The 68,223-nt window shown below is 57.9% G+C and overlaps 5 protein-coding genes across 6 annotated transcripts in view; 3 read left to right on the top strand and 2 right to left on the bottom strand.

Annotated features, from left to right (window-relative positions):
• Nucleotides 1-16,746: 16,746 nt before the first annotated feature.
• On the top strand, nt 16,747-25,873 carry RNF19B (ring finger protein 19B; the record flags this gene model as incomplete). 2 transcript variants are annotated; one of them, XM_079545953.1, is made up of 9 exons in its annotated part: nt 16,747-17,342; nt 20,602-20,807; nt 22,522-22,663; nt 23,053-23,215; nt 23,543-23,657; nt 23,765-23,905; nt 24,236-24,443; nt 25,058-25,189; nt 25,387-25,873. In XM_079545953.1, the coding sequence occupies 9 exons, from the start codon at nt 16,747-16,749 to the stop codon at nt 25,871-25,873; spliced, it is 2,190 nt and encodes a 729-aa protein (XP_079402079.1). The 2 variants fall into 2 exon arrangements, with proteins under 2 accessions (XP_079402079.1, XP_079402078.1); XM_079545952.1 differs by having other exon boundaries at nt 22,519-22,663.
• Nucleotides 25,874-27,216: 1,343 nt separating this feature from the next.
• HPCA (hippocalcin) lies at nt 27,217-28,365 on the bottom strand (the record flags this gene model as incomplete). Its single annotated transcript, XM_079545940.1, has 3 exons — nt 27,217-27,314; nt 27,553-27,658; nt 27,988-28,365. The coding sequence occupies 3 exons, from the start codon at nt 28,363-28,365 to the stop codon at nt 27,217-27,219; spliced, it is 582 nt and encodes a 193-aa protein (XP_079402066.1).
• A 6,142-nt stretch (nt 28,366-34,507) lies between these two features.
• Nucleotides 34,508-44,874, top strand: FNDC5 (fibronectin type III domain containing 5; the record flags this gene model as incomplete). Its single annotated transcript, XM_079546181.1, has 6 exons — nt 34,508-34,586; nt 40,345-40,460; nt 40,745-40,949; nt 42,199-42,291; nt 44,326-44,459; nt 44,833-44,874. 6 exons carry the CDS (start codon nt 34,508-34,510, stop codon nt 44,872-44,874), a joined length of 669 nt encoding a protein of 222 aa, XP_079402307.1.
• Nucleotides 44,875-54,987: 10,113 nt separating this feature from the next.
• YARS1 (tyrosyl-tRNA synthetase 1) lies at nt 54,988-58,847 on the top strand (the record flags this gene model as incomplete). Its single annotated transcript, XM_079546102.1, has 13 exons — nt 54,988-55,044; nt 55,212-55,358; nt 55,439-55,614; nt 55,825-55,954; nt 56,121-56,201; nt 56,533-56,625; nt 56,811-56,946; nt 57,159-57,244; nt 57,381-57,516; nt 57,820-57,914; nt 58,068-58,261; nt 58,379-58,520; nt 58,737-58,847. 13 exons carry the CDS (start codon nt 54,988-54,990, stop codon nt 58,845-58,847), a joined length of 1,584 nt encoding a protein of 527 aa, XP_079402228.1.
• A 1,705-nt stretch (nt 58,848-60,552) lies between these two features.
• Nucleotides 60,553-68,223, bottom strand: part of NHSL3 (NHS like 3) — a gene marked incomplete at its 3' end in the record, with an annotated part of 18,422 nt that continues 10,751 nt past the window's right edge. Inside the window, exons 2-7 of the mRNA XM_079546165.1 lie at nt 65,791-65,946; nt 65,517-65,572; nt 64,333-64,450; nt 63,865-63,981; nt 60,853-63,747; nt 60,553-60,575 (exon numbers count right to left, since the gene is read on the bottom strand). Of these exons, the coding sequence (XP_079402291.1) occupies nt 60,553-60,575; nt 60,853-63,747; nt 63,865-63,981; nt 64,333-64,450; nt 65,517-65,572; nt 65,791-65,946 (3,365 nt within the window). The remainder of the gene's footprint in view (nt 60,576-60,852; nt 63,748-63,864; nt 63,982-64,332; nt 64,451-65,516; nt 65,573-65,790; nt 65,947-68,223) is intronic.

The following is a 68,223-nucleotide window of genomic DNA, read 5'->3' as shown; positions in this document are numbered from 1 at the left end:
GGCTTCGTTGTGGAGCTGCAGCTCCCCAGGAGAAGCAGCTGTACTTCCAGCTATTCCTGGCTGCTCCCCAGAGGATGAGCAGCTGTGGGAGGCAGAGCTTGGCTGTGCGTGCGGCCTGCTGCTGCTCAGGGCTGGGTGAGGACTTGTTTCCATTGAATGCACGTTACCCTGTGGGACGGCAGGTTCCCCAAGAGCGTGGTTTTCTCTCTGTTCTGATGCTGTTTGTGGCATAAAAATAGGGTGAAAGACAGTGGGGGTTTTCAGTTTCTCATCTGTGGACTCAAAACTTCTCCCAGTTCAGGTGTGGTGAGGCATGGACTCCAACATGAGCAAGTATTAGTGAGAGGCTTTTTAAAAACAAACAAACAACGTGAAGTCTCTGGTCAGGCTGCAGTCACTGCAGTGATTTGATTTCTGGAGGACAAGAAAAGGACTGGGATATCGGTTCTATTCTTGCATCCCTCCCTTGGCTTTGGCCAAGGAGATGAAGGTGCGTTGAGTTTCCCCTGATCCCAACGTCTAAATAAAGCCTTACTGCAAAACATGATTTTTTCAAAGCCCGGGGGACAGAGTTGTTGCCCGCTGGCCTCTCGCGCCCTTCAGCCAGTGACCATTTTTATGAGCTCATGTTTCTCGAGCAAAGTCAAACAGCTCGTCCTGGCTGTCCAGCTCTGCTTACTGCTTGGACATTTCGGTGCCATTACGCCACCACAAACAACCTTGCAAGGCTGGGGACAACCTTTGTCCATGCGTGCACCCAGCCCTGCCTAGAAGCTCTCACTGCAATGCAGACTGGCCCAGATAAAACTTTGTCCTTTGGCCTGACGTGTTCACTGATTTCATGTTCCTGAGTCCTCCCTTTCACGGAAGATGGCGCGTCTCCCTCGCCTCCCCTGTGCTGGGCTGTGTCCAGAACAGGTGCTCAGTCCTCTGAAATCCCTTGGTTTTTCCTGATAATTACTCTTTTGTCTGGAAATGACTCTGTCCTCCTATGTTCTTTCCAGGAAAACGGCCCTCTTCCTTTTCAGCAAACTGGAAATAATGCTAGAAACTGAAAGCAGTTGATTTCTTGCTCCTGAAAGCGTGAGTGTGCAGAGAGGGGATTTGAAAGTAACCAAGGGTGCTGGTTTCATCAGCTGCCTGAGTTTCCCCGGATGGCTGTTACCGCAGCACTGGTGTTCTCCCAAGAAAAGGCCTCAGTGTGCAGGAAGGTGGGCTGAGCACTCGGCACAGGACTGCTGTGCTCTGGGGCAGAAAAGATGTGTTCGAGCTGCCTCTGCCTCTCAGTGATGTAAAGAAACTGACTGGAAGCAGCTTTTATCTTGGCTTCTTGAGAGAACCAGAGCCACAGTCCCCTAATGCTGTCATAATGCAGGGTTCCTGGCCAGCTGGCATTCCTGAATCTGGTTGAGGTTTCCAGAACAGCGTGCTCTTCCACTCTCCATTTCTTTTTCTCCCTTGTGTTTGCTTTGCATCCAGCTCGACAGCCTTTTATGCCATAAACCATTTTGTTTTTTCCCTAAATGTATTTTTTTCTTTGTTCCCATTTGTTCCAGCTGAGTGACTCCGTGAACCAGATGAGACCTCACCAAACGCTGCACACTGCTACGTCAGCCATTGCAGCCTTCCCCTGGTGCAGGGGAGGCAGGGAGGGCAGCTGGGAGGGGGGATGGATGGGAAGAAAAAAGGAGGTGGTAAACAAGGGGATTATTGGTTGGCTTGGTTGTTTTTTGTTTGTATTTCTTATTCAGCGGAATCATTCTGAAGAGGAGGTGGCCTTCTGCTTAGAAACCAGTGTTTAGGAAAGCAAAACTATTCGAAGCAGCATCTCTAGCAGTGACCAGACCCAGGTCACTGATGCTGGCAGGCAGGGCTAGGTACCATTCCAGGCTTCTCCAGGGTATTCAGGACTCATCTCACTGGTTCTTAGAAGCTGGAGGCTATCGAAGGTTTGCTGTGATTTCTAAAGCTGCTTCCTGTCAGCGAGGACCAAAATGAACAAAAGACTTTTCTGAAGTAGAAAAGGAGGGGAAAAAAAAAAAAGAAAAAAGAAAAAAAAAAAAAAGGCTGCTGTGGTGTTTTCCTGAAAGTTTTGATGTTCTTGTTCTGCTGCATTCCTCCACCCCAGCACAGACTTCCCCAGGTTCTGCTGCTGCTGAGCTGAGGGGCTGTGGTGCTCTGCGAGCTGCCGGCCTTGGCAATCAGGTGGCTTTTCTGTGATCTCGACCAAGCTGGAATTCACAAAATGCTGAAGAAATGCAAAAGAACCTTTCTTAATCGACTGCACAAATAACATTTAATTGGGTTCTTTGCATTTCTTTTAGATCAAATGGTGCCTTGTCTAACCTCTGAGTCAACAATAAAATAACCCCTTTGCATTTTGTATCTCTTGCTGTGTCCTTTTTGACCTGCAGACGTGGAAGAAGGGAAGCAGGCGACATACTAACAGGTGAGGGGGGTGAACCTCTGCCCTGGTGCCATCTCAAGGACGTTTCTGTGCAGCTAAAAACACGGCCGAAATCCCTTCTGCTCTCTAATGAGCGTTTCAATGCTTTGTATCACCATAGCAATGCCTCTTGCTGACTTTGTGCCTCTTGTTTCTTCGTGCATGGCGCTGGAAGCACAGCCCTGTGCATGCTGACCATCTGTGGTCAGAGCTCCTCTCAGGTATTTTTACAACTGAAGTCATACCCAGCCTTTCCTCCCTCTTCCTTTCTAATTGCTGTGGGGGGAGGAGTTGCCGTGATTTCCTCTCTTGCAGTAACTGCGAGCCAGATGCTGCCTTCTGTTTCCTCTTGTGCCTTTCATACCTTGCTGCTCACCTCCCTCCTGACCAGCGTCTGTCAAATACACAGGACAAAATCTGCTGGGATGAAGGGTCTGCAGGCATTTCTCCCGTTATCCTGCCTCCATAGCATCCCAGGCCCTGCCATGGGTTCTCAGGAATCCCAGAGGAAGGTGGTGCTGATGAGAAGTCGTTTTTTCTCCAGTGCCTTTGGTCCCAGGCAGCAGCTGCTTGCAGCTGAGGCTTTGATTCAGGCCGTGTGACATCACAGCCATCACGGGGTCAGGCTGCCTGTGCCTGCTTCCTCCAGAAAGGACTGGTTCCTTCGGCACCATTGGGTGCCCTCGCTCCTCAGCCATGCAGTCTCTCTGTGCTTTGATGGTTTTATTACCTTTCTGTACTTCTGATCAGCACTTTCCATCTTTTGAAGGCAAGCTTGTTTCTTCGGCATCTGTGGTGTTCTTCCCTTATTTCTTTTGATGATGGATGTTAAATTATGCTCTTCCTCATCGTTTGGGAGTCTGTCCTTTTGCTGCTTGCCTACTGCTGTTCTCAGAACCTGTTCTGCCTGCTCCTCCTGTGTGTGGGATGGCAGCTCCTGGCTCTCTGAGCTGGACTTCTTCCAGCTGATCACCAGTTTGCCCAAATGCAGAGCACAGAATGAATTGTTGTGAGGAGGTCGCGCAGCTCACGCGAGGTTCTGTCCCCTGCAGTTGGATCTGTTCTGTGACCCGCCTCCATCACTGTGACCTTGAATGTTTTCCATAGCATGTGATGCTCTGCAGGTGCTGTAAATTCCTTCTGTTCAATGATTTCTCTCCAGCAAGCTGCTTATCAGGCACTCCTTTGAAAACTGTGTTCATATTTCATTTAGAAAATTATTCAGCAACTATAAAAGGGGAAAATTCCTATTTATAGCTCAAGAACTAGCATCAAATAGGACACTGAATTCTCGCTGATAGAGGAAGTGACCTGTTCTCTAATGCAGCAATACTTCTGAAAAGAAACAGCATCTCGGATGGGGGGAAGGGATCAAAAAGCCTTGGGCCATTTCTTTCCATTGAAGACGTGCCGCAGACCTAAAAATGTAGGATCTGGCCTTCTCCCTTCCTGCTGAAACCATCTGTGAATGATACTGCAGAAACCCTTTCCCTGCGGATCTGTGGTTAGCAGTAATGAGTCTGATGGCTCCTGACAGTCTGTTCTGGAGTCCACCTTAAGTTTCTGATCGATATCTGCTCTCCGACCTTCACCTGGAGCAAAGGAAGTCCCCGCAAAGCGTGCGTGCTGTGCACAAGAAGCACAAATCCCTGGCTTGGGTAGAGCTTGTGTGAGGGTGAGCGTGGCATCGCATTTGTAGAGCCCCAATGTAAAAAGCACGTGGGACTGAGGAACAGAGAACTGGCAATGCAAGGCAAGGTGGGAAGAGCACAGCGCTGGTGCCCTGCAGGCCACACGGAGGCTGTGGAGGTGCTGTGGAGGTGACCGTGCTTCATCTCAGCCCGCCGCCCTGACTGCAACTCCGCTCTGCTCTCCCTTCCCCCGGGTGCGGCGATTCCCCCCAGGTCACGCTGCTGCTGCCGGCCTCTGCCTGCTGCCGTTCCCTGCCGTCTCCTTCATCCTTCCTACGGTCTTCAGGCTCCTTAGCAAGAGCTGCAGTGGGCGATACCAAGCGAGGCCCCGAGAGGTGGAGGAGCAGAGGATGGGATTCCCCTCGTGTTGCTGTGGAAACCGTTGGAAGGGAAGCAGCAAAACCGGGGCTGGCAGGGAGCGCTGGGCGGCGTGCGGAGGCAGGGCTGTGCTGACATCACGAGGCGAGGCGGCGTGGGGAAGGGAGAGCGAGGGAGGCTGCGGAGGGGAGAGAGCTGCACCGAGTGGGCTCCGGGCAAGGTAAGAAGCCGGGGGAACTGGGCAGGGCGGTTCTACGAGCGGCTGCAGGCTCAGGACCTGCCTCGGCAGCCTTCGGGCTGATGCGGGGGTGTTCCTGGCAGCGGCGGCTTTGCACAATGCTCTGAGCACCTGGCACAGCAGGGCTGGGCTCTTGGGACCCGGTCAGAGCCTGGATGCCCGATGCAAAGCTGCAAACGCGTCCCCCCAGGATGTCAGTGCGTGTCGCTCACTGCTGGGAAGAGCCAGGCACACCTAAACCTCCAGGAGTGTGCAGCAGCCCCAGTCCCTCTGGAGAAGGGGACCGGAGTTCCCTCTTTGGATAAGAGTACAAACCTTTAAACCTTCAGCACAAGTTTGGAGACCCAGCCTCCCTGGGCTACACCGAGCTGATAGGAAGCTGTAAGCAGAGTTTGTGCTTTGGAGCCGAGCCCAGCAGTGTGCATTTGGGATGGGTATCCTAAGCTACACGTCTCAAGCAGTCACAAGACTTACCCAGCCTGTGCAGGAAGCAGTCATCCTGGGGAAGGCAGCCTGGTACAAATTTATTGCTGGGAGTTCTCCAGATGTGGATCCTGCGAATCTGCAGACCTTGGAGGCAGAAAGCAAAGCCCTTGAAACGTTTTGCATGTCATGTTGTCCTTTAGCGTAACGGTTGCAAAAAGGGGATCCAATTTGTTAGCAGAGAGAACAAGGAGCGATGGTCACCTCTGTGTCCTGCAGCATCCTAGTGGAACCCATGTATTCAGCTGGCCCAGGGGGAATTTCATCTCCTTCTACTCCAAAAGCTGGGCTTGTTCATTAATGCTGGAACAGCTGGTGCTGTAACAGCTCCCATTCTGTGGCAGAGGGGTGAATGGACTTCACAGCAACAAAGAGGACGGGCTGGGCACTCCTCTGCCCATTGAGACCCACAGTATGTATCCGACTAAGCACAAAACTTCTAGGGTTAAAGCCCATTGCTGGCAAGCCCTGCAGGTATCACAAACCATTACTGGGGAGGAGAGAGAAGAGGCACAGAACAGAACTTCAGGTGGAGCTGAAGAAACTTTTTTTTTTTTTAACATCAAAAACACGAAGAGCCAATGCCTCTGTCACAACCATTCTGTTGAAAAAAGTTTCATGTTTGCTACGTTTGTGGAATCACAAAACGTCACTTAAGGAGCTGGGGAGAGCAGTGGGGCCATGGAGCAGTCAGGAACGCCCAAGCATACCTAAGAAAGCAGAATTGTAGCAAGGAGCAGAAATATACCTTAATTAGGGAAGGCTATTGCTGCAAGACGCGTGATCTTCCCGCACACAGCTGCTGGGTCTATACGGAGCACTTGGGAGCGGCCCAAGTTGGCCATACTGCTGCTTATTTTACGGTAACTCTGCAAAAAGCAACAGCTTGTGCTGCTGCGTGGGACTTCTGCAGCAGTGCTGTGCTGGAGGCCCCCCCACAGCGGCTTTTAGCAGAGGGGAGGCTGAGGAGAGGTGGCAGCGCTGTCACCCAGGTGGCTGCGCAGTCAGCTGTGCTGCGTGCCTCTGACGTGGGCATGGAGAGGGGAGAGGCTCTGGCAGCAGCTCCTGCCAGCTTGCAGAGCTGCACGGAGCAGCTGGGGTGGAAGGGAGGCCCCAAGAGCTCCCAAATGGGAATCTGCCTGTGCTGGCTGCAGCTCGGGAAGGGTTAACTCTGCTTTTCTGCAGTTCCAGTCCCTGAGGCAGCTGCTGGCCATGCGGAACTGCACACACAGCTCGGGCTGCTTCTAGATTGTGTTTCATCTTGATTTTATTCAAAATGTAGCAGGGGAGCAGCGCCAGAACTGCCTACAAGCAGAAAGCCCCAGTCGCCCCTCCAAGTCCTTGACCTTCCCCACTGTTCCTTTTGTTCACCCTATAACTTGCCTACGCTGCAGAGGGGATGATCATGTGAACATTACACAGCCCGGCATCTGCGCATCAGCTGAAGCAGCTGAGTGTCCCCAGCGAGCCCTGAGTGCCTTCACGCGATCTCTCTTCCACAGCTGTGCTGTATTTCGTGGGTGTTTGTCCCTGCCGTGGGCCGTCACTGCTCGGCACGAGAGCTGTTTGTGGCACTTCTTGTGGTCTTTGTGAGCGAGGTAGAAGGGCAGATATTTCCACCTCTCCAGAATGCAATAGGTGATGCGCTGGGAGCTTGTGCTCTGCTGGCTGTTGGCACCCAGCCCGCAACAAACGCCCTGTGAGAAATAGGGCTGTGGACCTGCAAGGCTCTGCAGAGGGCTGGGGCACCATGGGGAGCTGCCCTTGTGCCAGGGTCCAACAAGGGCCCTGGGAGCTGAGCCAGGTCCTGCTGGACATTCTAACCCTTCCTGTTCCAGTCTCTCTTGGCCACGGCTCCGCTGCAGAGAATGTTTCCCAGTTCCTTTGGCAGAGGCACACACAGGCGCCCGCCCTGTTTGCCTTCACCCTTCCCCGGTGCCTGAGTGCAGCAGGGCAGTTGTGCACCCAGGAGTGCAGGTCACTGCGTTCCCAGTGCTGCCCTGGGGTCCCCTCTGTCATCTCCCCAAACCTAGGCTGGAATTTCCCTCTGCTGAGGCTCCCATTTGTTTAATAGCTGAGGTTACTTGAGTAATCAATAGTTCCCTGTTCCTTAATGAAAATATTATCCCTTTAGCTAAACCAGCATTTCTAACTAAACCTGGCCTTCACTGTCATCTCTGGGGGAAAATTTAGGCGCACTCTTACCCAACTTACTTACATAGGACTTCGCTCCTTTTTTAGCTACTGCCAGCATCTTTTCTTTTTCTTTCTGAAACTATCTGGGAAAGGCTGGAAGCACACGGAGGAGCTGCCGAAGTCATCTGACTCCTGTCAGCCTCAGCCCCTCTTGGTTCTGCTCCAAGAGCTCATTCTCTCTGCTTGCTTCTTCAAAGAAGGTGATGAGGATGGAGTCGATGGGATTCATGTGGCCAAGCACACTGCTGACATAAATCCCAGCCCACAGGCTCCAGAACTTGGCTGGGCTGCTACCAAGAGAAGAAAAGCTTCCTGTCATACAGCAGGCCCAGTGCAGGGCAAGACCAGGGCTGCAAGACAAGGTGCCCATAGCAAGGCACCACGACTGTGAGCAGCACTTCCTCGCAAACACTCAAAAGGCATCGGCTCCCTGGAGCTGGATTTCCACTGGCTCCGTCCCAGGTGGTGAATGGCTGGACAGCAGTTCTGGGCTCCTCTGACTGAAGGAGATCTCCGTTAGTTCTGCCCCTGGGACAACAGAAACACCCTCACTGCGTACTGCCAGCATCTCTTCTCGCTTCCAGTATTTCCAAACCAAACAAGATCACAAAGAGACTCAAGAGAAACCCGCTTCCCCTCTTCACAGGAATCCTCTTTCTGCCTCACGTATGCCTTTGTTGCCATCTCTCGCACGCCAAATGCAGGAGCAAACACTGGGCTTTGGCAGGGCTCAAAGCCTTGGCTGCTCAGGTGGGAAAGAGGCGTTCCTGGTCCACAGCCCAGAGACAGGGTTCTGCTCCCCGTCCACTGCCAGGTTCACCAGCTGCAGTTTTGGTGCTCATCCTATGCTGAGAGCACTGATCCTGCATGTTGGGACTGGGCAGCACCCCTGGGTGCTGGTTGTGAAGCCAGGGGAAGCAGGTCAGAACAGCTGGGGCAGAAAGCAGAGCTACGTGAACCCTGTACGCTGCTGCGGCCGAGCTGCGCGTCCCAGCAGGAAGCCCAGGAGTCAGCACTGCCCTGAGAGGCTTTTCCCCAAATATGCCTGACTGCAGGGGGCAGGGAAATGCAAAGGGAGGCTGTGTAAAGCCAGAATGCCTCTGGTTCATGAAAATAGGGCTGTTATCGCCAACAGTTCCCTGGGTTGGCCCTGCCTTCCCACCAGGTGCTCCATCACTGCCTCAGGCCGTGATTCAGCATTTACTCTACACTGCTGCAGCTTCCCTCTTCTCTGCTCATCTTGTTCTGCTCCAGGGCCACAGCAGAGGATGCTACACAGGACTGTTGGAAGAGCAGCTCCAGTCTGAGCCAGGCCAAGGGCAGGGGCTTGGCAGCCAAGTATCAGGCTGAGAGACGATCACATCTGAGACAAGAGAACTTTGACTGAGCCAGTTTTCAGCCAGAAGCTCATACATTTCCCACCTGGTCAGTGTTGGCTCAGCCCTCTGGAAAATGACACACATTTTCCTTGCTGCTGCGCCAGAAATCTGGCAGCACCACGCTGCTCTCCCCATCCTGGCTGCTGGAGGGACCAGAATCACTCCTTTCCCCTTTTCACAGCTGTTGCTGGTTATGAAAATGGGAACATTCCCCAGCCAGTTCTCAGCAGGAACTGCCCCTTCCAGGGCTGACCGCACGGGCTGCTTCTTCCTCTTCCCTCCTGCTGTCACAGATCTGGGTACATTCTAGTCCTGGTGAAGCACTGCCCTTCCTAGCTCCCTTTCCTCACACAGCACATGAGAGGCCCATGGCTCTGGCCTGTGAAGGGGGGGGGGGGATGTTTATTTTTTTGCCCCAGATCTAGAAAATTCTTGAGCCAATTATCCTCCCAAAATGCTGGGAAAGAAATAAGAAGCCCTGGGATCTGTCTTGCTGGAGGGATTTACTCTGCAAGCTGTCAGACTGCAAGGAAAGTGTTCCTGACAGCAGCTACCATCCCAACAGCACACGAGGAAGATCACACCTAGCGGCAGAGCAGAGGGACGCCGTCATGGCATCTCACAAGGCAGTCGTTATTTCTTGTCACATCAGACCCAGAGCCCACGCAATTGCCTGTGGTACAGAGCTCAGGGAAGACAGGAAGGAGACAGCAGGAGTCACTGCTGCTGGGAGCTGTGGGGATCCAAAGCTTGGCCAGATTCACAAAGGGCCGCCCTGCCCAGCAAGCTGAGCGTTTCTGGGAAATCCCAAATGGTGCAGCTGAGCTAATTCAGAAAGCAATTGTCTGCTAGTGCCAAGGTCAGGCTGAGTAACTCCTTCCCTCCGTCTTCCACTTCTGCTGGGTGAGGCAGGAAGCTGAAAACTCCCAGCCTGCTTCTGGGACCCCGCTATGCGACAGCAAGCGGCTGGGTAGCAAATACATGTCAGCACCAAACCCCACTGTGCTCAGTTCCCTTCTTGACTCCCAGCAGCACAGAGACAAAATTTCCTCACTCTTCATTTCACATCTCGGGGAAAATTTCTGCCACTGGTGTTGACTTAAATGAAAAGTTGGTAAATTCAGAAGGAAATGCGGCTTCATTAAGTCAGATGCTAACCTTTGGAACTGCTTTGAGAATTCTTGAGTTAAGTACAATAACTGGCTTGGAAATATCCTGGTGGTTTTGTAACCTTTAATAGCATCTGTACTTCTGCACCCAGACAAGGGTCATCAGACTGCTCCAAGATGTGATAAGATCTCCACAGAGAAACCAGGGAAGAATTCTCTTCCTGTCTTTCCTCATCCTGTTGTGATTGCCACTGCTCAGCTTCCATAAAGCAAAGGAATTACCCAAGCCCAGCGTGGCACGGCCTGGTGTATGGAGTACAGCAAGGGGCCTGTTCCCCCGAATCTGACTTCAGTTTGAAAGCTCTACGGTGACACTTCTGGAGGTGGTGAATGCTTTGGGAGCGTTGCCTCTGAGACAGAGCAGTGAGACACAGCGTTGCTGAAGGGGCTCCACATAAGGACTGCTTTTGCTGACAGGAGTTGTGTTCTTGTCATCAGAAGTCACCCACAAACTTTTCTCTTCCCAGATGTCATCTGGTGCTTTGTGGCATCAGGGCTAAAACTCCTTTGAAGCCAAGCAGCCCCAGAGACAAACCCCAGTCACCACCTGCCCATGACAGCAGGTCCCTGGCACTCAATTCGCTGGGCCTTCTCCCATTAGCAGGTCACTGAAAGCTCTGGATTATACCCAGGCAGCATGGACGCTGTAATATGCAAGCCCTGAAACTGCAGCGCCTGCTCCACTACACAGCAAAATAGGTCGTGCATCAGCAAATGAAAAAGGACAGATGGTGTCTGCTAATACAGCTTAGTTTATGGCCTGCAGGATTAACTCACTAGCTGTCATGCCTGCAGAAGATAGGAAGTGGGTGGGTTGGGTGGAGGAAACACAGTGTGCCCAACCCTACCTGTCTGCAAGGTGCACAAGCTGGAAAGGATGTCAGAGATGCTGTGAGGTTTTAAGATGCTGCCGAAGGACGGCCAGCATAGCATCTCTTCTGGGGCACCAACGCTACTGCCTCACACCAAGCTCTTCTATCCAGCTCCAGCTCCCACACTACTACTGCGAAGGTCAGCTCTGTAAAAAGATGCTGAGCCATGCAGGCATCCCCAGCAGAGACAGGGACACCACCTCTGTGCACCAACAACCGCTCTGCAGGAGAGAAGCCACAGCTTCCTGCCCTGTGCCACGTAGGGGACAGTCTCCAGTTCAGCCTTTTGAACTCCCGAGCAGCCATGTGTCTGCAGGAGTGAGACAGAAAGCTGAGGCAGAAGCTTCAGGTCTTTTCAATGCTTTCTATGTGACACACTGTTCTCCTTTCCTGGAAATCAGGCCAGTGCCTCACTCTGCACTCATTGCAGAAGACAAGCTCTGTGCCAGCATGTCACTTCTCTGCATCTGCTGTCTGAGGGCAAAACGAACCCTTCCCCACTTCCCCACAAATGTTCCTCCTGAAGGTTTCACCTCGATCTTTGCTATCCCTGCTGTGGCCAGGTTTGTTCAAACCCTGCAGGATGCTGAGCTCTCCAAAACATCGCTGTCATCACAAGGAGAGGCTCCTGAGGCAGCGCTGGGCTCCAGCCTCGCTGTGTCTCTTGCTCTCCCCGAGTGTCACAGACAGGTGGCTGCCAGAGGTGTTTGTCACCCCCACTGTCTCTTAACCACAGCTAGCTGTCACAGGCACTGGGGGTTTTCTCCAGTGACTAATTTGCCTGTGTTTATGCCAACACCAAACACGTAATTGTCTGCTTAACAGCTCGGGTGAGGAGGCAGTCTGGCTGCCTCTTTGTATTGTAGGGATCAAACCAGCACTCCTGATGGTAGCACCCTGCTGGCTAAACCTTCTCAGATATAAATCCTGTGTCATTAGGGACGGCTGGTCACCAGGAAGAGTGAATTGAGAGCAGCGATCGTTGTCACTTTTATCACCAAAGCTGTACAGAGAGTGTGCAGGACAGCCGATACATAAGCAAATCAGAACAGCCTGTGCTTTTATAACAAAAGGAAATGCTTCTGTGGAGGTGAAAAGCGTATCAGATTACTATTATAAGCACTTGCTTAATGCTCCCTACCTTTACGTCATCACTGAAGCAGACAGCATTTATCTCTACGTCCTTGCTCGGGGTCTCCTTTTGGCACGCGTGTATCCGCAGCAGGGCCAGGCCCATGGCCCATCTGGCTGAGACCTGGGGAGACAGGATGCTGAGCCACATGGGCACTGAACCCCCAAGTTGTTCCCCCTCAGATCTCCCCACCTCCCACCTCTTTTGTCAGCTGCTGACAAGCCTTGCCATGTGCGTAGGTGGCTCCCAAGCTTACAAGATGATTCCCCGCAACCCCCACCCCTCCTCATAAGTGTTCAGGATTTCGAGGAGGGGGAGCACAGCATTCCTCCATCTGCAAGCCTGCTCTGCAGGAGATGTGCGATGCTTTCACAGTGCTCCATGTGGCAACTCCCTCCCGGGATTTCACATGACAGCATCTTCCATGGAAAGTCACAGCAGGGAGTGGAAGATTGTCTGCAGTACGTGTGGGTGTTACGGGAGAGCAGAGTGGGATGAGGAGATGGAGGGGAGAGGGGATGCAACCACAGAGCAAACCAGAATCCGATGGAAAGAGCCTTGAATTCCTGAGCCCAAGGCTCCCTTCTCCTGTCTTTTGCTCTTCATTTAAAAGAATGCCAGTCCCTGTCAGTCCTGCAGAGAAAAAGGGAATCAAGCAGAATCATCTCTTTGTTCCCTGAACACGTCTCATGGGACCGCAGGAGGCAAACAGGACACGAACTAACGAGATCAGTCCAGAGAGTTGGCACACTGGGGAGAGCCCTCCCCAGCCACTGTTGTCTTCCCTGGAGAGAAATAAACGTCTGCTAATGGCATCTCCATCTGAGAAATGATCAGAGTGCACTGTCATTACAAACCAGCGGCTCCCCAGGGCTGCATAGAAAATGACCCCAGTGAACTTCAGCTCTTGGATACGCAGCTGCTGCCTCACGTATACAAAGGATCCCTCGCTGCTCATCTCAGAGCTCTCAGGGTGAGAACCTCTCGCAGCCCACAGCTGCCAATCCTGCTCTGCTGGGACGCTTGGAGGAACGCCAGAGGCCCACACGCTCCTGAGCAATGGGGCAAGGAGCCAAGATAGGGTCAACACTGAGCTTAAAACTCCGCTTGTGCTGCATGGTCCGACTCCCTCACACCTCTTTCTTGACGCTGAGCCTCTCAGGGTTGTTTGCATGGTGCACCTCATTGCACCTAGAACCCTTCAGGAGCCCTGGCTGTGACACCAAAGCAGGGCCAAAGGTCTCAGCCTGCCCAGAAACCAGAGCTGAGTCATTCCAGAGTGTTCCTGCTCAGCAACAAGGAAGAACTCCGCAGTTTGAGCTCCTGGTGTAAAGCCACTCCCCTCCTGTCCCATTTCACCCCAGATGTGGCCATTTCGGAAGGCAGCAACATGAGCTGGATTTCCTCTGAACTCCATCTGCTCTGAAGCACAGCCGGTGACCCATGAATAACTGCATGTTCATTTGGGGAAAGAGGGAGAAACCCTGAGAAGAACCTGTGTACTTCCAGGGACGTTTGAGGGAGGGACTCGCAATCAGTGCCAAAACAACCAGGAAGCTTCGGGCAGATTGAACTCTGTCTGTCCTGCAGACCAGTGACAGGAGGAGGATATTCCCCAGATATCTGAGTAACCAGGAAAGGGGGGAGGGGGCAGGCGAAGGGGACGCGGTAGAAGTGGGAGTTTCTGTTTCCTCAGCAGCAAACCAAAGCTGGTGCTCGTCTGCCAGGGCCCCACTGCAGCAACATTCCCAGCCACAGCACAGCCCTGCCCTCCATGCAAATACTCCCAGTCTGAGAGCAGTTTCACAAGCCCTTCTCGGCAGCCAGCCTCTGCTTTCACTCTCTGAATTACAGAGGGGAGTTTTCATTACATCACCACGGTTCTTCCTCCCCGAAGCCTGTGTCAGAGCAGCCACTTTCCTTCGTAGGGACTTTCAGGGTGCGGGCAGCCGAGGCAGTTCCTGGAAGGCAGCCCTGTGCCCCTGAGCTGGGCTCCACGCACATCAGCTCCCGTCGCCCCAGCCGGGCAGAGCAGCGCCCATTGGCAGCAACCGGTGCTGAGAGGCAGCATTCCCTGTGCTGCTGCTGGGAGCCTCCCTGGGAGATCCAGCATTTCAGGCAGCTGTAAAAGCTGCCCGTGACAAATCCTCTGCTCTGCTGAGGCTCCTCTGCTCTGACTGAAGCAGCAGCATTCCAGCTTTCTGCCAGCGTAAGCAAGAGCAAATTTGCCTATCGGGGCTGAGTTTCGTTCTCTGAAGCGTTTGAATTCTCTTTTTTTTTGTTTTGTTTTGTTTGTTTGTTCATATTTGAAAATGTCCCTGAGTTAAACAGTCAGGCTTGTGCCAGCTTCCCCACAGCCCCAGGTCACAGCTAACCTCACCTCCCTCCCAGCCGATGCCGTTCCCATCAGTGCCGTCCCCATCATTTCCTCTCCCAGCAGCCTCCTTCCGTGTGCTCTCTGTCCCAGCCCCGCACGCCGTGTTTTGATTTAAATCTCAATTTGAATCAAAACAAACCACCGGCTTCAAACTGCTCCCTCCTGAGGAACGCGCTCCTGGCCAGGGCTATGGAAACTCCACGCTGGAGCATCTCAGCCACACAGAACTTGTTTTCAGGCAGCTGGTCCATCCAGACCGTGGCAGTTAGAAGCCCACATCCACCAGAATGCTAAAAGCACTGAATCCTCTCAGCGGTGTGAGGACTGGCAAAAGATCTGCACAGCACAGGAGCAGGGGAGGCAGAGGACGATGCTAAAGTCAGCACGAGCCCCTCTGATCTCCCCCTCCACCTCCCAGCCCCACTTGTATCACAATACTTCATATGAGGGAGTGAGGAATAATTTCTGCCCTGTCAGCACATCACGAGCTGATGCCTTTCCCAGGGACTCCAGATGGTTTTGCTCTCTGTGGCTGCATTAGTGGTAATTCAGGCCTGCCTCACATGAGCTTTAGAGATGAAACCTTCCCATAATTAGTTACAGTCTGCTCTTGTGCTGCAGCGGACGCAGGGCTGAGCTGTCGGTGCTGTCTGGGAGCCCCGTCCCACACTCAGGCCCTGCCCAGGTTTCTCTATTTTGGTCAGCAATGTGATTTTTCAAGTGAAATCATCAGACCAAGACAATCTCAGCTGCAGACGGGTAGCGACAGCCATTTGGAAGCGTCTCATACCCAACCCATCTCAGCTAGGAACAGCTGATTTCAACATCATCTGGATTTACACTGATGTAACACCTCTTCTCTCCTTTTCCAGCCTTCCTTTCCCACCAGTGAAAGGGGAGAGGATCCTTTCACACATCAGGGCTCTGCATCAGAAGCATCCCAGCATCGCCATTCCTCCACACAAGGTGGTAACAGGAGTTGGCAGCACAGCAGGGATGGAGCTCAGTAACTCACATTGCTTCGGGGCAAAGCGCTTCCAGGCCTCCCTATGATGTCACTGGCCTCTTTTGGAGAGCTGCTTTGCTCTCTTGCTGAATTAGCTTGCTAGTAACAGGGTTCTCAATCCCCATTTAGCAGAGTTTAACACTGAGGCCAATCCCAAGCACGGTCCAAAGCTTGCAGCTGGGCCAAAGGCACATGCATTGCGGCTGGAACAGCAGAGCGTAGCAGAGGTGAGGGAGAGCTGACAGACAGGCTCTGGGGAATGACTTGGATGCAGCAGGCAGAACTACAAGGGAGGGGGTATGGCAGGCACAGAATTAACAAAAACATCACAGAAAGAAAGAGGAGAGCTGACGGAGTAGTAGGAGGGAAGGAAGCTTCACGTGTGCGCTCATGCAGGTGATTTACTCCCTCTGTGCCTACATTCATCCTTCTTTCAAGCATAGAAGCGCCACTGTTATCTCTGCTGCACAGAAAGGCTCAGGCTCTGAGCCTGCAGCACAGCACAGCACCCAGGTGCCTCCAGCAGCGCGGGCTGGGCTCGCTCAGCCTCGTTCTGCCGCCAGGAGCAATGAAAGGCAGGGAGGGAGCGCAAACCGTGATAACTGCGCGCAAACGGACTTTGCTGAGAGAAGCGGCGGACATCCCAGAGAGCGCTGAAGCCGCGCTCGCCTCGTCACAGAACGACTGCAGAGCGCCCGGTGCGAAGCAGGCAGCCTGCAGGGAAAGCGGCCGTTCTGCGCCGGTTCAACACACGCTGCAGACCTCCGTGCTTCACCTCCCACCGCAACCACAGGCAGCGCCCAGCGGGGCTGTTCGTTGGTCTCTGCGGGCTCACAGGAGCCCCGCGAGGGGACGGGAAGCTGAGCCGCGCGGGCAGAGTGGGTTGCAGCCCCGCGGGGGGGAACGCAGAGCCCGGGCGGCGGGAGGCGCGGAGCGGCTCTGCGGGCTGCGATCCTTCGTCCGGACCCTCGGCACCGCAGCTCGGCCTCACCGCCCGCCCAGGCAGCCCGAGGTCACGGAAGCTCCAGCCGGGCCCCAGAGCTCCACCGATGTCGCAGGAAGAGCACCGGACCGGTGCCGGTAACGGCGGGGCTCCAGAACCGCCGGCGGCAGCAGCACACACGCAGCCGCCGCCGCGCCGCCGCCCCGCACCTCCAGCCCGCGCTCCTTGCGCCCCTCAGGGCGCTGCCCGCAACTAAAATGGCGGCGGCGGCTTCGCCTCGTGATTGGCAGGGCGGGTGGGGGGCGGGGCGAACCACGGGGGTGGGGGTGCGGCTCGGTGGGCGGGGCGGGGCCTGGCGGGGCGGGGCGCGGCGCGCTCACGGCTCCGGTGCCGCTGTCGTTGCAGCGCCCATCGGGACGCGGTGTCCGGCGCCCGGCGCTCCCGGATCGCCCGCGGCTCGTCGATACCGTCGCCTGGCAACCGCCGCCCCGTCGCCATGGGCTCCGAGCGGGACTCCGAATCGCCGCGCTCCTCCTCCATCCACTCGGCCGCCGCCAAGTGCCCGAAGCCCGGCCGCCGCCGCCGCCTCTCCTTCCAGAGCGTCTTCTCCGCCGCCGCCGCCTCCGCCGCTGGCGGCCGCCGCCGTGCTAAAGCCGATCCGCCGCCCGCCGCCCCGCCGCCGCCTCCCGCCGCTCCCCCGGCCCCACCGCCCCCTCCGCCGCCCCCTCCGCCGCCGCCCCCCGAGGAGGCTCCGGCGGCGGCGGCGGCGGCGGCGGCGGCGGAGGGGAGCGGCGAAGAGGAGCTGGAGTGCCCGCTGTGCCTGGTGCGGCAGCCGGCCGAGAACGCGCCGCGCCTGCTGTCGTGTCCGCACCGCTCGTGCGGGGCCTGCCTGCGGCAGTACCTGCGGATCGAGATCACCGAGTCCCGCGTCAACATCTGCTGCCCCGAGTGCAGCGAGCGCCTCAACCCCGCCGACATCCGCCGGCTGCTCCGCGACTCCCCGCACCTCGTGGCCAAATACGAGGAGTTCATGCTGCGCCGCTGCCTCGCTGCGGACCCCGACTGCCGCTGGTGCCCGGCGCCCGACTGCGGGTGAGTGCGGGGAGGGGACGCGGCCCCGTGGGGGACCGCTTCTGGGACGGCTCGGGACGGGTCCCCTGTTCCTATAGGGGCTGCTGCTGCGACAGCTCGGGGAGGGGTCCCCCGTCCCTTCCCAACCCGAGGCCCGGCACAGCCTGCAGCAATGGGACCTGCTGCCCCGGTTGGGTGCCGGCTCCCCAGGCAGCTCTGGCCCCGTGCTGTGCTGTCACTAATGCACGTTTCTGTTCATGTAGATTGCTGTGGAAAGCCCACATTGCAGGCTCTCTTTGCATGGCAGGCAGCGGCCCGTGCAGGGGAGCTGATAGGCCTGGGGTACCAATATATCACACCAGGATCTGGCCTTGAGAACTGTGGAAATGCAGACTAGGGGGGACCTCGTAGTGGAACTTGGAAGGGGCTTTAGTTGAGCTATCATTTCCTTCATCTAAAAGAAAGCTTGCTTTTTCTGCACAAATGGGAAGCACAGAATTTCCCCTCCGCGTGTATTGCAGCAGCGTGTGCACAGGGGCATGCTGCACCTTCCTGGGGAGGGAGGAGCTGTAAACGGTCCCTATTTCCCAGCAAGGATGCCTGCATGGCACAGAGCAGTGATGTTGACTCATTATCCGTTGCCCAAGTGAGAAAATATCTGTCTGTCCAGAAGTCAGCCCGCCCAGCCTGGGTGACTGCACTTATCAGTGCACTGCTTTCATTTTCTCTTCTCTTTTCCTTTGAACGAACTCTGCTGAGTTTCTATTTACGCTTAAGGCAAAGCTGCCCGGAAAAGGCCTTTGTTCAGGGAACTCAGAGAAGTGCTGCAAAGTTCAGCCAGGCCGCCGTGAGAGGTGCAGCTCCAGGCAGTGTGAACATGAAAGGAAAGTCTGACCTGGCAGCGGGGGATGGAAAGCGTGGTGGGAGGGCTGTGAAGATGTAATCACAGCGTTGTCTTCTTCGCTGTCCCATGCAAACCGGTTAACCTGTCCCAGGTCCCCCGTTGCAGGTCCTCTGAGCAGCACTACACAAGGGCTGTTTCTTCAGAGAGCAGCCAGCAGCTGTGCTGGCATCTGCAGGAAACCCAGGCTCCGGGTGTTTGGTGATGTCGGGGCAGGGCAGGCCGTGCAGGCTGAGCACCAGGGGCTGCCCCCCCTCTCAGTGCTGGAGCAAACCTGGTGCTGTCAGCTCTGTGAAGGGGCCCAGCTGCAGCCTGGCTGTGGGTTGGGGCAGATGGGTGTCACGCAGCTCGACCCGCGAGCCCCTTAGTGAGGGGAGCAGTGCTGGGCATCCTCCTCCAAACCGCTTTGGACGTGGGCTCTCTGCACTCAAACAAAGGCTGCTGGAATCAGCCCTCCGGCAGCAGGAGGAGTTAATCACTCGATCCATTCTCCCCACCCAGCGCCTTCCCTTGTGCTTATGTAGAGTGGGCTATGAATTATTTACTGTGGGCTTTCCCTCCATAGTGGTGGCACTGCACCATGCCCAGCAGGAACGTGGCACACAGCGCTGCTGGGCAGGACGCTGCTGCTGGGAGCTGCACTGTGGGACGGTGGAAGCTGCCAGCCTGGTGCGCGGCGCAGCATCCTGTGCTGCACACCTACTGCAGTCTTTCGTAAACGGAAGAGCTGTGCTGTGCAGGAGGAGGAGTGCCGACACAACACAGCGCGTGTTGCCATGGGAACGCTGGGCAGTGGATGCACCGTCACTCACAATACACATAATTTTCTGTGTTTGCAGCGTTTTCACCCCTCCCTGCTACAATCAGCCGGCTGTGGAGAACAACAGAACCTTTAAGCCCGCTGCGCTGTGTGGGCTGAGCAATGTGAATGGGGCTGAGCGTGCGGCGGGGCTCAGGCTTCCCAGGAGCAGAGCGTGGCCGTGGCTGTCTGGGCAGCCCTGGCTGCTGGGGTCTCAGAAAGGCACTCGGTGTCAGTTTCCCCTTTCACCTCCATTGGGCTGAGCCAAAAAGTGTCCATTTAACGGAGGGAGGTCAGGTGGGGATGGATGTGTCGGCTGCCGCATCCTGCGTGAGAGCTCCTTTCTCGCTGACCTTGACTTTGGAGCCATTCTTCCTTTCTCTCATAGAGAAAGCTGTGTAGGTTTCAGGCTTGTGGGCTCGTTCTTGCTGTTTGTTGTTTCAGTTCCAGGAATGAAATGTAAACGAGGAGGATTTCATTTCTCATGGGAGTATGTAGAAAAACCCTAAATCTCTTACGAGGGGTCAACCCAGAGCATGAAGCTGCTGCACGCATTGTGGGCTGCTCACAGGCAGTGCTGTGTGGTGGTGGCACAGTGAGGATGCTCAGCGAGATTCTCCCCAAGTCACACAGGAGGGCCCAGGGCTGTCGCCCCGCACCGCCCTCATCCCACCTCCCCCAGGATGGGCTGATGCAAACCCACCGCCGTGCCTCCAGCCCCACGCTCTGCCCAGCAGTGTTTCTTTGGCAATTATTTCGTACCCCAGCATGAAGAAGTTGCTCCAACTCCCACGGGATGTGAATCATTGTGGTATGACACATTCGGCGGTTCTCACGCTGCAGCCTCCGAGAAGAGGCAACACAACTTGAGCTGTACGAGCTCTAAATATAAAACCCTAAATGGGAGTTGTTCTCTCTCTGACCACTGACCAAAACGCTGAGGATGGTTGGCACCCTGTGCTGGAAGCCCTCAGCCCATGGGGTGGAGGTCAGCGCCGTGCAGTGTTCTGTGTGCACCCTTCCTTGAGGAACGCTGCGGTGCTGTCAGGAGGGGCTGATGCTCCAGCTCCCTGCCCTCATTCTGTTGGTTTTACACCAGTTTGGGCTTAATCCAGAAGCAGGATCATTAGTGTCTGTGCAGTCCTGTGCAGGATCGTTGTGCCTGGCACAACTTCAGCCCTCCTAACCCCTCCGGCCATGCACCCACCCTCACACCTGGCTGTCCTACAGCTGCTGAGCTGCAGAAGGGAGCATCAGAGCCTGGATCAGCAGAGAGGGCAGGCAGGGTGAGCATCGATCAGGGGAAATCGACAGTGAGAGCTGCCAGTGCTTATCAAGGAGAGAACTCAATATTGCAAACTGTCTGTATAAAGGAAGCTGCCCCAAGTAACCCAATTAGCAGCTCTTAATTTCAGGCCCTGCGGTGCGAGGCACAGGACTGGACAGCGGGAACGTGTCAGAGCACAGGGTGGTGCAGCACCCTGCAGTGAGAGCCCTGCGGCACCCGGGCAGCACCGACGGCCGCAGGGCCGTGCTGGGCACTGCTGCTGTTCTCTGACTCTCCACATCTTTCTCCCCAGCTATGCTGTTATTGCCTACGGCTGCGCCAGCTGCCCCAAGCTGACCTGTGAGCGGGACGGCTGCCAGACGGAGTTCTGCTACCACTGCAAGCAGATATGGCACCCCAACCAGACGTGCGACATGGCCCGGCAGCAGCGCGCCCAGACGCTCCGCGTGCGTACCAAGCACACGTCAGGGCTCAGCTACGGGCAGGAGTCCGGGCCAGGTAGGGCTTCATGGAGCTGGGGTCGGTGTGTGCTGCGAGGTGTGGGTAGGGCTGGGGCTGGGATGTGGTGGAAAGCACAGCAAAGAGAGCAGAGCAGCAAGGTCCTGGGCTGCAGCAAGCGAGGACTTCATTCAAATGCAGCAGCCACAGAAACAAAGGAAAGAAGCTGCTTGCCTTCAGCAGGCCTCAGGGAGGCAGAGATCTCCAAAGAGATCCTCATCACCTCCACTGCCAACCCTTAAAGGAGGGCTGGGAAGGGCTGCATCCTGGGCCCTTCATCGCTCAGCAGCACTGCATGTACCTGAGCTGCCCTGGGTTGGCCCTGCCTTCCCACCAGGTGCTCCATCACTGCCTCAGGCCGTGACTCAGCATTTCCACTTCAGGGGCACAGCTGAGGGTCTCCAGCTGTGCAGCTGGGAGGCGTTGCCCAGAACAAATCTGGTGGGCTGCTATAGAAATCAGGATGCAAAATGGGACAGGAGAGGTGACGTGCTCGGGTCCTTCCTCCTCAGCTCTCCTCATCCGCCCCAGCAATGCTTGTGGCTGCTTTGATCTTGAATGCTTCTTACTGAGCTAGATGTTGAACAAATAGGTGCTTCTTACAGCTGCGAGTTCCAGTTTGCAGAAAATGTAGTATTAATGCCTGTCCATGTTTGGGGAGGCTCCCATGAGGTGTTCATAATGTCAAGCACAGAAAACGTGCCAACCCACAGCCTCCAGCACTGCCTGGTGGGGGCTGCTGTGTCCACAGAGCTTGTTAAAAATAGCTGTGGTGACTCTGGGAGTGGGCACTGAGGCCATTTCTCCCCATTCCTCCCTATCCCCAGACACAGCACACTGCAGTGCACATCGTGTCGGTTCCTGTGCTCAGAGTGGGGCTGCCCAGAGGTGGCTCAGCCCTGTGCTGTGGTTGTAGAGCCCTGATGAGGGACAGTGTGGTTGCTGAGGTACAAAGCAGTGAATGCAAAGCAGTTCCTGAGCTTTTTCACCCTCCTAAAGGAGATCCCAGCCAGGAGGAATTGAGCCACTGAACAGGAGATTCTTTGGTTTTTCCCACCCCATTCCTTCTGATTTCGGTGCAGTGATTAATGAGGTGTGAGCCAGGCTCTCAGCAGCTGGATCTCGTGTTGCTGAGGGTTGGAGGCTGCCAATCTGCACTGTAGCACAGACAGCCATTGCGTAACCTGACCAGATGGTGCCCGAATGAAGGGGGAGGTGGAGGACCCCCACCCTGTCAGGGCACCACAGCACCCGGCTCTGCAGCCCCAGCCCCAACGGCTGCTTCCAAACGCAGGGCAGAGGCCTCCATGCCTTGCTGCCCCAGTTGCTCTGCTGCTCCTGGCCCATGAATCACCTTTGTGAAGCAATTTAATAATGATTCTGACCTACCCTGTTGTCCTGGCTAGCACAGAGCAGGAATGACTTGTTCCCAGCACTGAAGCATGCCCTGAAACACATCCCATCAAGGCCAGAGAGAGCTTTTACAAGGGCTGTTGCTTCCAGACCTTTCTATCCAAGCAAATCGCTTTGGTGGGTGCTGTCTCATCGCTGTTACCTTCTCAGAGTAAAGAAAAACCAAGGGCACAACCAACTGGTTGTACCATCCCCACCCTCTGTGCTAGCAAAGGTGATCCAAAGCAAAGGCTCCGGGCGTAACAAGGAAACCCCCCGTGCTCACACACCTCCAACCCCATGCCCTCTTCCCCCGCAGCAGACGACATCAAGCCGTGCCCGCGCTGCAGTGCCTACATCATCAAGATGAACGACGGGAGCTGCAACCACATGACGTGTGCGGTGTGCGGCTGTGAGTTCTGCTGGCTGTGCATGAAGGAGATCTCCGACCTGCACTACCTCAGGTGCTTTGCTTCCCGTCCTCGCGCCTCTCCAAGAATCCGTTGGCAAAACTCTCTTCTTTCTGACCCAAAGTTTTGGGCTTCCTTCCCACCTTGCGGTAGAGTGGAGGCTCTTCTGCCCCTCCTGATACGATGGCATTTGAGAGCTTTGTGGCGTGCTGGGTTATAAATTCAGCATGGCTGAGGTTGGAAGGGACTTCAAAGGCCGTGTCACTGAACACAGTCCTGGTGGTGTGATAATCACCTCGAGGGCCAGATTAATCATAATGGGGGAGAAACCTTTTTTGTGTTGTTCACCTACTCCTTAAGCTCTGGGTTTGTTCCTGTGGAACTTGGCTTAGGGCTTCTCAGGGATTGCTCAAGTTTTAATGTCGTTTCTTCCTTCCATTAAGCCCATCTGGCTGTACATTTTGGGGCAAAAAGCCATGGAGTCGTAAGAAGAAGATTCTCTGGCAGCTGGGCACGCTGATCGGCGCTCCTGTAGGCATTTCCCTCATTGCTGGCATTGCCATTCCTGCTATGGTCATTGGCATCCCTGTCTATGTCGGGAGAAAGGTAAAGGTGGCAAAGCACGCGGTGGGAGCAGAGAGATCCAAGCTCGGGGCATTCTGTGTGCTCCAGGCATCTGAGCAGCAATTGGGCTCATGGGGAGGGTGGGTCTCTTCGTAGAACCCGAATTCGGTTGCATTTTCTAAGCCCTGTCTTATCTCCTGGGCTTTGTATGGGGAGAGGAGGCGGTGGCCGGTGGTTGAATCCCCTTGGATGTCACATTGTGCCCAAACCTTGAGCTGGGAGGAGGAGCCCTCTTGGCACACCCCTTGGTGGGGGCTCATAGTGTCTCCCGGTGTCTGCGTTCTCACCCAGTGCCTGTCCTTCCCTCAGATCCACAGCAGGTATGAGGGGAAGAAAACCTCCAAGCACAAGAGGAATTTGGCCATTACTGGAGGGGTCACCTTGTCTGTCATCGCCTCTCCGGTCATCGCTGCTGTCAGTGTTGGTAAGCAGGCACTGCGTGGTTCCCTTCCAGCGTGAGCAGGGCTGGAAGTCCCAACCCAGAGAGTCTGCCCAGCAGAGCTCGGCCTTCAGCTCCTCTTCACTCTGCAGGTATCGGGGTGCCCATCATGCTGGCTTACGTCTACGGCGTTGTGCCCATCTCGCTGTGCCGCGGCGGGGGCTGCGGGGTCAGCACTGCCAATGGGAAGGGTGTGAAGATCGAGTTTGATGAAGACGACGGGCCGATCACAGGTAGTGTGATGGGGAGGGCGAAGCAGGACCCTCTCACTGCCTGTTGTGTTGAGCTGAGGGGGGCCTGCATAGCTCCCAGATCTGAACATAAGCTTACTTCAGTTTAACTAGGAGGAGATAGAATTATAGAATCATAGCGTGGCTTGGAAGGAACCTTAAATATCATCCAGTCCCAACCCCTGCTGTGGGCTGGCTGCCCGTAGCTCAGGCTGCCCAGGGCCCATCCGTGGCCTTGGGCACCTCCAGGGATGGGGCACCCACCCTGGGCCAGTGCCTCATTGCCCTCTGAGTGAAGAATTTCCCTGACTCCCCGCTGTCCCTTCCCCACAGTGGCCGACGCCTGGCGAGCCCTGAAGAACCCCAGCATTGGTGAAAGCAGCATCGAGGGGCTGACCAGTGTGCTGAGCACCAGTGGGAGCCCCACGGATGGGCTCAGCGTCATGCAGAGCAACTACAGTGAGACAGCCAGCTTTGCAGCGCTGTCGGGCGGCACGCTGAGCGGCGGCGTGCTCTCAGGAGGCAAGGGGAAATACAGCAGGTGAATGGGGCAGGAGAAGGGGTTGGGGTTCCCAGTGCTGTGCTGGCCAAGCAGCTTCATGGAGGGCTCTGCTTTCCAAGTCGGGAGGTTGCACTACAGTTTTACACCATGGTTTCCTTCTCAGCTTGGCTGCTGGGTAATTGGAGACGTGTTGAAACGGCAGCCAAGACAGAGCCACGGCTCCATGCTGCTTCTGTGGAAAGCTGTTCTTCTCAGGAATTGCATGAGTCATGGATACAAACACTGTTTCAACTTTGACATGGAAAACAAAATGAGTTTACCTAAATGGAGCCAAAAATTAAAAGAAACAAGGGGAGCCATTGGTGTCGAACACTGCTATGCCAAGCTGGGCCATCACTGAGGCTTTTGCTGTCCATAGAACCATAGAATGGTTTGGGTTGGAGGGGACCTTAACGACCATCCTGCTCCAGCCCCTGCGTGGTCTGGGTGGCCCACAGCAGCTCCGGCTGTGCAGGTCTCCATCCAGCCTGGCCTTGAACACCTCCAGGATGGGGCAACCACATCCTTCATCCACCCCGTGGCACACAGGGACCGTTTGGTGCCCCCTGAGGACCACCTGAGGCATTTCTGAGCAGCCCTCTCCCTTCCCGCAGGCTGGAGGTGCAGGCAGACGTCCAGAAGGAGATTTTCCCCAAGGACTCCGTCAGCCTGGGGGCCATCAGCGACAACGCCAGCACGCGGGCCATGGCCGGTTCCATCATCAGCTCCTACAACCCGCAGGACAGGTGTGTGGTGTGGGCATCCTGGAAATGTCTGCGCTGCGGTGGGTGGTGGGGTGCAGCAGGCTGCTCCCTGGTGGCTGCTGGCTGCGTTGGTGCTGCGCCGGCACAGGAGTGGAAGCACGAACCTCCTGCGCTGCGCTGCGGCGCCCATGGGTGCCCCAGGCTGCAGCCAAGTCACACAGGGGTGCTTCTTTGTGCAGGGAGTGCAATAACATGGAGATCCAGGTGGACATCGAGGCCAAACCGAGCCACTACCAGCTGGCCAGCGGCAGCAGCACGGAGGATTCGCTGCACGTCCACACCCAAATGGCAGAGAATGAGGAAGAGGAGGAGGAGGAGGGAGAGGAGGAGGAGGAAGAGGAGGACGGTGAGCAGGAGCCGACGTGCAAACACCAAAGCTGTGAGCAAAAGGACTGCGTTGCCAGTAAAACCTGGGACATCACCCTGGCACAGCCTGAGAGCATACGGAGCGACCTGGAGAGCTCGGACAGCCAGTCTGACGACGTGCCCGACCTCACCTCGGACGACTGCGGCTCCCCCCGCTCCCGCAGCGCGGCCCCCTGCCCGCAGACCCCCAGCGCCAGAGGTGCTGAGAGCCCAAGTGCCCACCTGAGCCACTGTGCCCATGCCGAGGGCCGCAGGCTGGACGAGATGCTCACGCTGGAGTGCATCGAAGCCCGGGTGTGAGGTGCCCTCCTGCCCAAAATGCGCTGCTGTCATCGCATCTGCCGGGGCAGGGCTGTGGCTGTGGCTTCTCCTTGCAGCCCCCACCTCGCCTTGGGGAGCTGCTGTTTCTTACGTGACAAAAAACGATAAAGGAAAACATGCCCCCCACCCTCTTTTTGTTTTAATTTATTGGTTCAAGCTCTGTGAGGTGCGTACGAGTGTAAATATGTATGTGTGTCTGTACGTCTGCAACCGTCCTAAGGACTGTTTGAATAAAGACTCTGGTTGTCCTTCACGTCGCATCCAGCCCATCCTTCATGCAGACGCACGGCGCAATCCTCCCCATGGTGCCTTTGGGGGTCTGTAAGCACCGCCACAGACCAGAGGGAAGGGGCACATCTCAGCCTGCAGCATCTCCTCGAGGAAGAGGGGCAGTGGTTTGCGTGCTGGGCTGCCCTGCACTGCCTTGTCCCCTCCAGCATGGTGCATCCCCAGGGTGTCCCTGCATTATGCAGCCGCAGTGCCCAGCCCCTCTCCTTCCCGGACCACAATGATCCCAGCAGCAACCAAAGGATCTTCATCTTCCCCATCACCGGTCTCCTCATCTTCATCACCAGAGCTCCCACCACGGCCCCATGCTCTGCTCTGCAGTGTTCTGCCCTCACCCCACACTACTCCTCTGCTCCCACCTGCATTTCTATGAGTCGCCATCCCACTCCGTGCCCCCCTGCTGGGTGGGGGGCAGGGTTTGTCCACCCAAAGCTCTCCATTTCCAGGTCTCCTTGCAGCCCTCTCCCACTGGCGCTGGGCTGTGTGAGCTCGCTGATCCCGGACAGCACAGAAACATCTCCAGCCCTGAGCGGGGCACAGGACCCGTCCCCATCCCAGTCCCACCCCACAACACAGCGCAGCCATGGAGCAGCACTGAGCGCCAGATGCTGCTCGCTGCTGGCCAGGACGTGAGTCTGTCATTACTGCCCTGGTACTGCTGCAAAGATGGTTGGATTCAGAGCTTACAGGAGAGCCTTTTCCCTCTGCTGACTGCACTGACACGCACTTTATTTTGCAGGTATTAAAAGACCGAAAGCACAGCCCCTGCCCATGGCCCCACGTACACTCTGGCTGTGGGGAGGGGGCTGGTGTGGCAGTGTCTGCATGCTGGGGGGTGCTGGGGTGGCCGCGAGCAACCGTGGTTCATCCCTTTGGCCGCGTCCCTGTGCCCATCAGAGGAGCAGCAGTGGCTCTGTCATGCTGCCCCGCACTCCTGGTGCTCTCCCCATGGGGACATGGAGGTGGGGATGGCAGGGACGAGTGGTGGTGGTGGCAGGAGGGGGCGGTGGGGGCTGTGGGGACCGTGGGGGGGCTCAGAGCTGCCCGGCACCGCTGGGGTCACACTGCAGCAGGCGCACGATGGACGGATCGCTCTTGGCACCTTTGATGAACTCCTCCAGGGACAGTTTGCCTGCAGGGAGACACGGCTCAGTGCAGCAGCCACCAGCCCACCCAGGCACACGGGGGCACCTGGGGACACCCCCCACCCACCGGCTGCCCCCCATGTGCGATCAGCACCCCGAGCCCCTCACTGCCAGAGCTCCCCCCGACCGTGCAGCATTTAATCAGTGAGCACACAGCTCCCTCTAAGACCCCCGGATTTAACCATGAGACCTTTCCCTTAATCCTCTCCTTCCCCTCTCATTTACCATCGTTATTAGTATCCATCTGTCGGAAGATTTTTTCCGTTCTTTTCTCCGGAGTCGATTCATCTTCGGGCATATTCATGACAGAGGAGACCATTTTGTAGATGGCCTGAGAAAGGGATGCGGGGATGGGGACAACGCCGATGGGGACAGTGCCCACTGCCACCGACCCGAGGATGGGGACAGAGGGCTCCCCACACCAGGGCCGGATCCCAGACCGTGCAGGGATTCAGCTCCCAGCAGAGCCGGGGCAGATGGTGGGCAGCCGCCGTCTCGCAGGAGATGGATGGGAGCTGCTCCCACAGCGCCCAGTGAGGTGCCACCAAATCAGCCTCAGCGCTTCCCCTCTGACACTGCAGCCACCGGGCTGCGGTCCGGGCAAGAGGCGTGCGTGGGGATGGCCACCCGGCCCCCAGGACCACCGCGGGCACCGCGTACCTGCACGATCTCCAGCATCTCCTCCCGGCTGATGTAGCCGTTGCCATCCAGGTCGTACATGCTGAAGGCCCACATGAGCTTCTGCTCCAGCTTCCCGCGGGAGGTGACGCTCAGCGCAATGATGAACTCTCGGAAGTCGATGGTGCCGTCGCCGTTGGTGTCGAAGGTGCGGAAGACGTGCTCAGCGAACTTGGAGGCGTCGCCGTAGGGGAAGAAGTTGGCGTAGATCTTCTTGAACTCCTCCACGTTGAGGATGCCCGAGGGACAGTCCTTCAGGAAGCCCTTGTACCAGCCCTGCAGCTCCAGGTCGGAGAACTCGGTGTTTTCCCGCAGGTCCTGGAGCATCTCGGGGCGCAGTTTGCTGTTCTGCTTCCCCATGCTGCTGGGCACGCCGACCCCAAGGGAGGAGCGCCTGGCCCTGCGCGGGTCCCTGAGAGCTACAGGAGGGGAGAGGGATGGGGCAGCGCTCCTCGGCAGCCCCCGGGCACCCGCACAGAGATGTGCACCGATGCTGATCCCTCCATGCCGCCGTCCCCCTCTGAGCCGCTGGTGGCAGCCCCAGGGACAACGCAGCGCGGCGCCAGCCCCCCCCCTTTGGGTAATATGCCCTGATGGGTCATTTGCATAATATACTGGGTGATATATAGGTGGCATCAGGAGGGCACAGCAATGGGGAGGAGGGGATTCGGCCCCGGCGGAGGGCTCTGGGTGCAGATCTGAATGGATCTGGGTCAGCTCCCTCAGGGGGGGTTATTTTTGGTGCCTCCGACCTCTCCGTTTGTGTTTGGTGCCTCTGGACGGCTCTGGAGCTCCGGGGAGAGCCGGGAGACGCAGTGTCCCCTTTCAGCCACGGCCCCCTCCCTGCACCTGGGTGCCCAGTGGGGACCCCAGTGAGGGGTGGGAGGGGTGGGGGTGTCTGCGGTGCCCAGAGTACCACTGCCCCAACCCCCCAGACCCCAACCCCCCTTCCTTTGAGATAAAGGTGCACAGGATTCCCCATGACAAAGAACCCCGTAGGGACTCCCTCCAGAGACTGTGGGACCCACAACCGCTCTCCATCTCCCTCACTGTGGAGCGTTGCAGCTCAGCGTCAGGGCTTTGTGCAGTCTCTGATAATGGGCACAGCTGGGGGGGGGGAGGAAGGACGGAGGGGACCCCCAGGGAAGATGCATCTGGGGCAGGAGGGATCCACAGGGAAACCCCCCCAGGGAGGGGGCTGCAGGGACCCCCCCTCCAAGGGATGGTGCCCCCGCGGTGGGAGGCATCGGGGGACCTCCGCAGGAAGGTGCTGCGGGGTACGGGCGGACCGGGAACCCCCCCGGGGCGGGGGCTCTGCAGCCACCGGCAAAGAGGGACGCACCCGCAAGGCTGAGCCTGATGCTGTCCCCGTTCCCCCCATCTCCCCCCGGTTCCCCCCGGTCCCGCCGCCCCCTACCTGCCCGGGAAGAGCCTCCAACGCCGCCGCTGTGCGCCAACGGGGAGCGCCCTCCGGCTGTGCCCGCCGCAGCGCGGGGCTACGGGGCGGCACCGGCACCGGGGGGAGCACGGGGGGGCACGGCGGGCACCGGCTGCAGTCAGCCCCCGCCCGCCCCGGGCTGCCCCACCCGCCGCGAAGCCCCGCACCCCCCCCTCGGGCACTGCCGAACCCACAGCTTCGGGCTGCTCTTGCGAGGGCTGGCACAGCGCTGGACCGGTACTGGGAGCGCTGGGACTCCTGCGAGCCCATCGGTGGCTCAGGTGCCTGCAGCCCCAGGCGGGCGCTTTCATGTGGCCCTGGAGAGGTTTTCAAAGGCACTTTTGTAAAAATCACTCGGCTGTCACACAGGGTGCGATTCTGCTCCATGGTGGATGGGATGGGGCTGCAGCAAGAGCACAAACAGCCTCTGTGCACGGCCCTCTCCTTGGGGCACCGCTCTCTCCACCACCCCTCCCAGCTCATCCGCCAACCCCCCCATCCCCTCAGAAGGAGCCACAGCCCCAGAACCCCACAGCGATGGAGGAATTGGAGGCCATGGGCAGCTCCTATTGCGCATCGCCAGCTCCTGGGCACGGGCTTCTCCATCACCGCCCTGCTGGCCCAAGTGGTGCCCAGCCAGGTGCTTTGGAGTAAAAAGGGGACATTTGGGGTGGGATCTGGGAGGTGGGCACATCTCAGGGGTCACCGCTCAGGCGATGGAGCAAAGCAGCTGCCCCTGCACCAGGAAAAGGCGCCCGCAGAGCCAACTGCTGCCCAGACGGAGCGACAGCCCCACAGGTTTTCCTGCCTTTCTGCACCTCTCCGTCAACTGGCAAAGCCTGGGATTGTTCCGAAACACCAGGGGGAGCAGATGGTAAGGGCAGATGGGAGGAAGAGGCACTCTTCTCCGAATTCCACAAATAAATATGCATAAAGTGATTAAATCCACAGCCCTGGCTCCGTTTTGGGAGTTTGAGAAGGGACCAGGCAGGGAGCTGGGGCTCCATTTCCCTGGATCTGTGAGGGACAGCCCAACCCGTGGCTGGGGACACCTCTACCACCACATGGGGACCTTGCAGGAAGAAGCAATTGCTGATATTAAAAGCAAGATTGGTTTCTTAGTGCTCTTCTCTCCTTTTAAACAGCCGTGAGCACTGAGCTCAAGGGTGCTGTGGGATGGGTCTGGGCTGGTAACACAGAAATGGTGATGAAAGCAGGAGGACATTCAGGAAAGGTGAAAGGAAAGGGCTAAAGGATTGCAAATGGGGCTTTGGTGTGAGCAGCAAGGTGAGGAAGAGGAGGAAATAGTGCTGTGGGGCATAAAGGCTCCCTGTGTGCTGGGTGCTGCTGGCAGCTCCCTGCAGGTGGGGGTGCCTTGTCCCCTCCAATAATCTTCATATCTATTTTAATCCCCCTCTGTATGAGTGACAGAGGGCACAACTGACGCAGGATGATTTGAAAGCATCCCATTTAACTCAAACCCGGCCCTAAAACCACCTAATCCCCCACACTGAAATGGATCACAGGAGGGAGAGGATAATGCAGGGCGCGGGCAAGACCACGCTGTACCATCAAACCCCCTGCAGTGTACCAGGTCCCTGGCTGGGGGTCAGTGGCCCATCCCCTCCCCTCTGTACCCCATTCCTCCATCCCCAGCACTCCCTGCTTTTGCCCTGCAGCTCTCGGGCACTGTGGGACGCCGCAGGGAAGAGGAGCAGAGACGACCACGGGCTGTGCTGCGATGCCAGCCCCTCGCTGGGCAGAGACGTTATGGGATCCCCTTCATCTGCTCCTCCTTCCCTGCCTTGTCCCATTCCCCTTCCCCTTGGCTCTGCTGACCCCACAGCTCGTCTGTATCCCCTCGCCCCGCTCAGCCCCGGAGGACGCGGTGAAGGTGAGCAGAGAGCAGGGCCGGGGCTGCAGGGATAGCTGAGGATTAAATGCAAATGCCCAGATAATGAGGATCTTTGGTAAAAAGCCCATTTGTATAATTTAAATCTCTAATAGGCTTCCTGGAATACAAAGCCCTTTGTGATGCCCGATCTCATCTGGATCAGGAGCTGCTCGCTCACTAAATCTTGACTTAGAGCCATGGGGATGCAGGGATGTTTCATAACCGAGTGGCTTCATCCCATGTCCCCACGTCCCCATCCCCATGTCCTGGTACTGTCCCAGGGCACTCACCTTGCTGAGGTTGGGGCTCCCAGGGCCGTGTGCCAGTTCCCAAGGGGCACACGTGTGATGGCAGTGGGACACGTGCTCAGGTGTACTGGGACACAGGGCAGGGCCGTGTTTTGGGGCAGCGGGGCACAAGCAGTCCCCCAGATCCCAGTGACAGCAGGGCAGGAATGCATGAGCTCTGGGTTCTTGGCGCTTGGTTTTCCAAGCAGGGGCTGCAGGAGCAGTGGGGGCTCCCGGCTCCACTCTGCCCCCGTTTCTCCACGCCTCGGGGCTCAGTGTTGCAGGCGGTTGGGCTGCACTCAGCGCCAGCTCTGGGGCTGCAGCACACGCCATGGCAGGGCCGGAGGGCTGGGAGGTGCCACTGCCATCCCAGCAGTGTGCAGGGACAGGGGAGGAGGGCGGCGGGGTGAGGGAGAGCACCGAGAGGACGGTGGGCTTGGATTCGTCCTTCAATCCCACAGCCCCTAAAGGCCAGAGGTGTTCAACATCGCCACCAGTGCCACCAGTACCACCCAGTATCACCAGTGCCACCAGTGCCACCAGTACCACCAGTATCACCAGTGCCACCAGGGCCACCAGCGCCACCGGCGCCACCTCCACGCGTCCCTCGGGCTCCCTCTGGCGGCGCCTCGCCCCGCTCTGGGGCGCCTCGGGAGCTCCGGGTCCTGCGTGGCACCGCCGCAGGGGTTCGGGTGGGGATTTCACGCCCCGCAGCTCGCAGCCGGCGCCCCCCCTCGCTCCCCCGCTCCCCCCCGTGAGTAGCAACCGGCGGTCACGTGTGGGCGCGGGGCGGGCCCGGTACGGGTGCCGGCAGGTGGCAGCAGCGGCCCGTGGCGGTGCGCGGCGTGGCCCCGGGGCGCCGCTCCGTCCCTCCGCGATGCGCAGAGCTCTTTACCGGGCAGCATCTCCAGGAGCCGAAGGCTGTCCCGTGCTCGGTATCCCCCGGGACGCGGCACTCCCAGGTGCGCTCACGCCAGACCTGCGGCACCCTGACTGCAGCTCCCCTGCAGCTCCTGCGGTCCCGAGCTGGAGCAGAACAGGGATGGCCGTGGCCTCCCTGGTGTCCGTCTGGGGATGGAGATGGAAGACGAGTGCGTCGTGTGCTTAAATGCTTAATTAGAGCTGCGACTTAATTGCTGCACTGAAGACATGATGAGCGTTGCGTGATTTGAATATTGCAGTGCTGGGACTGGGGGGGCTGAGGAGGCTCCGTGGAAACAGAGCTACAGGCAGCAGAGCCGGAGCACCCCAAAAGCCTCCCCAGGGGTGGGGGAGGAAAGGGGACAAAGGGATGGAAGCAGTGCTGTGCGGTGGCAGTGGAACCCACCAGTGGTGGCAGATGTTGGAAAGAACAAACGTTGTTCTTGTATTTGGAAAGGGAGGGAAGGAAAAAGCAGGGAAAGACAGGGAAAAAACAGGCAACCGTGCAGTCTTCATCTTCTGGAAAAATACCAGAACACATCACAGCCTTCCTGCAGGAGCCTCCTGGTGCTGGGTGAGGGGGAACAGCTGGGGCTCATTGCTGGTATGGGACGGCTCCAGCCCCGGTGGCTCCTTCCTTTGGGGATTGCAGGGACTCCCTTGGCTGTATTACAGGCAGAGAGTTTGAGTTCAATTGAATGGGTGAAGCAGGGCTGGGAGCAGTGTGTGCCCCTGTGTGCCCCCGGTTGGACTCAGGAGAAGCGCTCCCACCTCCCCCAGCTGTGCCTCACTGCTCCCTGCTGCAGCGGCTCTGTCTGGATCAGCCTCTGCTGGGAGATGTGGGCAACAATCCCTGCACCACGCAGCTGTTGGGGATTTGGGAGTCCCTGCAGAGAAATGAAGGCAGAGAAATGCCGGTGCTGGGAGCTGCGATCACCACTTCGTGTCTCAGCAGGCAGCCGGAGTTGACTGCAGCTGCACGTGGTGCTGCTTCTGTTCAGCCTCGTGCCTGGCAATGGAGCAATGGAGGCGTTGCTGTGGGGAGCAGGCAGTTGTGGTGGGGAAGATGGGCCCAGTCCCACGCCGGGAGATGAGGAGGGGAAAGCAGAGCAAACCATGTGCAGAGCAGGGACACAGTGCTGCTCGATTTCAGTCCGTCAGGACTGTGCTTGGTGTAACCACGAGCACCATGCAGATGCTCCTGGGAGCCCACCGGCCACGCTGCGCTCACAGCAGTGCAGGACAGATATCTGTGGCAGGCAGATCCTGGGGGATGCTGCCCGACACACAGTGGGGTCAGACACATTTATGGCTGCATCTGAGAGCACACAGGGCTCAGTGAGGCCCAGTCGCTGCCGTGCGGCACGGTGGCTGAACCGATTCCTCCAGCAGATCACCATAAGCCAGAGCGCTGACAGTTTAATTAACCTAAAGGCACAGCTAATTCGAACAGCTCATCTAGCGCTCATTACCTCCGAATTTAGAGCCCGGTGACACGCAGGGGCTGCGCGAAGCCCTGATGGTGAGATGTCACCGCTGCCGTGCACCCGCCGGGGGGTCTCACGGGGACGGGCCCCGTCTGCTCCTTCCAGCGGTGGGGAGCGGTCCGGGGGCGGTTCGGGCCGAGGGCTCCCGGATCCGCCGGGGGGAAACTGAGGCAGACGGCGCGGCCGGGCGGGGCGGGGGCCGAGCCGCCCCCGGGCCGGGGGAGGGACCGGAGCGGGGCTGCCCAGCGCTGCAGCGGGCGGAGCCGGGGCTCGGCGGGGCCGCCTCCCGGCCGAGCCGAGCCGAACCGAGCCGCGCTGCCGAGGGCCGCCGAGCCCCGCCGCCGCCCCCGGCCGAACCGGGCGGCCCCGCCGGCACCGGGCCCCGGAGCTCTCCGCGGTGCTGAACGGCGCCGCCGCGCCCGCGGGACGCCGGCCCGGAGCGGCTCGGCCCGGCGCGGCGCGGCGGCCGCGGGGGATGGAGCCCTTCCTGGGCTGCACCGGCGCCGCGCTCCTGCTTTGCTTCAGCTACGCCGGTCTGCGGCCGGTGGAGGCAGGTAACGGCCGCCGGGACGCGGGGAGCGGCGGGGGAAGCGCTGTCGTGGGGGGAGTCGGGCGCCGGGACGCCGCCGGTTACCGGGTGCGGAGCGGCCCTGCGGCTGCGGCTCACGGAGCGGAGCGGAGCGGCGGGCGGAGCGGCGGCGCGGTGCCCACGCGTGTCGGCAGCGGAGAGCTCCTGTGAGCTGTCCTGTGGGGCACGGAGCGTCCCGGCCTCGTGACGCTTCCAGGCGATCGGCTCCTCCAAGGGGACCTCCGGGGAGGATGGAGCTCCCCGGGGGTTTGTCCTGTTTTTGACACAAGCGGGAGACACTCGGGTCCTGCTCCAGCCAAGCTGTACCTTCGCCTCAGTGCCCAGTAGGTGCCACGTCTCAGCAGCGCTACTGGGAGCTGACCGTGAGCCCTCGGCCCCGGCCCCGGCCCTGCCGGCTCTGTCTGCTCGGCACGGAGGCTGCGAGGTCTGACGGAGCAGCTGCTTTGATTTGCAGAACGCCCGGATTGCTCGCATTCCCGGAGGCTGTGGGTAACTGTCAGCACGCACGGCTCCAGGGAGTGGAAATTCCTGTGCTCTGTGGCTCTGTTAGCTGTGGGGTTACAGCCACCCACAGCCCACCCACACTGGAGCTGCAGGATCCCCTCGGGACGCTGTTGGGTTTGACACACACATCCTTGGCCAGACGTCAGCGTGCTGAAGGGAAAGACATGGAGATGAACAAAACATTCCTAAAAGGAGAGAATGATGGAGAAAAGAGCGCATCTGCAATTGGCCTTCCCGATTTCCTGCAAACTGGGACACTTCCCCTGCTCTTCCTTATCCTTGAATCACCTCAGCAGCGATGGAGAGTAAACACAGCGCTGTGTCTCTGCCCATCGCAGCCTCTGCCTGCGTCTCCCCAGCAGTGGCTGTGGCCATTGGGTCCCTGTGAGGTTTTGGGCAGCGCAGCCCTGCTGGCGACTGTGCTGTGCAGCGGGGATGTGACCCCAAAGGTTCCGGGTGTGTGAAGCTGCGTGACCTTGGGGCTGCTCCTCCCAGCTCTGTATGGGCCAGGAGCTGAGGGTACAGGAAGGGACAAAAGGGACGTGGGCATGGCGTGGTCATCCCAAGGTCACACGGAGGTGGAGGCAGTGTCCCCATCGGCTCCGTGGCCGCAGCACCACCTGAGCACGTGGCCATGAGGCCACTGAGCAGAGAAGCATCAGGGAGACTCACAGAGGGGCACCCAGCCCCAGCGGGGCTCAGCTCTCCCCCCCTTGCACCCGGAGCTCCCAAAGGCAGCTGTCAAAGAATGCACCATTAAGGCCAAAAGCTGCCATCCCTGCAATGACCCATAGGAAATGGTGTAAACTCCCCTTCTGGCACCGCGGGGCTGGCAAAAGGCAGAGCTGTGGAGTGGAGGGAAAGGTGCGACCAACCAGACCAGGAGAGGCTTCAGCCCCAGCGCAGCTCCAGCCCAGAGCCCACGGCGCGGCCAGGCCACGTGCAGGACCCACACAGCAGCTCTGCACAGCAGCAGTTCCAGCACTTCTTTGCAGCCCCTTCCCAGCTCCTGAGGGCCACAGAGATTCCTGGCCAGCTGACGAGTGGCGTAAGCACCGTATTGATTTCTGCTTTCAGTGTAGGAGAGATTTAATTGCGGTGTGGAGGTTTCTGACCCCAGTGTCAGATTCCCAGCAGAGATGGTGCTGTGCTGTCTTGTTCTGAGTGCTGTCTCCTGCTGGGAACGTGCAGAGGGAGGACAGAGAGGGCTCCTGCAGAGCACTTTGCTCGCACACACGCCGTGCACAGCACCACGGCAGGACTCAGACCTTCATGGGGCTGTGCCCATGTGCTGGTGCTGTGTGTGGCCTCATTTGGCATCGATTGTTTAATAAACCCCTCCTGTCTTATAAAGCACCCAGAGGCCAAATTAAGATCTGACTCAAGCATAATTCAGTTAAAAGCATAAACGCATGGAGCAGCGAAACACGCAGATCTTTATGCATGCAGCAAAAACCCAGGTGTTCGGAGTGGGAGCAGCCAGAGCTCTGGGTACAAAGCCTGGGGTGCTCAGCCACCCCCCGGCCAGCACTGCTCTGATGTCACCAACGCTGCCGGGATGTTTGGTTCCCAGATAAAACACCACAACGACCCAGCACTGAGTTGGGATACAGACAGAGGTTGGGCAGCACCAACATTCACCGGGGCAGCGATGGCTGTGAGGCTGACGGGCCCCATTCCTCCTACCCAGAACAACACCCGAGGCCGAGCACAGCGAGCGTCACCACCAGGCACAGAGCTGGGGCTGCCTGCTAACGTGCTGCCTGCAGGAGTGGGCGAGCAGCAGGAAATAATTCCCTTTGTCCCAAAGGGAGGCACCAGGGGCTGCTCTTTGTGTTCTCCAAGGCTGCAGTGCTCCCACACAGCCCCGCTCACTGGGCACAGAGCTGCGCCGTGCCCCACTCCCTCCCACTGCCCCCCAGGCTCTCCTCATTAAAGCACTCAGGGAAGCTGAACGGCGCGCCAGCCTGCCTACATACCCCATAAAGCTGACAAGCCATTACATCCAGTGAAGGGAGCCATGCTGGGAGAGCAGAGAGCGGCTCCGAATGCAGTAAGAGCAGGGCTTTGTGCTCACACTCGATGGGCAGGCAGCGGTGCTTTGCAGAGCATCACACCAGACCGTAGCGATGCTTCTTCCCCTCGCAGGTTGCCCCCCTCCATCCCTCTGTCTGCAGGAGAGGCCGCAGTGCAGGAGCACAGAGCTGCTGGGGTCGGATGCTCCGATGGCCGATGCGACCCCCTGTGCACAACAGGAGCTGCGTGGGGAAGGGGGGCTCAGTGAACCAACATACATCGTGTCATCGCCTTAGCCCTGCCCACCTTGGAAACTTTTGACTCCAGGCACTTCCAAGCTCACAAGCAGCAGATGTGGCAGTGGCGGGATGGGGACAGACGTGTCCCACGCAGCTCTGCAGCAGTCACCATGAGGGCAGGTGCTCCTGCACAGCTGGCTGGTTTGCTGTTCCTCGTGTTGCACCAACAGCAAAAAGCGAGGGAGGAATCAACCCAAAGCTCTGAAGTAGTTGCGTTAGATTTTTTTCCCCTCTCTCCCAAATGAAAGTCCATTAACAATCAGCAGAGCGTTTAATGAGAGGCCAGAAGGAATTCCCAGCACTAAGAAAGGATTAAGGGTAATCTTTGCCTCTCACAGCTCCTCACTGCACAGAGATGGTCCCAACCCACACCTGCTGAAAGGGCCTCACAGAGGTTCCTTGTGGACGGGAAACAAGGCAGAGGCAAAGCACGACTGGTTGTGGAGCAGCCATTCCTCACCAAAACCCACCTCGTTTTCATTCAGTCACGGCCCCATCACAACAGGGGGATGCTGACATGAAACTGAGAGCATCGCCTCAGCCAAGCACGCAGCTCCAGCTCCAAATGGGCCAAGCTCTGACTTTTGGCAATACATGATCTGCTCCAGAAGGCGCTGCAGGCCCCGAGCCGTGGTGGAGCTGCACTGCTAACCAGAAATCTTACACCATGAGTTCTGTATGGAGCAGGCAGGGAAGGGGCACTCAGTAAACACACAGGAGGAAGGTTTGATGCACAGCGTGCTCCATGCTGCCAGGAATCGCCCATAGGGCTGCCCAGCCCACTGCCCCCACACAGCAGCAGCTCCCAGGAGTCACAGCCAGGCACAAAGGAACCTTGGGATCCAGCAGCCCACGGCCCTGCGGGAGGCGCTGAGCCCCTGATCCAGCGGGGAAACAGAAACCACTGCGCTCAGCTCCATGGGCGCAGCTGGAGCCTCACCGGCAGAGCATCTCAGAGCACTGACCAGATTTGGGGAAGCCGTGATCTCATCACAGACCTCCTGGGAACGGGAGAAGAGCATCCTCACGGATTGGGATTTTGGTCACCAATGCTTCATTCAGCTCTGGGAGCGGGGAACTCATCTTCCTGGCTTTGTACTTCTGACAAACGCTGTGCTGCATTCTCTTCTCATATCACTGCCGTACTGATTTGGCACCTCTGATTTACGTGTAGCCGCTGCTGCTCTGTAGTAGTGAAGGAGAGACGCTCAGATCTGGATATTGCTGTTATCTCCCAGCTGTAGCTGCTGCCTGCGCTCCGTTCTGCTCCGCAGGCTCCAGGCATCGGCTGCAGCTCTGCCAACTGCTTCCCACCTCCCCAAGGCTCCTCTTTCACCTTGCTTCGCACTCCCACCTCCCCCACGCTCTATGTCAGCAGGACAGAAACTTTGGCATTTTTTGTGCTGTGCCCCCCTCTCCCCCAAGGTCACACATCTCAGTGGGGACGCAGCGCTGCACCGCGTTCCCTTTTCCCCATGAGAAGCTTTTTCTGCTCCCTACAAGGTTAATTCCTCTCTCTCCAAAGCTTTCCTCAACCCACACTGGGCGACTCCTCCTAAAAATACCTCGGCAAGGCGACCCTGCTGGGATTTAGCAGCACAGCTGCGCTGGGAGCGGGGCGAGGTGCCCGGCTGCAGCCCCACTGCTTTGTCTGTCACCTTCCAGCCCCACCGCGCCCCCCGTGTGTTCCAGCACATTCATCAGCCATGACTCACAGCCCTTCCCTGTGCATTCTGCCTGCTGACTGCTAAAATTAGATGGTCCTCTGGTCAGCACGTGGGGATGGCGAGGAGCCGCCTTGGGAGGGGAGCGGCGTCGGGGTGACCCTTGTGGTCCCATTGCACAGCGGGTGCACCAGGTGCAGTTTGTGGATAGAAGGCAGCAGGATATCACCACTGCTCTGCTGAGAGAGCAGTGCTGACCTTCACTGAGGTGTCCTGCGCTCCCTTATTCTCTCCCTTCCCAAGGGAACGCTCACCAGGAGGGAGGCCAGCTGTCAGTTGGCACTGAGGCTCCGGCCGGAACATTTTCAGCCACATTCAGGCATCCAGGGCTGACTATAAACCCAACAAGTGTCACTGGAGATGTGCACACGTCTCCTTCTGATGGGTTGACCTCAACCTCAGAAGGGCAGCACCCTGCAATGGTTAGAAAGAGAAGTGTTACTCTTTGATGCAAGGAAACGTGGCCCATTCTCACCATACGACCTCCTGGCGCTGTGAGCAATCCGGGCAGCATTTACCACCTTTGGTTCATGGCCTGGCCCTTCCACATCACAGCAGTCCATCAGGGGCTGCTGCAGTGTGTGCTGTTCTGGCAGCAGTGAGTGGATAGAGGGGAAGGTGGGGAAAATCCTCCGACCATCTGAGAGCCCATCAGCTGTGTGCAAAATACAAAAACGTGTACAAAAAAATTCTGACAAGCTCACGAGGACAAGCAAAAAGAACGCCCCTATTTACTACCTCTGAATTTCCACCCTCCAGAGCTCTCATTCTGCTTTCATGCCTCCCAGACAGATTCTGCATTTCCTCCCAGCTGTCGCTGTCAGACTGTAATGGGACGCAGCAGAGAAAACACGGCACGTGGCTGAGAGACAGGAGATGTGTGAGCTCATCAATGCTCAGACATCCTCAGATTGTTTTGGGGGCTGTGTGTGCAGATATTCCATGTGTCCAATGCCACTCACCCTCAGCAGAGAGCTCCAGAGCCTTGCTGGTAATTAAGACGTAGATCTGCCATTTCCAGGTCCCACGCTCAGAGCTGCTGGCAGGAAGGCCATTTGCAGCTCAGTTTCTCATGCCTCAGACCACGGCCAGACCTCACGTTTCCTTCTGCTCCCCCGGTCCCTCCCCGCTCCTTGCCCTCACTCCATCTCCTGCCGCAGCTCTGTGTCCCTCCTTGCAGACAGCCCGTCGGCTCCGGTCAATGTCACGGTCAAACACCTGAAAGCCAACTCAGCCGTAGTGACTTGGGACGTTCTGGAGGACGAAGTTGTCATCGGATTTGCCATTTCCCAGCAGGTACGATGCCTATTGTTCCCCAGTTTCGGTCACATTCATTTTCCCCCAGGTCCCCTCAGTTTCCAAACTCTCTCATCGCAGTGTGAGCCATTCCTTCTCGTCCTGTCCCATGGTCTCGGGGGGGAACTCGCTTCCCATCCTCCTTGCAGCAGCGCTCGCTGTGCCGCTCGCTGCAGAGGTCTCCGTGCCCATGGTGGACAGGGCAGGAAGCAGTGGTTTCAGACACCAGCAGTGCACACACGAGGTCCCTCCGCCACTCTGTGCTCTCCTCTCTCGGCTTCCAGAAGAAGGACGTGCGGATGCTGCGCTTCATCCAGGAGGTGAACACCACCACCCGCTCCTGTGCCCTCTGGGACCTAGAGGAGGACACTGAGTACATTGTGCATGTCCAGGCCATCAGCATCCAAGGCCAGAGCCCTGCCAGTGAGCCAGTCCTCTTCAAGACCCCCAGGGAAGCTGAGAAACTGGCTTCTAAAAATAAAGGCAAGTGTGGGTGAGTTCCATGTGGCCCCCCAGTCAGCGCAGGGCTCTGAGGGAGGAAGGACGGACGCTGTGCACTGAGGACAGCTGGGTTGGTTGCACACAGGGTTGAGGCCCTCTGACAGCCCTGCACAGACACGTGGGAAGCTCTGAGCATTCCCAGCAGTCAATGAGACGCTGAGGTTGCGCTGCTGTCAGGGCTGAGCCCAGCATAAACAAACTCCTGCGTGAGCATCCTGATGCACTTTACACCCCAGCACTGAAAGCGACCGCACGCATCTAAGATGAAGATGAGGTTCCTTCGCATCAGCAAAATAGCACCAAGAGGTCAGCAGCCACTACTGCCAAAGGCTGGCTGTCCACTCCTCTATTTCAGATTTAATGGGCAAAGCAAGGAGGTTTCCAGCCTGGGAACAGAGTGCCCTGCATTCTTACAAGTCGGGAATGCCGATTTTCTTATATTTCAAAAGTTGATGCCAAATCGCAGAACTGCTGAGGTTGGATGGGACCATCTGAGATCACCTGGTCCAACCTCTGCTGAAAGAGGCTGAACCAGAGCTGGAGGTCCAGGACCACATCCAGTTGGGTTTTGAGTACCTCCATGGATGAGATCGGGCACTTTCTGCCCAGCAGCTCCTTCCCTCATTTCCTTTAAGCCAAACCAGATGGGGAAAGTTTGCTCACAGGAAGAATCTCTGCTGCAGACAGGGTGGGGAGCACAGGGATTGGGACTGCAGGGGTTACTGCTGACCCAGGGCTCAGCCTGCTGCAGGGCTGCTGGCCACGGTTCCTGGGATGCCGCGAGTTCTTGACTCTTTCTGCCAAAATGGTTTGGTGTCTGTAAACACAGAATTACCGTTCATCTGAAAGCATTAAGAGGAGCACTGCTCCCCTCCCTGGAGACCTAAGCTGTAATCCTCTTAGTGCTTTGAAGGCGAGGAGGTGCATTACGCCCTGCAAAAAGTCTCAGTGCATCCCCAAGCCCCACAGCTCCGCTGAGAAATACCGTGCCTGGCTCCTTGTGTGGAGCTGGGACAGAACTGCTGAAGCATGCAAGGCGTTGTGGCAGGCACAGACGGCTCCAGCAGAGAGCAGAACGAGCCGCCACAGAGCCAGGCAGCGCGGTCAGCCCGTCCCCATTCACTTCTCCTCCCTTTCCCCATCTCCTGCCAGCAGGGCTGAGCTCCTGGGGCGCTGAGCCAGGGCCACGGCTGAGCCAAAGTCTGGCGCTTCATCATCTCTTTTTCCCTCCGTGCAGATGAGGTGACAATGAAGGAGATGGCGAAGAAAAACCAACAGCTGCGCGCAGGGGAAATACTCATCATTGTGGTGGTGTTGTTTATGTGGGCAGGTCAGTTCCTTCTCTCTGTCCAAGCTCGTCGTTCCCTGCCCTGTGTGCCCCCCCTGCACACCAGGAGCTGAAATCAGGTGAATCGGTGCTCTGGGTTGGCACGGCACCACGCAGATGACAGACTTGATGAACCAGTCGTCTAATTCAGCACGGCTAATCCTGCAAGCTCCATTTTTCCAGGAAGCACTGATGCTAACGCCATCAGCCCTCACCAGGACGCCTGGAGCCCTTCAGACAGCACAGGCCACAATTATCTGCCTTATTATGACCTCAACTCTCGTGCAAAACAGAAATTCCCTGACGAGTTCTGCCAAAGTTCAGACACACCAGACGCCAGGAGTCCCCCCTCAATGCCAACTATTATACTTACACTAAAACTGACTGCAAAAGCAATTGAAACAAAGGAAGTGTGTAAAGAACAAATGGCTCCCAACATCCAAACACTGATAAGCCCAGACCCTCTCCAAATTCTGTACTAAACATACAGAGCAGCATTTAACAGGAAATAGGAGAACGTTAGCAGAAGAACATAAACCAAAAGGAAGGAAAAGTCTGTGCAAGGTTGGGATGGAGGGGAAGGAGGGTGAGCTGAAAAGTAGCACTGAAAGCAGTGCCCAGAAGGTGCTTTGGAGCAGAGCACCAAACAGATGCACTCCTCCAATACGAGGACCTCTCACTATGGCTTTTTGTAGCAAGTACAGAGATATGGCATTTCCACAGAAAATGGTTCTCCAACGAGGGTTTGGGATCAATAGATACCAATACATACCAAACTGTGCTCAGGTGACAGTGTGCTCAGGTGACAAACATGCTGAGGACAGACCTCACTCCTATGCTTTAAGGCAGCAGGGAGAGGAAAATGCCCCAACGCCATTGGTGCTGTGCATCACCAGCCCTTCGGCTCGTTCCATTTGGAAATCACATGCATGAGTTGATGGGGAAAAAACAGTTTGCATGTTTGTTTTCTATTTCGAGACGCAGCCTCCCCAGGCCGCCACTCAGCTGCTGCTGCCTCCCAGTGCCAAACATTCTGGAGGCAGAGCAGCTCCACGCTCACAGAGCGCCTGGGGGCGCAGGGGGCGGCCCAGGCAACCCAAGGGAATCACCAGGCTGGGAAATGAGCACAGGGGCAAATCTGTGACCCATAAGAGACAACTGGAAAAGTCCTGAGTTGATCATGCATGGCTGTTCACATTTGCAGGGACCGGAAGGCAATTATTGCTAGAGATGATCACCGAATTAGGCCTAAATTGAGGTTACAAAAATCCTCCAGCCCAGAGTCTTTTTGGCACTTAAGTCACCTTTTATCTCTGCACATCCCAATTTAAGTGCCCTGCCAGTAAAAACGATCACGACTAATTACACAAAGTGACAGAAGAACCGATTCATCTCCATTGTAGCACAGCCTGACACTCAGACCAGCACCTCAGTGAAGGACCCACTACCACCGCCATTCCCTTCAGACAGGAATTACACTTTTGAAGCAAAGTCAGGGGGAAAACTGGGATTTTGCAGCCTTTCCCACCTCGTCACGGCTGCCCCTGCTTTCCTCTTCCTGTGCTCATTGTGCGTGTGGGAGGAAATTTCCACTGGCAGTTTCTGCTGCCATCTCTGTTACATAGCCGCAGATGCTGCCCTGCTGCGCTGCAGCCCCAGGCTGACACTGCTCACAGGCAGGCTGGGTGCCTGCCCTGCATCTGCCAGCTCCACATCCTCCCAGAGGAAAGGGCCATGAGGAACATTCCCACCAACCAGAAATTCCAGGAGCTCCTGTGCTTGCAAAGCAAAGATCCCACCCAACCACACAGGCAGCGCTATCGCCACGCTAACATAGGTTTAAAGCGCTCGTCCCACTTGCCTTAAGCTTCTCTCCTTGTAACCACCTTAGCAAGGAACTTGTGTAGGAAGCAGCCGGAGGGCTGAGGAGCTCTGTTAGAAAGGAGCAAGCATGGATGATGCTGTGATCTCCACCAGGAGGCACAGAGCTCTGCAGACTCAGCTCCTGGGTGCTCATTAATGCTTTCTCCCCACCAGGGGTGATCGCCCTGTTCTGCAGGCAGTACGACATCATCAAAGACAACGAGCCCAACAACAGCAAGGAGAAAGCCAAGAGCGCCTCGGAGAACAGCACCCCTGAGCACCAGGGCGGGGGGCTGCTCCGCAGCAAGGTGAGTGCCAGGGGGCAGCAGGCAGGAGCTCCCAGCAGCTCCCCACCACCAGCCAGGATGCAGGAAGGCAAGGCTCCTTCGCTTCCATGCATGCCAACGCTGCGGCACCATTAGCAGCCTGAGCATCCCCCACACTGCAGGCACCAGCACCCACTGCACTGCATTTCCTTATTACTGGAGATGGCCCATTAATGCACACACGTCTACAAGCAGATCACCACAAATCAAGCCAACACCTTCACAACCAACAGGGGATGGGAGCGAGCGCTTTTACACAGTAAGAACTCACACACACTGCATGGACCCAACGTGGGTATTTTTCCCCCCCAGCTATTTCCATACACCTTCTCTTCCTTTGTCTCCTCTCTCCCAGTTCCCAAAAAACAAACCCTCAGTGAACATCATTGAGGCGTAACAGCTGCTGCTGATGGACTCCACTTCTCACGCTCACATTCTGCCTCTGAGCCTCAAGGACCGGGAGGTGAAATAGCATCGGAGCGATTGGGAAGGGGACCCGGCAACTGTCACCTGATGGCATACAGCTCCTTCCTTATCTCTGCAAACATCTGACCAGAAGGAAGAACCCTGCAAAAACAAAACAACCCAAACCCAACCAACCAAGATGGAAAAGCAGCAGTGAGAGCCGCTGCCTGCAGTCCTGCGTGGGACTCATGGATCACTGCACGGCAGCGGCCTCCCATGCTCTCCACCCTCACGCTCCGTCTCCTGGAACAATTTTCTCATCTTTGGAAACGTGCAATGTTTTGTTGTAGCGCTGTCTCACCGTCACCCCATCTCGGCTGTATGGCTGTGAGCTCCAGCACTGCTCACCAGCACTGCCCCCGAGCCGGCAGGAAGGAGGGACGGCAGCTCACTGCAGACAGGCGTGCGCTGCTTTGTGCTCTCAGCTTGCTTTGTTCCGTTGCGCGCCCCGTGCAATGTCTCACAGGCGGGGTTTGTAAGAAACAAAGGAAAGAGATGCACCCCAGGCTGCAGTCCCACTGCGGGGCTCCCTTGGCGGCCCCCCAGCCGGGTTCCAGCACCACCGCCTCCCATCACACGGTGCTGCTCATCATCTCAGACATTTGGGGCACAGACCAAGATGACGGGGCACCAGGAGTTCTTGTTCAGCTTCCAGGATAAATCCAACCATCTTCTTCGTGGTATTGTCAGCACCTGCAGTGTGCGAGCACTCCATCAAGATGTAGCCAGTCAGCAAAAAAAAAAAAAAAAAAAAAAAAAAAAAAGAAAAAAAGAAAGAAAAAAACTGATGATACCGGTCGCTATGCAAGGTCTCGGCGGCAACGGCCATTTGTTGCAGAAGGCTTTTGCCTAAGGGACCTTTTTCTGAGGGCTTCAGTTCTTAACGGCTTCTCGCGGGGCGCACAGGAGCGCCGGGCTGCGCTGCGCTGCCCTCCGTGCGCGGGGCCGCGGAAGGGGCCGGTCTGCTCCCCGCTGGGACGCCTGGGCGCGCATCGCGTGGAACGGATGAACTCCGGTAGTGTGCCATGGGGTATCCGCATTTACTGCTCCACAAAACCACTCCACATGCACAGGGGGATGAGGCAAGATCCTATTTGCTCCATCAGACAGGTTGGCCTGAGGAGGACGTGAATCTCTTTACACCGCGCCTGAGTTCGAGTCCCCGCACGGAACCCGGCCGGCGCCGCTCCGCCTCCGCAGCACCGACCGCAGGGGGGACGGCAGGAATCCGCCCGGCTCTGTGGACCAGAAGGGCTTCCCTGAGCCAGCTGCAGGCCAACCCGTGGTCTCTTCCACGGATCCTTTGCCAGAACGCACTCCTCCATCACCCAGAGGGAGAGGTCAACACCTCTGACACAGACAGAGCAATAAACATTTTATAACGTACAATAAAAGATGAAAGGTGTGTCTTGTTCGAAGTCGTAACCCCCTGCATTTGTCCACTTCAAGCAGAACTCAGGGCAGAACACGGGGACTTCACACGCCGCAGTAACCGCGGGTTTCCTGGGTGTGGGACGCCAGAATGGCTCTGAGCTCTGTGGGATGAGGGCGGAAAAAAATATGAGGGCTGGAGGCATAAATAGCACTGCAGCCATAGCTGGTGAGATCCTTCAGACGTGCCTGTTAGCCCCCAGGAAAGAAACACCGCTTGGAATCCATAACCCTATGAAGGGAGATTTAGGACAGATGGTGCAGCATGTGCAAAACGATAAGGGAGATGCTCCTCGTAATCCTGGAGCAGACAGCCAAGCAGGCAGCCCACAAAGGGCTGCAAGTGAGGAAACCAGCCTGCTAATTTGGCGGCTTTGGGGGAGGCAGATCATGTGCTGTTTACAAAGGCGGCTGTCCCTGGTAATTCAGCCCGAATCCCTTTCTCTGCTGCTGCTCCCACTTCCAGGTTTAAGCCCCGTCTTTCCTAACAGAGATGCGCTCACTCCTCTTTTGGTGGAAATGGGGAATTAAAATTTAAAGCATAACCGCTCGCTCAGAATTCAGAATTGGCTGCATGGCGAGGCAGGAGGCAAAAGGGTTATGGCTATGTTTCATAACTGCAGGCTTTAAAGGTAAAGTAATAATGCCATTAATGAGAGGAGACAGAAGGGGCTGGCAGCAGCTCAGCTCATCAGAGAGGGACTGCACCATTACCTCCTAATGATTCTCTTAAAGATTTTCAACAGCTCTGAATGAAAGCGATGTAGGAAGTCCACATTTTAGGAACCACCTTAGGAAAAGGGGTTTCCCACATTAAGGAAAAGGAAATCCTGTTTTCTGAGATTCACAAACATCAAAGTCTTCACTGCTGTTTCCCACCGCAACCCACTGGTGTCAGACACCACGAGGGCTCTGGGCTGCGCGACTTCAATCCTAAGTTGGTGTCAGAAAACTCACCTCGTTCTCATCAGCAGTGCCCAAAAATAATCCCTGTGTGACACAGGGGTGTTTTACAGCCAAAAAAGGGAGGGGATGAAAGAGGAAAGAAATGACAGAAGTGCTCACCCTAAAGGTGACCCACACTTCCCTACGCGTGTTCCCCTGACTGCAGGTTGAGGCTGGGTTGGAAGCAGGGCTGGAGAAGGGAGGCTTCACTGAATGCTAACGGGGAGTGGGAGGGCAGGGGGGATCCCAGGGAGCCCTGCAGGGAGGCGTTTCTCATTGAAGCAGCCCTGCTGCAGGCTGCTCATCCCAGGAACCAAGCGAGCAGAGCCCACGGGCACAGTGAAGAGCAAGAGCTGAAAACAGAATGCTTTGCCAGCACACGCAGTGCCTGCTTGAAGCTGAGCACCATTTGCATCCAAGCTTTGCAATACGGTGCCCACAAGCACAGCTCAGCCCTGCGTTCCTCCCCCGTGAGTTTGGTAGCAGTGAGCCGTGCTGTGGAGCAAACGCTGCTCAGAGTGCAACGCCGGCTCCGCTCCCATCCAACGGCAGCACCAGCATCTTCTTCACCGACCCTTCACTGCACCACAGAAGGAAGCTCCCATGGCACAGTGGCAGCAACTTTCTGGAGGAGATGTAAGCAGAGAGGAACAGATTGCTAATGCCCCTATTTGCCAAAGACATTCAAGGTTACATCACAACACCACACCACACACATCGTGCTGATACATCATACTCACGGGGCAGTCAGGCAGCACCTCCAGCAAGGATGGAGATCATGCCATATGTTGCACCAAATGTAATTTCCCCAGATTTGCAGAAAAATCTCCTAACTGCACAGAACAAAGCTCAGCACAACCTGACCAAACCCAGTTCTTTAAGCAGCAGTGTGATCAGCTTGCTTGTTACACCACAATATCTTCTGTTTCCTCCACAAATCTGCACAGATTCAGCCCTCTGATGACCCTACAGATTAAAGCAGTGCTGTTCCCACTTAGCACTCTCAGCCCACACGTCTCAGGGAAAGCGAGCTGGGTTCTCTTCCAGCTCATGCATCAGCACCAATTTTGTGTAACTCCTTTCCAAACGAAGAGCCTTTATTATTAGCAGCAGAGTCAGGAAAGCAGCATGGATCTGAGATCCCAGATGGAGCCAGCAAAGCTGGCAGCCAGGAAAGCTGCCTTTTTTCTTCCAACCTGCACACAGTGGGCATGGAGTCACCAGGTGGCCATAGCAGCACAGCCCCACGGTGCCACTGGGCACTTCCCAGCACACTGCTGTCCTCTTTAACTGAGAAATCCACATTCAGTGCCACCAACTGCCGAATGCGACTTATCTGCACCAGCCAGGCCTCTTCTGCAGAGGAGTTCTCCAGCTGCTGTTGGAGCACAATACATTAGCGAATGATATTAAGTTTTTAATTGTCAGACATTTATCACAGTGCTTACACCCAGCTGGCACAAACCTGCCTCCTCCAGGCTCACACTGCTGGGTTCCACTCCTGCAAAGACCATAAGCAGAGTTCTCAGTGGTACCCCGGCTGCAAACGCTCAGCGCGCCCCCCGTGAACACTTCACGTGCAATACTGCTCCCTCTACAGCATCTGCAGTTTATATGAATCACAGCTGCAGCATCAAAGAACGAAATCTTCCACAACAAAGCCTCTCACAAACCTGAACCCTCTACAGAGCACAGAGCTGCTTCATGGCAGCGCTCCTTCGCACGAAATCCAGTCACAAAGGACAAAAAGCAATCAGGAGGACTGCTGCTGGCCGAGCCATGGCACAGGGATGCAGACCTCGGGCAGAGCACACAGACACATCGTCCCACTGTCCAGACGTGGCACTGAGCAATGCCATTAACTCAGCATGGCTGAACTGGAGGCAGAACGCCTGCTTTAACAGAAGACTTACATCAACATCATTGACTGCTGTGCACTGCTTCTTCACCGCCTCAAAGAGATACCTAAAAATCAAACCAGCAGGCACAGAGCCCCTGGATGCCCAGCAGCAGGACCCCCAACACATCACCTCCAGCCCCAGCACATCAGCCCTCCTTTGTGTCACTCAGACCACCATCCATTGCTCCATGGCTGCAGCACAGCCCCCCAGCCCAGCACTACGTGACACCAGCAGCTGTGGCCAGGATGAGCCCTGCAGGCACTGCTGCACCCTGCTCCTTCCTTCTCATCCAGGCACAGCAGTGCGTTTCTGCAGCAGTTGCTCAGCACGAACAGCCGGCGAGCAGCCAGCTCCCAAAGCAGCACAGCGAGCGGTTCATGCCAACAACTGGGGTGAGAGACCTGCCTACATCGCTGGGTGTCACAGCTGAGAAGAGCCACGTCGTGCCTGGATCACACTGCTCCCCGCAGGCCCTGCTGGGATGGGGTCACAGAGCACCAAACATCAACAGCGACTTCGAGGCTTCAGCCAAAACCATTCCAGGAGTGAAGTTTTTCTTTTTCATGCCGGATATTTAGAATTGACAATTCTTTCAAAATGAACTGAAAGCACCTCAACTGATGAAGTGCCTCTGGACAGCAGCTGTAAGAGCTACAAAGCACCTCCTCCCATAGGCACCAACCCCCACCTCGGGGTGAGGCTGGATGGGGGCTGCCCCTCCGCTCAGGGGTCCAGCACTCCGAGCTGCCAACCTGATCCATCAGAATGTGCAGCTCATTGACAGCATCTGCAGTTCATCAAAGCATTAATGAGAGCCCAGACATCCCACAGCAGCCTGATTCCTAATGCTGTTTCTGGTCTTCAAGGCTCCCCTCCAGCCAGGCAGACTGAGTGCAATACAGAGAATTCCTGGAGAGAGGGAGGGAGTCTGTTCCGGAGAATGCACAAATCTTTAAGTTGTGCCACAAAGTAGGAAAGCACCACAGCTCCAGCCTCGCTGCAGGGCGTGCTGTCCTGCTCACTCAGAACAGGACCCACAGCTCAGGGAGAGGCAAATCCCAGCGCTGCCCTTGCTGAAGCTGTTCAAGGTGCTCTCCATGCAGAGCACAGAGCGCCCTCGTCCCACCGAGACTCAAAGGTCTCTCCACGCTGCACTGCAGTCATGTGATGGATGAGAGTCGCAGGGCCACGTAACACACCTTCCTTCCCAGGGAACAGAGTGTTCTGAGAGCAAATCCAGGGCTCCTTCATAAGCTGCACTATCGGCTTTCATTTGCCCAAGGGAACAAAAATTTGTAGAGAAAGTTTCCAATGTGTTCTTGAAAATCCACCTTTTCTGGATGCATTGTTTAGGAAGAAATGAAGCTGTGGAGACAGCTGTCAGAAGGCAAACGCAGTGTCACACAGCACCTGCTCCTTGCAGGTCCTTAACCTTCCTGCACAGAGGTGCCCTTTGCTTTCTGCTCTGAGTCACAGCCAGAAGGGCACAGACTTGGAGGGGCTGAGTGCTGCCATCAGGTGCAGCCGCTGTGTTTCTGTACCACTGTGTGTCCGTACCATGTGGGTCAGAGCTGCAGGGCAGCGGGGGAAGAACAAATCTCGCTTTGTTTCCTACCAAGAGCAGGGACAATAAAAGACTGCACGTAAGGCTTGTCAGATCAATGCTGCCCAAGACCTCCCAGGAGCAGAGAACTCCTGGAACAGTCTGCTCATCAAGCTTCCATGTCCTGACCTTATGTCCATCGTTATCCTTACACAACAGATCAACGAGGTCAGAACGCAGCCAGTGGTTCCACTCCTGAAAAAGGAACGCAGGCTGGATCCTCCCTGCCAGTTTCTTTGTGACCATCTCACTTCCACCTCAGGTCCCCCTCCTGTCACTTCCACTTCAGGTCCCCCTCCTGTCACTTCCACCTCGTCCCCCTCCTGTCACTTTAAACTTAAAGTATTTTGTTTTCTAGAGGTATTTGACCTCTGTGGTTACAATAGGACAGATGGTCACAGACATCTGTGACTGTTCATGAAGTATTTCTTCCTCTTCTCTCTTTGACTCAAGAAAATCACGAATCAGGTCTATCCCAGATTGCAAGAAGTCTGATAAAATTGGGAAGCGTTATAAATCTCAGTCAGACCTGGAGGTCAAACAGAGCCAGCACAGCCAGCAGGCACCACGCATGGCTCTGAAGGCAGAGGCGCAGAGCAGCAGGTGGTGCAGCTCCATCCATGAGCACAACTGCAGTGGGAATGGCTGTGAAAGCAATTCTCCCAAAGCACCGATGTTTGGGTGGAAAAGGGGAGTAATCTACATTCAGAGAGGGATGCTGTCAGTTTGTCCTTCCCCTGCCCTTCCAAAAATAGGCCCATCCAGCCCATGGGCTGTTGAGGACACGAGCAGCAGTGCTCACATTCAGTGCCAGGTGCCACAGTTACAAAAGCAGCCTCAGTGCTCCTGACTGCAGACTGATACAGAACAAGCAGAATTGCTGAGGAGGATCTCATCAAGAAGGATATGATTCTATTTACTGTTGAATGAAGGGCCATAATGAAGTGTGAATGCTAACAAACGGTCAGCTGGCAGGCATCTTTGGTGGTCAATTATCAGTTTCAGCCACCCATTTCCAAGCAGATGCTCAAATCACATCTCATTTCTACATCTGCTACAACGCAGCCTCAGCAGCATTCAGATTCCTTCGGGGAGCCACAAATAAATTTACCCATTCCATTTAATACCCTCTAGAAACTAGAACAGGAGGGAGAGCAACCAGAACAGGGGTCAGCACAGCAACTGATCGTTCTGCATCTGCCCTGCAAACGATGCAGGCAAAAGGGCGCAGGCCCAGATGCACAGGAGCACACGGGGCCAAGGTCAGCTCACTCAGAAGGTTTCTCTGAGACAACTGGGGAGCCCACACTGCGCCAGGCTGAATTCCGGGCCTGCAGCCCCTCGGAACGCAAGAGCTTTGCACAGATAGGAAAACCAAGCCGTGTGATCACACACCGCGTTCTTCCCCAGCAAAACAGTTCTCCATTTCGCTCACCAGCTTTGTTCACTCGGAGCTTCTGCCTGATTTTCTGTGACTCAGAACGTATGTCTTGCATTTTTAATTTAAAAGGAAAACAGGCCATTGATGCTGTGTCCACACGCTGGAAAGCAGCCCTGTGGCTACGCAGGAGTGCAGCCTCCACACAACGAACCACAGAACTGCCAGCTCCTTGTAACTCTCGGGAAACAACGACTGTTGCACCCATGAGCAGCTGAAATGAACACAGCAGGTGGCCATCTCTGTAAGCTACCAGAACACTCCTTTTCCTCCTGTCACTGCTCTCCAGCAGATATGCATCCCTGCTCTTCCCAAGCACCTTCATTTTAGCCTCTGCTGCTGACAGCTCTGAGAGTGGCAAAGCGTAGAGGGTGTTAGCAGTAGATCACTATCCCAACACTTCAGTTCTGTAGGATCTGCAGATCCTCCCTTCTGGGCGTGCACCCATTGGGGATGCTTCTTTAGCTCCCTTTTGTGGCACGTCTGCCACTTCTGTCTTTAGAATAACAGATGGCAGTCGTTCTGGGGGCATGCCTGGCAAACCGGGATGCAGAAGAAGGCTGCAAAGTGCCAGACATTAATTTTTCATGGTATTGTTTCAGAGTCACAAAAATAAGAACAGTTCTTGAAATAGAGCTGCAAAGATAACACACAGAGGAAAGTAGAGGAGAGAACGTCAACCAAGGGAACCAGCAAGTCACAGCCGCCGTTAACACGGCAAAAACAGGCAGAGCTTCCTGAGGAGCAGACGTTATCGTGATGCCCAACGCCACAGAGGGAGCGGCAGCGCTCAGAGCACGGCTGCAGTGAGCGCAGGGAGCGGAGAACCGCCGGAACCCAGCGCTGCTCGGCTGCTGCCATCTGCCGGGAGCCGCACCGCAGCTCCAGTTCGGCCCTGCCCAGGACTCCCAGCCTCCTTCCCTCTCATTTGGACCAGCCCTCGTGTTTTCTACCTCTCACAGTGTCTTACGGGATAAAATATCAAGCACTTTACTGCTTTGGAAAGCTCTTGGTTTCTGGATCCAGAAGACAGCACGAGTGTGCAGCTCCTGTGCTACCAGCAATTCAGTACAGCTTTATTAACTGACTCTTAGACCTGAAGCTGCCCTGGGGAACCCAATAGATGTCTGATGCAGTGTAACTGGGAAGGCACTGTTACTAGCTGAGACACAGGGAGACAAAGCCATTCTCTTAGCCTGGTGAGACTCACACTGACACAGAACACCCAGCAATTCTGCAGGCTTCGGCATCTCTGACACCAGCCTGCCTCTAAATTCACAAGCTCAGATCCTGAACGGTACTGCTGGCTGAACAGCCACAGCTGTTCCATAAGTCTAAGAACTTGGCTTAATATCCACCTTTAGTACCTGTCCAAATGAATATAAGCCGTTCTCACACAAGAAGAATTAACTAATAAACACTTACCTGTTTCCTAAGTCAATGATTCACTGCTCTAGCCATCGGGCCCCCATTACCTCTGCTCTTGAGCATTTTGGCTCTTAACAGCACACACCAACAACCAGTTCTCATCCTACAAACATTCTCTCACACACCCTGTGGCTTCACCAGCAAGACCAATGAAAGCCCCAATCATTACAACCTGTACCACCCCCTGCAAACCTGCTGTAAATCGCCATACTCACACCTGAAGCCAATATTCATTAATTACAACCCTCACCAGCTGACATTTAAAGTGCCCAGCACTCCTTCAGCAATCCAGTCTCATGGGCCCTAACTGCTCCCCATCCCTCACCTCTGCTCTCAGTAACCAACAGCCTTCTCTAGCCTAGGAAAAACCCAAGCAGTGGAAGAACTGTTGTGCACAAGTCACTCAGCGCTCACACAAAACGAGTCCTGTAAGGAGAGATCAGAAGATAAAAACCTTCCTGTAAAATTCAATAGCTTAAGAACATCCACAAACAAAACCTGTTGTCCTTCCTGAGAAAGTGAATGGGGACGCAAACCTCGGGCGCTGGGAGCCCCGTGTGGGTAGGAATCTCACAGCAGGAGAAGCTGGGCTCGGGGAAGGCATTTCCTGTCCTCTGCGACCATCAGATTGAAGGGGACGCCTGTTGTCTTTCCTTTGCTTTTATTTATTATTGCTTTCTGAAGAGGAAATCACCTACTCCAGAAATAAGAACCATCAGTTTTGCCGCTCCCCCTCATCAGCCCGTCCAAACAAGAGGAATCGCTGCATCCAGAGCGACTGCACGTGAATGAAACCAGCCGAGGCCGGGCAGCGCCGGGCAGCGCAACGCGCGCAGCAGCACAGCGCGCCCTCAGGCGGCACGGCAGAACCGGAGCGAGCGCCGAGGCGGCGACGGCGGAGCTCCCGACCAGAAAGGACTTAAAGAACCAACGTCTGTTTGTCAGGACGGGAGGCGCTTCCTTCACTGCCGTACCCCAACCCCGCAGGGCCGCGTCCGCACCAGGGAAACGTTCCATAACGGATTAACGGCTCCAGCCGCCCCACGCCCCCACCCGCCGCCATCTTAGCGGCACGTGCAGCCGGACCCGCCCCGCCCCCTCCCGATTGGCTGAGCGCGGCCCCGCCCTCCCCGGATTGGCGGAGCGCGGCCCGCGGGCAGCTCGGCTCTCCGAGGACGGAAGTGACGTCAGAGAGACGCCGGCAGCGCCGAGCGGGGCTGATGCAACCCGCGCGCGGTGGGCGAGGTGCGGCGGGCGGCCCGGGCTGTGCGCAGCGCTGACGCGTCCTTTCCTTCCGCCATGGAGACCGCGTCCGGCCCGCAGGAGAAGTACCAGCTCATCACCCGCAACCTGCAGGTACCGGGGGCGGGCCGGGCCGGGGCCCCGTGCTGAGGGGATGGGCCGGGCCCCGGGCACGGCGATAGGAGCGCCGCGCTCAGCCCGCGGGCCGGGCCTCGGCGCCGGGCCTCGTTTCGGGGCTCGATGCCCGCCCCAGCCCGGCCGCTCTGGGGTTTCTCTCGCAGGAGGTGCTGGGCGAGGATAAGCTGATGGGCATCCTGAAGGAGCGGGAGGTGAAGATCTACTGGGGCACCGCCACCACGGGCAAGCCGCACGTTGCCTACTTCGTGCCCATGTCCAAGATCGCAGACTTCCTGAAGGCTGGCTGTGAGGTGCGAGGCCGGCCGGCAGGGTTCCCCCTGCGCTGTGCATCTCCTGACAGGCGGTGTTGACTCTGTCCCCTCTTTACCAGGTGACAATCCTCTTTGCTGACCTCCACGCTTACCTAGACAACATGAAGGCCCCCTGGGAGCTGCTGGAGTTGCGCACTCGCTATTATGAGAATGTGATCAAAGCCATGCTGGAGAGCATTGGGGTGCCCCTGGAAAAGCTGAAGTTTGTCCGAGGCACGGACTACCAGCTCAGCAAGTGAGTTCTGAGCTGCTGGTCCTCTGTGCACAGGAGAAGCTGGTTTGGGGCTCTGCTGTCATTCCCAAGCCTGCTCCCAGGCACTGTCATTCAGGGAATAAAGTGAAGGTGTCTCCAGGCTGCTCTCAGTGACCAGCACCAATATTTATGCGAAGCGGCTTTTGCAGCTGTGCCTCTGCCTGGTGCTGACTGTGCTGTCCCTTCCCATAGGGAGTACACGTTGGATGTGTACCGTCTGTCGTCTGTTGTGACACAGCACGATGCGAAGAAGGCAGGAGCAGAGGTGGTGAAGCAGGTGGAGCACCCTTTGCTGAGTGGCTTGCTCTACCCAGGCCTGCAGGTGGGTGTTGAGGTTGCCTGGCAGAATGCATATGCTGAGGAGGTGCTGGGCAAAGCCGGGACTGTGCCTGGCAGATCCCAGAGTGCAGGCAGGGCCTCCAAAGGCTGAGTGAGCTGGAACATGGAGTCCCGGAGCCAAGCTCAAGGCTGTTTGTGTCTTTCCTCAGGCCCTGGATGAGGAATACCTCAAGGTCGATGCTCAGTTTGGTGGAGTTGATCAAAGGAAGATATTCACCTTTGCAGAGAAGGTTAGGAATGGGGGTGTTTGGGTCCCTTGTGATTCTGGCGTGGGACTCAGAGTCTCTCTAATCCACTGGGAGAAACATCACTGTGATTTCAGTTAGAGTCACAGCGCTCTTAGCAGCTCCTGCTGCTGCTCTTGTGGACCACAGGGTTCTGGTGTGGCAGGCAGGGCTGCCACATGTTCTGGGCTGTCAGGACCGTGTGAACCCATGATAGCTTTCTGGGTCTCATTGCCGTGCTCAAGGTTATGCGGAGCCAGGAGCAAACACGGAGCATGGGTTAAAGCTGACTTGTAGAGTAGCATTGTCCATGACTTACTTCCTTGCATTTTCCCAGTACCTCCCTTCCCTGGGCTATGCCAAGCGCATCCATTTGATGAATCCAATGGTTCCCGGTCTGACAGGCAGCAAAATGAGCTCATCAGAAGAGGTTGGTTCATGAGTGGTGGTTGGGGCTTTGCAGGGGCACGGGCTCATGGCTGGGGATGGAGAGGCTGCACCCTGAGAGATGGAAATTTCTCACTTCATGCTGAGGTGTAAGAAAAAGGTGCAGCAACACCTGCATGAGTTATTTCTTTTAGGCCAGAAAAGGGCTATGGAAATTTCTTCCTCCAGGACTCAAAAATTGACCTTCTGGACCGCAAAGAAGATGTGAAGAAGAAGCTGAAGAAGGCTTTCTGTGAGCCAGGGAATGTGGAGAACAATGGTGTCCTCTCCTTCATTAAGCACGTCCTCTTTCCCCTCAAGTCAGGTGAAGGGCTCCCCGCGACCTGGTGTTGGGGTCACTTTTTCCTGTGGGCAAAAGGAGGGGGCAGGAATATACAATCCCTAACACTGACTGCACCCTGCACACCCTCTTTCCAGCTCTGCTGCAGCTCCCTTCACTCTTGGCCAGAGTGGGGTGGTTTATCTGGCTGAGCAGGGGGAGCCTCCCCTGGGCTTAATTAAATCTGTGTCCCACAGAGTTTGTGATTCTGCGAGAAGAAAAATGGGGAGGAAACAAAACATACACAGTCTATGAAGCGCTGGAGAAGGACTTTGCTGAGCAGGTGAGTACAGCGAGGGACTGAACGCCTTCCTTGTCCCTGAGGCTCCCACGAGCACTGTGGGCTCAGAGCAGCACTGGCAGTTGGAAATCCATACTGGGGGAGAGACGCAGGGCCCTGTCTGCTTGTCACGATACAGGTTGTTCATCCTGGAGACCTGAAGAACTCTGTGGAAGTGGCCCTGAATAAACTGCTTGACCCCATCAGAGAGAAATTCAACAGCCCGGAGCTGAAGAAGTTGACCAGCGCAGCTTATCCCAACACATCCAAAGCAAGTAAGGAGCTGCTGGGAAAAATGGGGCTCTGGCCATGCGGGGCTGGGTAGGAGGGAGTCTCTCCAGGGCCATTCTTGGAGAGCATTTGCAGGGTGAGGAGAGGCCAGGGCCCCAGTGAGAGATGGCAGAAGGCATCTCTGAGAGGCCAGCGAAGCGGAGGAGGGGCTGCTGTGGTGTGTGCAGACAAACAGGGAATTCAGGAGCCTCCAAGTCCAGCAAGTGGGGGTCATTGTGTGCTCCCCAGGGCTTGGCCAGCTCCCAGCATTCAAGGTGAATGGTGCAACTGTTTCCTTTGCACTGTAGAGCCTGCAGAGAAAGGCACCAAGAACTCAGAGCCGGAGACTGTTGTCCCGTCTCGGCTGGACATCCGTGTTGGCAAAGTGATCAGTGTGGAAAAGGTACGGGCATGATGGGAAGAGGGGAGTAACCTTCCCACGGGGTGAGAAGGGCACTCAGTGTATGGGGAAAGGTGAGGGGGAGGAGTCTGCCCCTTTTGTTTTTTTGTCACCCCAGTCCCCTTCTCTGCTCCTTACCTTGCTTTTACTTGTCAGCATCCAGATGCTGACAGCCTGTATGTGGAGAAGATCGATGTGGGTGAGCCCGAGCCCCGCACTGTGGTCAGCGGCCTGGTGCAGTTTGTCCCTAGGGAGCAGCTGCAGGACAGGCTCGTGGTGCTGCTCTGTAACCTCAAGCCCCAGAAGATGAGAGGCGTGGAGTCCCAGGGCATGGTGCTGTGTGCCTCCAGGTGAGAGGGGAATCAGGGCAGGCCCCTCCAGGGGTGCAGTCTGGATCCTCAGAGCCCGGCGGTGCCAAGGTGGGCGCTGCCTGGGGGTGACTCTGCGTCCTGTGTACTCCTCTGCAGTGTGGGAGAGCCACGGCAGGTGGAGCCCCTGGACCCACCTGCTGGGTGCTGCGCTGGGGAGCGTGTCTACGTGGAGGGTTACGAAGATGGGGAACCTGACGACGAGCTCAAGCCAAAGAAGAAGGTGTTTGAGAAGCTACAGGTGAGGGCACAGAGCAGTCGAGCTGAGGGCTGGGGCTTCAGGCACTGAGAAGGGCAGTGCTGACGGCCGTGTGGATGCCACTGTCCCATCACTGGGTGACTTGAGGCTGTGTGCTTGCTGCCGTGTCATGGTCGGTGAACCTTCAGGCAGCACCCAAGACGGCCCCAGCCTGCGTCCATCCCAGGCCTGACCCCATTTCCCTGCTCTGCTCCCCAGGCTGATTTCCGCATCTCTGAGGGCTGCATCGCTCAATGGAAGGAGAGAAACTTCCTGACCAAGCTGGGGAGCATCTCGTGTAAAAGCCTGAAGGGGGGGAGCATCAGCTAACAAGCACCAGACCCGCGGCTCACGCCTCCTGCCTGGCCCCTCCACCCCTCCATCCAGGCTCTCCTTCCCAGTCTCTGGCATCTCCTTCCCCGGCACCTTGAACAGGGGGCTTTGCCCTTTGGGACCTGGCAGCTCTGGACCTGAATTTGCGGTCTCCCATGCACTGTAACGGTGAGAGGCTGCTGGAGAGCTGGCCCAAACATCTTTGCCTTGGGTCTACTCAGCCTGCATCAGTACCTCTGCTGTGGGCCAGAGCTGGGGCCTGGCAATGGCACCACATCTAAGGGACTTGTGTTTCTTGTGCCCGTGTCCTCTGGCTCATCACTGAGGTCACTGGCTTGCTCTCCATTGTGCCATGGACTGGAAACCTGCTTGCTGGCTGCATCTCTGGGACAACACGTGCAGGCACTGCCGTAAGGGTTGAAAGGGAAAGCTGCTTGATCAAACCTGTGTTGCTGCTACCAGGGTGGGGGACAGCTGCCTGGCAGCCGGGTCGCTCCTGTCCCCTGCTCTGCTCTGCTCCGTGCCCTCCTGGAGCAGGGGCTGCTGCTTGTGGGCCAGGAGCCCAGGGCAGAGCCCTGCCCCACCAGGTCTGACCTGAGCCCGGGGCAGGCTGGGGTGGGAGCCTTTAAACACTGACTCGGGAACCATCTGTCTGTCATAAACCCAATAAAACGTCAAGCTGACAGCACCTGGGTGTGTCCATCCGTCCAGGGGCGATGGCTCTGCCTGCTCCTGTTTTAGTGCTGCCAAGAGAAGCCAGAGATGGAGCCCAAGCTCTGTCCCTCTGTGGGGACCAACAGGCCAGCCGTCAGCCCCTCTGCTGTCTTTGTGCGCCCCAGAGCTGCACAGCACTGAGATGCGGTGATGCTGTGGTTGGCAGCAGCCGGGATCTAAAACCAGGAAGCACAGGAGGCAATGAGTTTCAGTCAGCATCTTTACCAGCCAGGTACAGAGCTCTGAGGGGCTACTTGGCGGCAGAGGGTTGTTTGGTTTTGGTTCTTTTGTTGTTTTTTTTTTTTTTTCTTACAATCAAAGAAATCAAAATGTGACCAAAGTTTACAGAAACAGAAATCAAGGCTCCACCCCACAGCCCAGGGCGGCAGCTCACAGGGCTCCTGCCGAGCCGCGCGGCTCCCAGCCGGCCGTGCCCAGCAGCGCCGTGAGCCGCGGCCGGGGAGCGGCGCCGGCCCAGAGACCCCTCGTGCTTTTCTCCAGGGCTGCAGCGCCGCTCCGCTCCATCCAGGGCTCCGTCTCACGCTGCTGCTGCTGCCGCTGCCCAAGTCCTCCCAGGGGCGGCCGAAGCCTTCCAGTTCTTTGTCCAAAGTGCTTTGATTCTGTACAGGCCCGGCTGGCCGGGAGCAGGTTGGATCCAGCGCTGTCCTCGCAGCCCCTCGCCCTCCTCCCTGCGCAGCTGCTCTGCTCACACGCGCAAACCACGCGGCAGCGCAGCAGGGAGGAGCGCTGGCTCTGGGCGGGGGCCTCGAGTCCAGTAAAAAAAAATAATGCAAAATAAAGCTGTAGTACTTAGGAAAGTGAAACCAACACCATTTTTGCATAAATATCATCAAGGCCATGGAGGCTAAGGCTGTTTGCTTCCTGTGTTAAGTTAGTTGCCAGTTCCACACTCATCCGTTGACCTGCCCAGGTCCCTGAGAGATTTGGATTCCTGTCCGCGGGGGCACCAGTCCTGCAGCTCCGTCCTTCAGGCCGTCTCTCCCTGTCCGTCTGCAAGGCAAGAGGGAAGAGCCCATCAAGGACCCGCTCCTGCAGCTCAGCCTCCCACAGGCCCATCCCCTGCTGCGCCGCCCTGCTGTCCCACAGTAGCCCCAATGCAGCCTGTGCTGCGCCGGGTCCCCTGGCCACGAGCATCCACACTCAGCTCCACTGGCTTTGGCCAACGGCTCGGCCACCACCCCCAGCACTGCCATCGCTTTTGGCTAAGGAGCCCCCAGCACACACACAGAGGGCTCGGCCAGCACCCCAGCCCTCCTGCTCCACATACCTTGCACTGGCGGCTCTGCAACCGCGGCGCTTCTGCCCTCAGCCATTCCCACCGGCTCACTGCCGGTTCTGCTCTCCTCCTCCACTGCCACTGCCTTGACTTTCTCATCTGGCGCAGGGGAGCCCAGCGCCTCCGGTGCCTTTGGGCTCAGGGGTGATGGAGACGGCCCGAGGCCGAGCGAAGGCTTCTTGGCGACAGGAGGGGGCACTTTGCCAGGCTTTCGGTGCACCGGTGCCTTGCCTGGGCCCTGCTGGGCAGCAGCTGGGGCTGCTGTGCGCTGCCCGGAGAAATTCATCAGCTCGGTGACCAAATTCCTCTTCAGGTCGGCCTGTGCCTCAGGGGATGAGGGTGTCTCGATCACCAGCTTCTTGGTGCTTTTGGCAAAGATGAAGCTGGCGGTGGAGGTGGGGGATTTGTGCCTGGGGGACAGCTGCCCATCGCCGGCAGGCGCCTCCAGGCCAGGAGGAGCCGCTTTGCCGCCCAGGGGTTTTGCGGCCAGCCCAGAAGCCTCACCGGAGGACGCAGCGGAGGCCTTGAGGTGCACAGCAGCATGGAGCGGGTTTGAAGGCACCGCATCTTTGGCAGGATTGGGCTGCCGCGTGGACAGGGCCCGGCGGATGGGCTTCTGCGGCACCGCGCGCTCCTCGGCCACGGCGGGCGGCTCCACGCTGACGGAGCGCAGCCGCACCATCTGCAGCAGCGAGGGCGTGACGATGGGCAGGCTGGCGTCCTCCTTGGGCACCGGGCCGCTCTTGCTGCGCGATGCTGGCTCCTTCTTGCTGTCTGCCCGGGAGCCGTTCGCCGCCTTCTTAAGGCAGATCTGGGGCGGTAAAGCAGGAGCTGATGGCGGCGGCAGAGGTGGCGGTGGGGGCACGGTGGCCGCGGGCGGTGGCGCGGTGGCTCCGGGAAGTGGCGTGGTGGGGGATGGCGGTGAGCCCTGCTGCTGGACGCTCGAGGAGATGGTGGTTGAGGAGGAGGAAGATGCGGCTGTGCTCGGCGCGTGGTTCTGCCCTGCTGCTGGGGTCAGCACGGCATCAGGCGGGGACAGGCTAGAGAAACAGGCTTCGTCTGGAGGAGGGAAGTCTGCCATGGACAGGTCGTGCTCCTCAGGGGCCGGGGGGGGCGGTGGGGGCCAGGTAGCCTCCGCGGGGGCCTCACAGGCAGTCTCGGGGCTCACCTCTGCCTTCTTGGCCGGTGGAGGAGGCGGGTGGTAGGCAGGTGGTGGTGATGGCGGTGGTGATTTGGTGCCGGGTTTGGTGGAGGGCTCCTGCCCTGCGGCACTGGGCACCGACGGGTCCAGTGAAGGGGTGAGAGGGCCGGCGGGGGCAGTAGGTGTCTGGGGCTTGGTGGGCGGAGGGGAGAAGGGAGCGGGCACCTTGGGATGCGGCGGGATGACAAACCTATCCGAACGGCTTTGAGCGCAGTGCGGTGTCTCAGAGGGCACTGGGTCTGAGGCAGAGGAGGAGATAGAGGTGAGGGAGGAGGAGACGGACAGCGCGGGGGACTGTAAGGAGCAGACCCGGTCGGGCTTCTGGGGCTGGACCCTGCCTGGGGATGCGGCCGGGGGTCCCAGCCCCTTGGTAGGCAGCGTGGGTGTCCCGCTCTGGCTGGAATATCCGCTGGAAGGTGACATGGTGCGGTCAGAGCCATCTGGGCAGCTCCACTTGGGCTGAGCTGAGGGTTCCCTCAGCACCACCGTTATTCCCCGCTCACCAGGGCTGCCCCGTGAGGTCTTAGGGGAGTTGGTCCCAGCCAAGCTCTCAGAGCGGATGCTGCTGGTCTCACTCAGCGATGAGGAGAAGACCTCATCCTCAACCGTCGGGCTGAAGGGCTCAGGGTGCGGGGACCAGGGCACATCGCTCGCCTGCTGCGGCCGCCGGTTGGGCTTGGGGGGCAGCCCCAGCACCTTGTGCTCCCCCTCCGCCTTTTGGTACAGCGAGAATGTCCTGCGAGGGGGTGCCGGGGGCTTCTTCATCTTCCTGAGGGAGACGCTGCGTGCCGAGGAGCGCTCGCTCGCCAGGCTGCCCGTGTCCGAGCCCTCAGCCTGGCTGCTGGTGCTGAAGGCGGGGGATGTGCGGCCGCTGCTGCCCACACTGCGGGGCCCCACGGCCAGCAGCCCGTGCGCTGTGTGCACTGCAGCCACGGCAGGCTTGGAGCAGGCGCTGGCAAAGCTGGCAGAGCTGTACACGCTGATCTGATCGTTGTCAGAGCGTCGCGCGGTGTCGGCTTCGCTGCACAGCCCAGCCTCAGCCTGCCGGCGATCAGAGCCGCCCTGCGAGGAGATGGTGGAGCTGTTGGAGACAATGGTCTCTGTGGACTGCGAGTGGCTCCAGTTGTCGCTGGAGGAGGAGGGCTCACGGCTGCGGGTGCTGTGCTCTGAGAAGCGGGCGAGAGAGCGCACGGAGGCCGGGCTGGATGACACCAGGCTGCAGCGGCTCAGCGTCCGCACGCTGCTCCTCGTCAGGGCCACCACGTCCACCATAGGCGGCAGGATGGCGTTGGGGATGATCTTGGACATGTAGGTGCCCTGGGGTGAGATGGACATGACGGGGCTCAGCAGATCCGGGGGGTTGGCGCTGGTGGTCATGCCTGGCACGGCCAGAGACTTCGGCCTCACCATGGGCGACAGCTTGGCCGACGTTTTCCTCCCCAGCAACGTGTCGTCGTAGTAAACCCGGTCAATGTGCTTCTGCAGGGCCGTGTCTGTTTCCTCCAAGGCTCCCAGGCGCACACGGGCACCCCCGGGAACGTCCAGTGGTGGCAGGTTCCCATCGATGGTGGGAATACGGATGGCCTCACCAGAGACCTGGCCGCCGTTCAGCAGGGGCTGCGGTGCCCGGCTGCCCACGTGCCCATCTGTGGGACGTTCCCTGATCTCCCGGCTGTTCCTGAGACCTGGGAGCAGGGAGAAGTGAGCCAGTTGTGATCTCAAGGCAGATGCACCCAGCTGAGGTAAACAAAGCCCCAGGGTTGGGACCGAACCCTACAACAACTCTTTGCTCATGCACTTACCCAGCTCCTTCTGGACGTGCTGAGGGATGCCCAGCACTGTTGTCCTCCGCTCCTTCCTCTTCCTGCCAGCCTTCTCTGAAGATTTGGCGAAGGAATCGTGTGGTCGGAATGTGGAACCTGTGAAAGGTGTGAGTGAGTCCAGCCGGTGTGACATGAGCCCTGGGCCATGCATCCCCAATGTCCGCAGCCCAGTGCCAGCTGCTGCTCACACATCCGGCACAGCCCAGGGAGCATCCGCAGCCAAGATGGGAGGAGACACTGCGCGCCCATCTGTCCCCTCACCCAGCTCCATCCCAGAACCCGTGGCAGCCTCTGACTCAGCCAGAGCTGCTCTTTCCTCCAAAGGCCCCCAGATCCCTGCAATGGCTTGTGGCCATGCGAGCTCTGAGCCTCAAAGCCCCAGAGATATTCCTGCCACGCTCCCCAACCCCTGGCACCCACTTGGCCCCTGGCCCCACAGCCCGGCACCTTTCCGCTGGATCATCTCGGAGCGGATGGAGAGGGCGTCCTCAGAGGCGCTGTCGGTGATGCAGGAGGCTGCCCGGCTCCGTAAGGACACACTGTCATCCTCCGACAACGCACAGGACTGTGGAGACACACAGTGGGCTCCGATGGACCCCAGGCTGCAGGGAAGGCGCAGCCCTGTCCCCTCCAGGCCCCTTCTCTGCCGCGAACTGACTCCACAGCCCAGACAAAAGCTACGCCGAGGGCCAAAGGCTGAGTCAGCCACACCGGCAGCCAGAGTCCTCCCACCAGGAGCGGGGCCGGGAGCAGCCCCAGGGACCCCACACAGTCCTGCAGACCCCAGAGAACAGACAAGCCAGGTCCAGCAGGGCGGAGGAGTCAGCACCGCCCTGTCCCCACACCAGAGGGAAGCATCCACCTCATCAACACTAAGCCAAAAACACCCCAGGGCTGGGGCAGGCTATGGGGTGGCAGTGCAAGGGGAAATATGGCATACACTGGGTTCACAGCCTCAAAATGGGCATGGCCTTCTGCGCCCACCTCACCGTTCCAAAGCATCTCCCAGAGATCAGGACAAGACACAGCCCTGTGAATCTCCTCCCCAAGCCCTCACCGCCTGCTTCTAAGGGGTTAAGGTGGCCGAGAGCCAAAGGGAGGCAGCAGTTTAAGCAAATACGCGTGGGTGAGGCGCTGGGAGCGGGGTCAGAGCCCAGGGAAGCAGCAAACTCCAGCTCAGCCAAGAGAGTGGGAGTTTCTCATCCGTCAGCAGCCAGGGAGGGGCCCCACCATGGGGCTGGATGTGGCCGGCGGTCCCTGTCATACTGTCCCATCCCCTTACCTCACTCAGCACTGCCAGGGGACACCGGTGGGGCAGACAGGGGGGTCAAAAGGACATAGGCATGGCGGGGGGCCATTGGCAGAGCCACGAGGCAAGGCATGATGCATTGGTGTTGAGGACAGGGACAGAGCCTCATCATGGGACAAATGGGACGACACTGAGAGGGAGCAGCCCACTCCTGCCCCACAACCCCCCTGTCCTGGTCCTGCAGCCCCACCCTCAACCATATCCCTGCTTCCTCTGGGCTACAGCAGTGCCCTCTGCCCTGTGCAGGGTGTAGGGGGGCTGCCTCACGCACCTTACCCCCCACAGAGCCCCAGGCATGGCCGGATGGAGCTCCCATGCTCACCTGGAGGCTGTTGGTGTCCCCTTGGTCCCAGGCACTTTTGGTCTGCTTCTGCTTCTCTGCAGAGGAAGGAAGAGGGTCAGTCCGCAGCTGCCGAGCCCAGCAGCATAGCCAGTGCCCCCCAGGGCAGTGGGGCTGTAGCAACCGGTGCCACCCCCAGTGCTGGACTCTGGTCACTCTCCGCAGCACCGCCCACACAGGCAGGACAGCCAGCTGCCCGGGGCACTGGGGACACCACCCTGCAGCCCTGGGGGCCCTCGGGGCCGGCGGTGCCCACCTTGGTGCTGCAGGGATTTGAGCCCCTCGCGGGCCTGGTTGTGCAGCTCCTCCAGGTGCGGGGGCCGCGTGCTGGGGAAGAAGACGTTGTCGGGGCACTCATCGCCAGGTTTGTACTGCACGCTCAGCCGCCTGTCGTTCTCGGTCTTGGCAGCACCTGCAAAAGCAGAGCGGTGACCCCCCAGCCCCCTGCACGTGAGCAGCCCCCAGCCCTGCAGCCAGGCGGGATGCAGTCTGCCCGTGAGCTCAGAGCACGGGACCAGCCTCGTCCCTCCAGCTCTGCCCGATCGATCAGATGGAGTCAGGCTGTCTGCGCTGTGAGAGATGCAGTGTTTTCCCCCCAGCAGCCAGCACAGAGCTGGGGAACAGCGCTGCCCTCCGCCCAGCGCCTTCACTGGAGGGCCAACAAAGCAGCGTGCTGTGGGGCTGCGGGCTGCTGGAAGGGGCGAATATGGACAGAAGGACAGAAAGACCTTTCCTTCTACAGGACTGCATCATCTCAAGGCCTTGCAAAGAACCCCAGGGAGCAGGGACTCACCCCAAAGCTTGTGCAGAATACATAAACCATGACACAGTGCCCGGGGGGCCCTAAGGCTGCTGTCCCCCCTCCACAGCCGCACCAGGTGGCAGAGCTGCAGGTGCCGCGCCACGGCCAGCACCGGGCCCCGCACACCCATCTCACAGCCCCATCCTTCCCAGCACCCAGTGGTGCCCATGGCTGGCACCCACCCCCAGCTTTGGTCCCCAGCGGACAGGGGACATGGGCACAGCTCCGTCCACCCTCAGCGGCCTGCAGAGCCTCCAGCTCTTCCTGCCTGGAAAAAAACAACTTCAGGCAGGGAGGGGAAGGGAAAGGAGACAACAGGAGGCGGCGGGGCTGGAGGGAAACACTGCTGGGATGCAGGCACGCACCGCTCGGCATCCACCACCGACTGGGACCGCCGCTGCCTCGTCACACGCAGGCCCTGTCCCCAGCACGGCTCACAGCCGGCCCCAGCCCCGCTCGGCAGCTCCGGCACACAAAGAGCCGCCCTGAACAATGGAGCCGCGCCGCCCAGCCGAGCCGGCTGCCTCCACCGGCACCCTCAACACTCGAAGGCTCGGCCGGGCGCAGAGCACATCGGTGGGTCTTCAGGGACCCCCCATGCCGGTGCAGGGACACGAGGCAACCGCAGCCCCACCGCACCGCCCTTCCCCTGAGAAATGCCCTCCCCGCCGCCGGCAGCCCCTCGCCCGATCCCCACCCGCGTGGGCTCGGCTGCGTTCTGCCGTGTGGGAGCACCGAGCCGTGCCCCGCAGTCCCCACGGTGGAACGGGGCCGGCGACCTTCGCTGCCCTCCTGGGGGCGGCAGCTGCTGCAGGGACCCCCGAGGCACGCGGGGGTCGGGGCGCTCCGGGGTTGTGCAAGGACAAGCGAAGCGCTTCTCCCTCCCTCCTCCTCCGCATCTCCACTCACCCTTCTTCTTGAAGAAAGCCAGAAGCGAGGAGAGGTTCCTGCCCATGAAAACCACCATGGTGGCCAGGAGGAGGGTCTGCTCCCCGCGGGAAGGGGCTCTGCCGCCCCCAGCCGAGGCTCCGCCGCCGCCTATCGCGCCGGGGGGCGGATGCCGAGACCGCAGCTCTTTCTCCCCACGCTCGTCCGTGCCGCAGGACCGGCTGCAGGACGCCCGGCGGGAGGATGCTCGCCCGGCGGAGCGGCTGCGCGGGGAGAGGCCGGAGCCGGGGGGGGGATGCGCGGCGGCAGGAGGGGACAGCCCGGCTGCTCCCAGCGCGCTCCCGGTGCTGGGAGGAGGAGAGCAGGGCCCCTCCTCTGGCCTCCCGCTCCCCCCGGCCCTCCCCCCCCTCCTGCACGAAGCGTGCGGGGACGCACCCTGCCTGGCATGGGGCTGAGTGCAGAGAATTCCCCCCAAATTCTTGTGCTCGGGGGGGAATCCCCCCGCATCATCCACATCAATCAGGACTGGTCCCCACTGGACGCAGCAGCCCTGCAAACTGGCGTGCTGGCCTTCACAGCACTGTGGTCAACTGGGAGGAGCTGGGAGGCATTTCCCCCCCAAGCATCAACCTTTGGGACCTGCTGCAGCAAGGCAGGTAGGGCCGGTGCTCCCATGTCCCCACCGTGTCCCCCAGCACGGCAATGTCACGGTCAGCCTGTGGCACTGGGGGATAACCGGGCTTCAGACCAGTCTAACCAGTAGCTCCAGCCGCTGGGGCAGGCGGGGGGGAGAGGACGGGAATGGAGGTTGGCAGCCGCAGTGCCCATGCACGAGGGGAGAGAACCGCAGGCAGAGGGGAGGCAGGGAGCACCCACAGCTCTCTGTGCACCCGCTGTCGGGCTGCCCCACTGCACAGGGATTCCTCTGCACTGCCAGATGGGTGCAGCGTGCGGCCCTGCTGCAGGGAGCGGCCGGCGGCTCCCCCAGAGCCCTCCTTC

This window comes from Tetrao urogallus (assembly GCF_951394365.1).
Source record: "Tetrao urogallus genome assembly, chromosome: 23".
NCBI classification, from domain to species: domain Eukaryota; kingdom Metazoa; phylum Chordata; class Aves; order Galliformes; family Phasianidae; genus Tetrao; species Tetrao urogallus.
Note: the sequence above shows the minus strand (reverse complement) of the source record. Positions and strands in the feature narration are given on the sequence as shown.